At 46.2% G+C, this 55,000-nt stretch overlaps 1 pseudogene across 1 annotated transcript; it reads left to right on the top strand.

Annotated features, from left to right (window-relative positions):
* The first annotated feature begins 16,830 nt into the window (after positions 1–16,830).
* LOC308052391 (rap1 GTPase-activating protein 1-like) lies at positions 16,831–33,928 on the top strand (annotated as a pseudogene). Its single transcript has 10 exons — positions 16,831–16,974; positions 17,231–17,386; positions 22,343–22,414; positions 22,600–22,686; positions 23,358–23,492; positions 25,042–25,188; positions 26,425–26,528; positions 28,751–28,864; positions 33,617–33,743; positions 33,826–33,928. The product of its transcript is annotated as a rap1 GTPase-activating protein 1-like (transcript).
* Positions 33,929–55,000: the final 21,072 nt, after the last annotated feature.

Below are 55,000 nucleotides of genomic sequence, written 5' to 3'. Positions count from 1 at the left end.
CAGTCCAAATGGGTTTGAAACACACACACTCTCTAGGGGGTTTGTGATACACACACTGTCAAACGGGGTTTGTGATACACACACTCTCCAATGGGGTTTGTGACACACACTGTGTACAGGGGGGTTTGTGACACACACGATGTCCAATAGGGTTTGAGAAACACTCCCTGTCCAAAGGGTTTTGTGACACAAAGCCTGTCCAGGGTCGTTTCTGGCACACACACTGTCCAGGGGTGTTTGTCATACACACACTGTCCAGTCAGGTTTGTGACACACACACTGTTCAATGGGGTTTGTGACACACAAACAGTTTAATGGTGGTGGTGACACACACACTATCCAAAGGGGCTTGTTATCCACAGAAACTGTCGAAGGGGGTTTATAAAATACACACTGTCCATGGGGGTTTATGAAATACACACTGTCCATGGGGGTTTATGACACACACACTGCATATTGGTGTTTGTGACACACACGCTGTCCAATAGAGTTTGTGACACACACACTGTCCAATGGGGGTTTCTGACACACATACTGTCCAATGGGATTTGTTACACACACGCAGTCCAATGAGCTTTGTGACACACACACAGTCCAAAGGTGTTTGTGACACACACACTATCCAAATGGGTTTGTGACACACACGTTGTCTAATGGGGTTTGTGACAGACACACTGTCCAGGGGGGTTTGTGACACATGCGCTTTCCAATGGGGTTTATGACACACAAACTGTCCTATGAGGTTTGTGACAAACACACTGTCCAGGGGGTTTGTGACACACACACTGTCCAATGTGGTTTATGACACACACATACTGTCCAAAGGAGTTCGTGACACACACACAGTCCAATGGGGTTTGCAAGACACACGCTGTCCGGGGAGTTTGTGAGACACACGCTGTCCAGGAGGGTTTGTGACACACACGCTGTCGTCTCGGGTTTGTGATACACACATTGTCCAATCGGGTTTGAGAGAACCACACGGTCCATGGCGGTTTGTGACACACACAGTGTCCAATAAGGTTTGTGACACACATGCTCTCCAGTGGGGTTTGTGACACACACTGTCCATGGGGATTTGAGACAAAGATGCTGTCCATTGGGGTTTGTGACACACACGCTGTGGAATGGGGTTTGTGACACACACGCTGTCCAATGGAGTTTGCGACACACAGGCAGTCCAAGGGGTTTTGAGACACACATACTGTAGCCGGGAGTATGTGACACACACACTGTCCTGGAGGGTTTGTGACACACACGCTATCCAATGGGGTTTGTGAAAGACACGCTGTCCAATGGGGTTTGTGACACACATGCTGTTCAGTGTAGTCAGTGACACACACGCTGTCTAATCCGTTTTATGAGACAGAGGCTGTTCAATAGGGCTTGTGACACACATACTGTCCAGCGCAATTTGTGACACACACGTTCAAACAAGTTTTTTGACAGAGACGCTGTCCAATGGGGTTTGTGACATACAATCTATACAGGGGCGTCTGTGACACAAAGGCTGTCCAGGGGTGTCCAGGAGGCTTTGTGACACACTCACAGTCCAATTGTGTTTGTGAAACACACACTGTCCAGTGAGGTTTATGACACACTTGTTGTCTAACGTGGTTTGTGACAAACACACTGTCCAATGGGTTTTGTGACACACACGCTGTCCAGTGGGGTTTGTGACACACACGCTGTCCAACGTGGTTTGTGACACACACGCTGTCCAGTGGGGTCTGTGACACACACACTGTCCAATGCGGTTTCTTACACACACTTTCCAACGGGGTTTTTGACAGACATGCTGTCCAATGGGATTTGTGACACACACACACACAGTCCAAAGGGGTTTGTGACAGAGATACTGTCCAATGGTGTTTGTGAAACACAGACTGTCCAATGGGGTTTGTGACACACACACAGTCCAATGGGGTTTGAGACAGAGACACTGTCAAATGGTGTTTGTGACACACACGCTGTTCAATGGGGGTCTGTGACACACACAGTCCAACGGGGTCTGTGACTGACACGCTGTCCAATGGGTTTTGTGACACACACACTCTGTCCAAAGGGGTTTGTGACACAAACACTGTCCTATGGGTTTGTTAGACACACGTTCTCCAATAGGGTTTGTGACACAGATGCTGTCCAATGGGGTTTGTGTCACACAGACGGTCCATGGTGGTTTGTGGCACACACAGTGTCCAAGAGGATTTGTGACACACACAATGTCGAAGGGGGACTCTGACACACACACTGTGTATTGGGGTTTGTGACACACACAATGTAAAAGGGGGACTGTTACACACATGTAGTACAAAGGGGTTTGTGACATACTCGCTGTCCAATGGGGTATGTGACACACACAGTGTCCAGGGGTGTTTGTGACACACACGCTGTCCAATGGGGTTTGAGACACACACACTGTCCAGGAGGGTTTCTGACACACGCACCGTCCAATGGTGTTTGTGACACACACACTGTCCAATGGGGCTTGTGACACACACACAGTTGAATGAGATTTGAGACAGACACACTGTCTAATGGCATTTGTCACACACATAGGCCAATGGGGTTTGAGACATACACACTATCTAGGGGAGTTTGTGACACAATCGCTGTCCGAAGGGGTTTGAGAGAGAGACTCTGTCCGGGGGGGGTTGTGACAGACACACAGTCCAATGGGGTTTGAGACAGAGACACTGTCTAATGGGGATTGTAACACACAGACAGTCCAATGGGGTTTGAGACATAGACACTGTCCAATGGTGTTTGTGAAACACACACTGTCCAATGGGGTTTGTGACACACACGTTGTCTACGTGGTTTGTAACAAGCACACTGTCCAATGGTTTTTCTGAGACACACATTACCCAGGGGCGTTAGTGACACACACACTGTCCAACGCGGTTTCTGACACACACTTTCCAACGGGGTTTTTGACAGACGCGCTGTGCCATGGGGCTTGTGACACACACAGAGTCCAAATGGGTTTGTGACACACAGACTGTCCCATAGGGTTTGTGACACACACGCTGTCCAGGGGTGGTTGTGACACACACGCTTTCCAATGGGGTTTGTGACACACACCCTGTCCAAGGGCGTTTGTGAAGCAGATGCTGTCCAATGGGTTTTTGTCACACAAACGGTCCATGGCAGTTTGTGACACACACATTGTCCAAGGGGGTTTGTGACACACATACTGTCCACTGAGATTTGTGACAGACACGCTGTCCAGAAGTGTTTGTGACACACACACTGTACAATGGGGTTTGAGACACACACATGGTCCAGGAGGGGTTCTGACACACACACTGTCCAAGGAGTTTCTAACACACATTGTCCAATGGGGTTTGTGACACACACACACTGTCCAATGGGGTTTGTGACACACATACTGTCCAATGAGATTTGTTACACACACGCTGTCCAGGGGGATTTGTGACACACACGCTGTCCAATGGGGTTTGTGACACAGACGCTGTCCAATCAAGATTCTGACGCACACTCTTTCCAATTGGGTTTGTGACACACACACAGTCCGGGGGGGTTGTGACATACACATAGAGTCCAATGGTGTTTGTGACACACACACTGTCCAATGCGGTTTGTGACACACACTCCTTCTAGGGGATGTGTGGCATACACGCTGTCCAATGGGGTTTGCGACACACACGCAGTCCAAAGGGACTTTGTGACACGCACACAGTCCAATGGTGTTTGTGACTCACATGCACTTCAATGGGGTTTGTGACACACACACACAGTCCAATGGGGTTTGAGACACACATACTGTCCAATGAGGTTTGTTACACACACGCTGTCCAGGAGGGTTTGTGACACATACACTGTCTAGGGGGGTTTGTGATATACTGGCTGTCCAATGGGGTTTGAGACAGAGACACTGTCACGGGGGTTTGTGACACACACACAGTCTTATGGGGTTTGAGACAGAGACACAGTCCAATGGTGTTTCTGAATCACACACTGTCCAATGAGGTTTGTGACACACACGCTGTTCAATCGGGTTAGTGACACACACACAGTCCAATGAGGTCTCTGACTGACACGCTGTCCAATTGTGTTTGTGACACACACTCTATCAAATGGTGTTTGTGACACACACACTGAACAAAGGGGTTTGTGACACACACACTGTCTAGGGGGACTGTGACACATGCTGTCGAACGGGGTTTGTGACACACACATCGTCCAATGGGGTTTGAGACACACACGCTGTCCAGGAGGGTTTCTGACACACACACTGTCCAATGGTGTTTGTGACACACACACTGTCCAATGGGGCTTGTGACACACACACAATTAAATGGGATTTGAGACAGACACACTGTCTAATGGTGTTTGCCACACACACACAGTCCAATGGGGTTTGAGACACACACACTGTCCAGGAGGTGTTCTGACACACACACTGTCCAAAGGAGTTTCTAACACACATTGTCCAATGGGGTTTGTGACACGCACACACTGTCCAATGGGGTTTGTGACACACATACTGTCCAATGAGGTTTGTTACACACACGCTGTCCAGGGGGGTTTGTGACAGACACACAGTCCAATGGGATTTGAGAAAGAGACACTGTCCAATGGGGTTTGTGAAACACACACTGGCCAATGGTGTTTGTGACACACACGGTGTCTAACGTGGTTTGTAAAAAGCACACTGTCCAATGGGTTTTGTGACACACACACCCTATCCAGAGGGGTATTTGACACAAACACAGTCCAACGGGGTTTGCGTCACACACACTTTCCAATGGGGTTAGTGACAGACAGGCTGTCAAGGGTTGTTAGTGACATACACGCTGTCAATGGGGTTTATTACACACATGCTGTCCAGGGGATTTGTGACACGCATACTGTCCAATGGGGTTTGTGACACACACACACACAGTCCAAAGGGGTTTGTGACAGAGACACTGTCCAATTGTGTTTGTGAAACACAGACTGTCCAATGGGGTTTGTGACACACACACAGTCCAATGGGGTTTGAGACAGAGACACTGTCAAATGGTGTTTGTGACACACACGCTGCTCAATGGGGGTCTGTGACACACACAGTCCAACGGAGTCTGTGACTGACACGCTGTCCAATGGGTTTTGTGACACACACACTCTGTCCAAAGGGGTTTGTGACACATACACTGTCCTATGGGTTTGTTAGACACACGTTCTCCAATAGGGTTTGTGACACAGATGCTGTCCAATGGGGTTTGCGTCACACACAGAGTCTTATGGGATTTGAGACAGAGACACAGTCCAATGGTGTTTCTGAATCACACACTGTCCAATGAGGTTTGTGTGGCAGAATGCAACCTCCCCCTCGCCTCTCTCCCCCTCTTCTGCCCCCACTCTCCCCCTCCCTCCTTCAGTATGGAGGAGTGGGCACATCCCCCTCTCTCCTGGCTGCCGCAGGCCTAACAGCCTCTTTGTCTGGCCCCAGAGCACCCATACCAGAGTCGTTAGGGGCAAAAAGCCGCTGGGCGCCCACACCCAGGGTGGGGGATGTTTTTGGGGGGCTTCCGGGAATAGGAGGAATGACTGCAGTCAGGTCAAGCTCTTAAAACGGGACACTCGTCGAAAACTTCCTTTTGGGTTGGAGTTTTCTCAGAGAACGAGCTTAGCCACTGCCGCCAGGAGCTACGGCCCCCCCCCCAGCTCCCCGGAACGGAGTCTCCGCTTGCCTCGCCGCCACGGCCGTGAGTAAAACTTCTCGCAGGATTGCGAGTATATTCATACTTTCTGTGCACGTTTGCACACATACTTTAAATTATCTCTTTAAAATAATTACGGATAGGCTTGGGCAAGTGTGTGCTTCTCCGGGACTCAGGGGCGACTCCGGCATTGTTTTGAGTGAAGCCACGTGCATGCACTCTGTGGACCGCCTGCTGTAGTGGTTGCCGCCCCTAAATAAGTTTCCAGCTGATATTCGAATCTGTATTTAAGTCACTTTGGAATATTAAAACCCTGTTTCACCAGTTTAATAAAGGCTGCTTTGGACCCTGTTGTCCTTCGGGGTAATATTCCGTGACAATTTGGCGTAGTCGGCAGGATATCAGACATGGAGGTACTTTTTAGAGGGTTGAGTAACATTTCTGCAGAAACCTGGCATTTTGCGGCGTGGTTTTTCATTATATGGTGCGCGATGTGCTTCAGTTTGTGTGTTTGCTTAAAGGTAGCTCAGGATCTGTGTAAACTTAAGCACCGAATGGAGGAAAACTTCTCGCGGCAAAGGGAAAAGTTTGACTCCTTAAAGCAGGACCTTTTGTGGCAAACCAAACAATTTGACTCTTTAAAGCAAAACCTTTCGCAGCAAAGCGAAAAGTTTGACTCCTTAAAGCAGGACTTTTCGCAGCAAAGCGAAAAGTTTGACTCCTTAAAGTAGGACTTTTCGCAGCAAAGCGAAAAGTTTGACTCCTTAAAGCAGGACTTTTCGCAGCAGAGCGAACAGTTTAACTCCTTAAAGCAGGACCTTTCGCGACAAGGCAAAGAGTTTGACCTTTTAAAGCAAAACCTCTCGCGGCAGAGCGAACAGTTTGACTGTCTAATACAGGACTTTTCGCGACAAAGCATACGATCGGATTACTTAGAGAAGAGATTTGGCTTGTTAGAACAGAAACTTGGTTTTTTGGAACAAAAACTTGAGTTTTTGTTAATTAATATGAGAGCTTCCTCTAGCGTCCCCCCAGCTCAGGCGTGCTCCTCGGCCCCCCCGCTTCTCAACAGAGATACTGACTCTGAAAACAGCGCTGATGAAGGGGGGGTAGAGACTAAGAACGTGCGTCCTCTTATTAGAACTGAAACACATACGGACGGCCGAGGCAGAAATCCACGCACGGCTACCCATAGCACGCCATATTCAGGACTGGAGCTAGGGGATTTACAAACTAGATTCTCACGGAAGCCGGGCGAGACAGAGACTGAATATCTTTGGCGCGTTTCACTTACTGGGGGTGATAGAATATTATTGAGTAAGGACGAGGCCACAGGTTTCTGGGGCCCAGGGGTATTTTTAAGTGATGGTCCAGATGGTGATCAGTCCATCACATCTCGTGTAGCTTACTGGGCTGGTGGTATAGATCCCAGGGAACGTGGGGAGCCGGTGGCAATTGTTATAAAAGGTTTATCGGACCTTGCCGAGGGAGTTCAAAAGGCGGCTTGTATACAAGCAATGTATGAAAGAGGCCGGCAGTCCCCCCCTATGGCGGCGCCGGTGGATCCGGTCCACCTTTGGCTGCTTATTAAAGGATTACCGGATGCCTTAAAAATATATGTCCAATCCCTTAAGGAAAAAATTCAGGGGGCTATCGATCGCAATAAGCAAAATCCCCGAAGTCCTCCTGAACATGTATTAACCTGGGCGGAAATTTTACAAAATGTGGTTACACATGGGCGCGAGATGGGGTGGGTAGACCCGAGCGGCAGCCCGTATAGAAGCCGGGCGGTCCGGAAGACGAGCCGAGCCGAGCCTCTTCAGGGACCCCCCCCCCACCAGGCCGCCCCTCCCGTCACAGAAACCGGAGCGTTTTGGCTGCCAGTCAAATCAGAGTAGCAGTTTGCAGCGGAGCGACCTCTGGCACCGTGCAGCCGCTTTGGGCGTGCCTCGAAAACTGGTGCACAAAGCTCTCCACTGAGCATTTACAGGAGCTAGTGGAATACTTAGAGGGAAGATCAGAGAACAAAGAGAAGGCACCGGCAACCGCACCCCCCTCCGAGGACAAGCGAAATACTAACCCTTTCGCATCCTCACAAAGGGAATCAAAAAACTAGTAAAGGCGGATGGGAACCGGGACCGCCCCATCCGCTCTGTATTCTCTTGCCAATGGTCCAGTGATAAAAAACCATACATACATATCCCCGTTGGTCCAAGGCGGATAAGTGTGAAATTTCTAATTGACACGGGCGCACAAATCAGTGTTTTGAACAGGGGGCAAGCTGACAAACTCGGGATTAAACCATCAAGGAAGGCCATCAATATAGTAGGGGTAACGGGTGTAGCAGAGAGATGTCCTTTAGCTCGAATCCACCTTTTGCTGCCTGGGAAAAAGCGGACAACGGCTGTGGAAGTTGCCCTGAGTCCTTATAAAGCGAACATATTGGGATTCGATATTTTGGCAGGTAGACGATGGTGCTTACCTAATGGGGAGATTTGGAGCTTTGGAAGTCACAGGGCAGAGGTAGCCTGTATTAAAATATTGCCATTTATCTCTGCACCCTTGCAACTTGCTCCTGCTCCACCCACATCTACAATAACCTGTACCTCACGTTCCCCCCTGCTAAATGCAGCAAAACGGGGCACTACGGAGGTTGTTAATGATCTTGAAGAAAGGCAAATAAAAAGCCGCGGTGTCCAGACGGCCCCCTCCCCGTACCGGCAACTCGGGGGGTCTGGCATAGCAAAGCCCCACCCCGCGAGTGCCGGCGACTGCCCCGGGACTGGCGGCATGAAACGGAGCGGCCTGAGAGAGCTGCTAGAAACGCATGTCCAGTACGGGCATAACCCGAATAACGGACGCAAACTTCCCCCCGTAAAACTTCTGTCGCCTCTCTGCGCATCTCCCCCCGGCCCGCCACCGTTCCTGGACCCTAAGTCCTGGTGGTGTGGGGCGGGGCGGCCTGGCCTCGCGAGCGCGGGCAGGCAACCACCTTCCGGCTGGCCGCCCCCCCCCGACTCGCTGCGGGCGGGAGCGCCCCCCCCACCCCGGCTTGCAAACTGAAGTTAAAAAAAAAAAAAAAAAAAAAAGCCGCGGCTTGGGACCAGCAACCCCGTCCCGGCTCAGTGCTCTCTGAGGTTCAGAGGCAGCTCCCATTAGGACCCGGCAATGTGCCTTAGCACTGCTGCTTGCTAAAAGTAGCTGCTAATATTACTTGCTATCAAAAAAATTTACTGGCACTCCACTGCAGCTAAATGAGGCATTATGGAGGTCATTAATGATTTTGATAAAGAGTCAATAACAGGCAGCAACTCGATAAAGACCTGCCCCTAAAACAAAAGGTCCAAGAGATATTTTCTGCTCAGAACTTCTGAGCTAGTCTAACATGTTGACTATGAAAGCCCCGTTCCAAAGGGACCGAGGTTTGTTCTTTGTGTTTTCTTGCAGGGCAAAGGAAGATGACAGGGTGGAAGAGAAGTACAGATGCGTGTATCTCCACAACAAGCTGTCTCCTATTAAGAGACTAATAGAGGATTCTGACCAGCAGCAAGCAGAACCATGGCACTAGCCTTTGCTTCGGCCTGGACATGTGCCTTTGCATTACGGAAGTTTCAGTATTAGCAGACTTAACAACTTTTGTTGTTGATATTGCTTTTATGCATATTTGAAGATTTTAAAATTTGCACAAAATAATAATAATAATAATAAGCCATTGCTTTGGAGGGTTAAAAGAGGCACGTGTATTTTGCTGTATACAGCCCGTTTTGTTACAGCAGAAGCTTAACCTTTTAACTTAAACCCCCATTGCAGTAGTTGCCTTAAGGTGTTTGCTTGTGTGTGTTTGGTGTGAAGTTTTAGCTACACCAGCTCCCCATTGCTGCAGCAGCCAGGGACCCCACATGGCCTATGGGTGTCCGGGCGCGTGTGATTTAATGTGTGTGCACGAGTGCCTGATGGGGAATGCAGAATAAAGCTGCTACTCTTGCGTAAGCCAAATGCTCAGGTTAAAACAGCTGATGAGTGTTGCTGTAGGTTTTCCTTCTACAAAATCTCTGTTCCTGTTGTGGAAGAAGATCCAGCTAACACCAGCAAGGGATGGAAAAGCATCCAGATGCCTTGAAAACACCGCCAACAATGACGGGGTGGAAAAGGATCCAGCTAAAACCAGCAAGCCATTCAGAAGGAAGACAGTCACGGGAATGGAAACACTAATGAACTGTGACTGATGCTGGGACTCATTAATTACCTTGGGCAATTGTTGATTGTTGCAATTACCTCGATTCTATTGTATATTGTTATTAATAACTGTTTGGCAGGGGTAAGTCAACACATGAGATATGGCGATCCACAGTGGACATTAAGGCTCACTGGCAGGAATGTCCCCTTTTACTTTGGAGGCAAGAGGTGGCTGTCACACCACTCTGGAGTTATGACTTGACCATGACTGTAGTCACAGGGTGGGATTGTGGCAGAATGCAACTCCCCCCTCGCCTCTCTCCCCCTCTTCTGCCCCCACTCTCCCCCTCCCTCCTTCAGTATGGAGGAGTGGGCACATCCCCCTCTCTCCTGGCTGCTGCAGGCCTAACAGCCTCTTTGTCTGGCCCCAGAGCACCCATACCAGAGTCATTAGGGGCAAAAAGCCGCTGGGCGCCCACACCCAGGGTGGGGGATGTTTTTGGGGGGCTTCCGGGAATAGGAGGAATGACTGCAGTCAGGTAAAGCTCTTAAAACGGGACACTCGTCGAAAACTTCCCTTTGGCCCTGGAGTTTTCTCGGAGAACGAGCTTAGCCACTGCCGCCAGGAGCTACGGCCCCCCACCCAGCTCCCCGGAACGGAGTCTCCGCTTGCCTCGCCGCCACGGCCGTGAGTAAAACTTCTCGCAGGATTGCGAGTATATTCATACTTTCTGTGCACGTTTGCACACATACTTTAAATTATCTCTTTAAAATAATTACGGATAGGCTTGGGCAAGTGTGTGCTTCTCCGGGACTCAGGGGCGACTCCGGCATTGTTTTGAGTGAAGCCACGTGCATGCACTCTGTGGACCGCCTGCTGTAGTGGTTGCCGCCCCTAAATAAGTTTCCAGCTGATATTCGAACCTGTATTTAAGTCACTTTGGAATATTAAAACCCTGTTTCACCAGTTTAATAAAGGCTGCTTTGGACCCTGTTGTCCCTCGGGGTAATATTCCGTGACAGTTTGTGATACACATGCTGTTCAATCGGGTTAGTGACACACACACAGTCCAACGAGGTCTCTGACTGACACGCTGTCCAATTGTGTTTGTGACACACATTCTATCGAATGGTGTTTGTGACACACACACTGAACAAAGGGGTTTGTGACACACACAATGTCTAGGGGGATTGTGACACACGCTGTCGAACAGGATTTATGACACACACACCGTCCAATGGGGTTTGAGACACACACACTGTCCAATGAGGCTTGTGAACACACACAATTAAATGGAATTTGAGACAGACACACTGTCTAATGGTGTTTGTCACACACACACTGTCCAATGGGGCTTGTGAACACACACAATTAAATGGGATTTGAGACAGACACACTGTCTAATGGTGTTTGTCACACACACACAGTCCAATGGGGTTCGAGACACACACACTGTCTAGGGGGGTTTGTGACACACTCGCTGTCCAATGGGGTTTGAGATAGAGACGCTGTCCATGAGGGTTTGTGACAGACACACAGTCCAATGGGGTTTGAGACATAGACACTTTCCAATGGTGTTTGTGAAACACACACTGTCCAATGGGGTTTGTGACACACACGTTGTCTACGTGGTTTGTAACAAGCACACTGTCCAATGGTTTTTGTGACACACACATTATCCAGGGGCGTTAGTGACACACACACTGTCCAGCGCGTTTTCTGACACATACGCTGTCCAGGGGGGTTTGTGACACACATACAGTCCAATGGGTTTTGTGACATACACGCTGTCCAATAGGGTTTTTGACACACACGCTGTCCAATGGGGTTTGTTTTACACACTCTGTCCAATAGGATTTGTGACACACACACTTTTCAATGGGGTTTGTAACACACACACTGCCCAGGGGTGTTTGTGATATACACAATGTCTAGGGGGGTTGTGACACACGCTGTCGAACGGGGTTTGTGACACACACACTGTCCAATGGGGTTTGAGACACACACACTGTCCAATGAGGCTTGTGACACACACACAATTAAATGGGATTTGAGACAGACACACTGTCTAATGGTGTTTGTAACACACACACAGTCCAATGGGGTTTGAGACACACACACTGTCTAGGGGGGTTTGTGACACACTCGCTGTCGAATGGGGTTTGAGATAGAGACGCTGTCTAGGAGGGTTTGTGACAGACACACAGTCCAATGGGGTTTGAGAAAGAGACACTGTCCAATGGGGTTTGTGAAACACACACTGGCCAATGGTGTTTGTGACACACACGTTGTCTGATGTGGTTTGTAAAAAGCACACTGTCCAATGGGTTTTGTGACACACACACCCTATCTAAGGGGGTATTTGACACAAACACAGTCCAACGGGGTTTGCGTCACACACACTTTCCAATGGGGTTAGTGACAGACAGGCTGTCAAGGGTTGTTAGTGACATACACGCTGTCAATGGGGTTTATTACACACATGCTGTCCAGGGGATTTGTGACACGCATACTGTCCAATGGGGTTTGTGAAATACACGCTGTCCAATAGTGGTTTTGACACACACGCTGTTCAATGGGGTTTCTTTTACACACTCTGTCCAATGGGGTTTGAGACAGAGACACTGTCAAATGGTGTTTGTGACACACACTCTGTCCAGGGGCGTTTGTGACACATACGCTGTCCAATCGGGTTTGTGATACATACTCTGTCCAATGGGGTGTGTGACACACACAGTGTCCAGGAGTCTTTGTGACACACTCACAGTCCAATTGTGTTTGTGAAACACACACTGTCCAGTGAGGTTTATGACACACTTGTTGTCTAACGTGGTTTGTGACAAACACACTGTCCAATGGGTTTTGTGACACACACGCTGTCCAGTGGGTTTTGTGACACACACGCTGTCCAACGTGGTTTGCGACACACACGCTGTCCAGTGGTGTCTGTGACACACACACTGTCCAATGCGGTTTCTTACACACACTTTCCAATGGGGTTTTTGACAGACACGCTGTCCAATGGGATTTGTGACACACACACACACAGTCCAAAGGGGTTTGTGACAGAGACACTGTCAAATGGTGTTTGTGACACACACGCTGTTCTATGGGGGTCTGTGACACACACCGTCCAACGGGGTCTGTGACTGACACGCTGTCCAACGGGTTTTGTGACACACACACTCTGTCCAAAGGGGTTTGTGACACATACACTGTCCTATGGGTTTGTTAGACACACGTTCTCCAATAGGGTTTGTGACACAGATGCTGTCCAATGGGGTTTGTGTCACACAGACGGTCCATGGTGGTTTGTGGCACACACAGTGTCCAAGAGGGTTTGTGACACACACAATGTCGAAGGGGGATTCTGACACACACACTGTGTATTGGGGTTTGTGACACACACAATGTAAAACGGGGACTGTTACACACATGTAGTACAAAGGGGTTTGTGACATACACGCTGTCCAATGGGGTACATGAAACACACAGTGCCCAGGGGTGTTTGTGACACACACGCTGTCTAATGGGGTTTGAGACACACACGCTGTCCAGGAGTGTTTGTGACACACGCACTGTCCAATGGTGTTTGTGAGACACACACTGTCCAATGGGGGTTTGTGACACACACACTGTAAAATGGGGTTTGTTACACACCCACTGTCCAGTGGTATTTGTTGACACACAGACTGTCCAGGGGGGTTGTGACACATGCTGTCTAACGGCGATTTTGACACACACGCTGTCCAATGGTGTTTCTGAAACACACACTGTCCAAAAGGGTTTGTGACACACAAACAGTTAAATGGCGTTTGAGACACACAGTCTATTGTTTTTTGTCAGAAAGACACAGTCCATTGAGTTTGAGACACACACACTGTCTCGGGGGGTTTGCGACACACTCGCTGTCCAATGGGGTTTGAGATAGAGACACTGTCCAGGGGAGTTCGTGACACACACATAGTCCATTTCGGTTTGAGACAGACACACTTTCAAATGGGGTTTTTGACACACACACTGTCCAATTGGTTTTGTGTCACACACGTTCTCTAAACTGGTTTATGACAACCTCACTTTCCAATGGCTTTTGTGACACAGACACTGTCCAGGGGAGTCTGAGGCACAAACACTATCCAATGGGGTTTGTGACACACACAGAGTCCAATGGTGTTTGTGACACACACACTGTCCAATGGTGTTTCTGACACACACGCTGTCCAGAGGAGTTTGTGACACACACGTTGTCCAATGGGGTTTGTGACACACACTCTCCAATGAGGTTTGAGTCCCACACCCTGTCCAATGGGGTTTGAGACACACACGCCGTTCAAAGGGGTTTGTGACACACACACAGTCCAATGTTCTGTGTCACACACTCGCTCTCCACTCGGGTCTGTGACACACACGCTTTCCATTGTGGTTTGTGACACACACACAGTCCAACGGGGTTTGTGACACACACACATTCCAACGGGGTTTGTGACTGACATGCTGTCCAATGGGGAATGTGTCACACAGACGGTCCATGGCGGTTTGTGAGACACCCAGTGTCCAAGGGGTTTTGTGACACACAAAATGTTCAAGGGGAATTCTGACACACACCCTGTCCATGGGGGTTTTTGACACACACTGAAATTTGACTGTGTATGTGTCACAAACCCAATTGGACAGCGTGTGTATCGCTAAGCGGCTAAGTGCTCGGCAAGTAAGCTACCACGAGGCATGTCGTACGGAGAAAATACCAACAGATCCTCGGTCCACACATTGTTTCTGATACATGCTTGAACGCAATACGTTCCTGCACGCTGTGGCGTGAGAAATGCAGGACTGGGCAACGTCGTGCAACACGCGGAACGTTGAAAACAAACGGCGCAGCTGTGCACTCACTCCAGCTTAAGAACGAATGGAGCCCGCACCAAGGCACACGCATGTGGACAGACAGTGGTTTGTAGACACAAACGCTTTCACGCACACGGTCATCCAAGTACAGGGACATATCTGCAGGTACCCTCCAAAAGAATATTCTCGTGCAGCCACGTATGCGTGTTGCAGTACCCCAACCATCAACGGACGTGTTTACCCTCAAGCACGTCGGTACGCTTCGCTTACGTCTTTCTGCCCATAGATGGGAGTGGGCGCACTTGCGGATGTGTGCATATGTGTGGCCAGGCGTTTGCTTACGCATCAGTTTGTGAAAAGGTAGGTGCTTTTCTCTAGCTGCGTTCGCGTGCACGAGGTGGTGGGTGCACATACCTGGGAGCATGTGGAAAGATTTCTGCTTGGTTTTCAGTGGGGAATCGTGTGTGTTCCCGTGGACAAACAGAAGGCGTAGCAACTAGGTTCCGGCGCAGAAAACGCAAGTTTTCCCATGCGCTCTCTTTCTCTCCCTATAGTGAGTCGTGTATAGAAACCGCTAAGCCTGCGATCCGCAAGTAAGCTGCCACGAAGCATGCCGTACGGAGAGAATACCAACAGATCCTCGGTCCACACATTGTTTCTGATACAGGCTTGAACGCAAATACGTTCGTGCTGCTGTGGCATGAAAGACGTCCGTCAGAATATGTGATTGCGCGCACCGGTGAAATTGCTTGGTTAATCCATTCAATCCTGGTGTGCGGGGTTTTGAGAACTGGCTCTGTGGAGTCGTCTGCGGAAATGCCGCTGTCGGAACACGCACACTCGGTTGTTTACCAAAATATAGGCAGACGCCTTTTACCACGTCGTTTAGCATGCAGAGGAGTACGTCTGTTCCGAAGAGACAACGGAAACGCGTGTGCACGCATAGAAGAAAAACCCGACCAGGTGCCTTTTTGTGTGAACATGAAACAGCCGTCTATACACTCGCAGACACGCGAACGTGCATCAATGCAGTCACACAGCCACCAGCTTTTGAGCACAGGCTCTGCTGCTTTTGGCACTCTTCAGGCACACTCCTGAAAGCCGCGCACGCTGCTGTTCAGACGCTAAATGGCGTCTTCGGAAACATTTCTCCGGTCGATCTACAGCTCTGATTCCTTCTCGTGTTACTGAGAAATGTCAGCGCAGGGAATCCGTCTCTGTCGAGCACACGTCAATCCCTCTTCGGTGTTCCCCTCTAGACTCTGCCTTGATGATTTCCCTGGTCTCTCTTCACTGGAGCAGTCATGGCTGTGCTGTGTTACACACAGGCACAGCCAAAGCACACCAAGTGTCAAGAGGCACACTCCGCTGAGCTCAACACTAGCACAGATGCACATGTGCGACGAAATCAGTTCACATGCTTGTGGAGAGAAAGACATGGACCCACACGCGTGCAGAGCGACGGATAGATACAGCAGGCGCTAACGAGCACAGACTGACTTACACGCAGACTGTCCCCACACCAACAGGGACCGCTCTGCAAGTATCCTAGACGTTGATTATCGAATCAACCACACTGACCTGTGCCAAACTCCCAGACACTTACACGCAAGACACAATCTCTCTGACAAGCACACAAGTGTTTGCTCTCAGCTATAGATCAGGGACAATCCTGCGCAGTGCGCCCTGTTGCTCTTTCGCTTTAAGGCATGGTGTGTTTCGTTTCTCTTCTGGTGTCTCAATCTGACCCACAGTGGCAGCAGAGAATAATTTTATTTGACTGTGCGAATGTAAGTTTGTTTCACAATAATAGGGGTCGGTATTGTTTCAGTCTCTTTCTGTGGGGTAGCCTGTCCTTTTGGTAGTTCTAAAATACGGTTTGTGTTTCTCAGAAGAATGCCAAATAAAGTAGCTCCTTTGAGGATTCCTGGTTTAGCTTCATAGCTTTTAGCGAGCATGTTCATCAGCAGAAACATTGTGCTGCTTCAGGCAGTGCATTTGTTTTGGGAAGATGTGATGCACCACTATCAGTGATTTCTTAAAATCACCTTTGATAATATTGATGTACCAAGGTACTGTTACTGATATATTTTCATTTCTTTCCACTTCCTCATCTCTGTCCTGCCTTATCTATGGTGTGGTATGGATTTGCTCAGGTTTCGGGGAGGCTTGGATGTCACTAGATGTCAAACGGGCACTGAGTCAGTGTATACAAATTTCCGAGGCAAGGAGATCATGTTTCCTGTGTCTACAAAGCTGCCCTTCACAGAGGGAGATTCCCAGCAGGTATTGGAAGGGGAACTAAGGAATTCAGTTGTGTGGCTAAGAGGGGAGGGGTATTCAATGTGGGGCTAGTTAGAGGGGCGAATGCCTAATTGCATAACAGTGGGAATTATAGCTGGAGTAATGGTAAAATTAATTGATGAGGGGTTTGGTTCAACAGATGGACTGAAGATGTTAAATAGACTGGTATTTAAGGGCCCATTGTACTGTTCTACTCTTTTTCACCTGCCTTCTCACTTTATTATTTTTCTGTCTCTAGCTTCAGCGGAAGCGTCACATTGGGAATGACATTGTAGCCATCATCTTCCAGGATGAAAGCACACCTTTTGTCCCTGATATGATTGCTTCTAATTTCCTACACGCTTATGTGGTAGTTCAGCTCACTCATGACACAACTGGGGACACTTTCTACAAGGTGAACAGAGCCAATAGATTCCTCTGTACTGATTTGCTGATATTGATCCTTGAAGTGGAAACCTGTTCTTGGGCTTTTGGAAGAGGTGCGGATTCAGCCAGCTGTCATCCTAACAGCTCTGCTTGCACTTTTAGCAAACTTGATCAATATGGAATATTAATGGTATTTATTTCTTTGGATCAATTTTCAGTGAAAGGCAATAATTAGATCTATTACCAGTAGACCTAGAAATCCAGTAGCTGCCACCATCTCTCCTTGCCCTTCACACACTCTCTGTTCTCTGACCAGGAGTCTCCAGTCTGCTATGCTGTTCTCTATTCTATAGGTTCACATAGGTCCTCCCTATTTAGTGTGGCTGCTGCTATTTAGCAATCTCTGTTCATGTTTGTTGAGTATTCAGATTTCATAAATACATTTTTATCTGGATGGGGCTAGGAGGTGAGGCTGACGAAGACCAAGATTCTGGAATGCAAGTGTTTTACTGCAGGACTGCTTAGTGCCTCTACCTAGCAAACAGAAAATGAAAGAGTAATTCAATCAATTTATTAAGAATCTACACATGGAACTAGAATATACTTGTATGTTTTTCAAAGGGGCTGATGAATTTCTGAAGCTTAAAGCTTGGGAATTGAAGCAGGACAAATTCAGATTTTTTGTTGTTGTTGTTGTTTACATCAAAGAGCACAAGGAAAAATTTATGCCATTTTGGGGGATGTATTGCTTGCATCATATAAGTCAGGTAAAACTCATTCACCTAACTGAAAGCTATGTCTGCATTGCTCATGCTGCAGAGCACAGCGCTGAGAGGTTGCCCTGCCGGAGACTGCAGCTCAGATGCAGCTGGTTGGCCTAATCTATGGAATTCAAACCAGCTACATCTGCTTCAGGGGATCCCAGAACAGGATTCCCATCTGTCAGGGAAGTGCTACCTGTTTGGGCCCTCCAGTTGAAAGAAGCTCTACTAGAAAACCAATTCCCTGTCTGCAGCTTTTGCACACAGCTCTTTCACTGTAACATGACTCTGTATGGATGCCTATGTAACTTTATGCTCAACTTTCAGTCATGCTGAGAGAGAAGAAAATATACAGAAGCTCAGGTTCTGTGATGTTTCTATTGTAGAAACATTTTAATCAAAGTGCTATGTCTCGTATTATGTAGAAATGTTGATTTGGTCCTTATGCCTTGGAAATCTACAAGAACACCGAGAATATAAAAATTTGGACAGGATACCCATCTCTTTTCCCACCAACAAGTGTGCTGGGAGTGGAGTAACCACCTTCTATTGTTCCTTGTGCTATGGGGAGCCTGGTATATATGATAGCTTCATATTGATCAGGGACATAGCACAAGGAACATTGATAGCTTCATGTTGATGAGGGGCATAGGGTCCTAGTTCTTGTCTTGCTTTCTGTTTTATAGGGCACAGAAATTTACTGGATTTCATTTAATGACATGAGAAAGAGCTGGGGAAGGTTACCGTTTGTCTTGTCTCTTCCTACTATTGTTTTCATCTTTCCCTGTCTGCAATGCCATTGTTTTGGTTACTGTAATAGGGTTGCCTGTATCATTTAATGAAATAGTCCCAGTCAGGACCCTAGAGCCAATGCAGGATTTTCTGTAAAGGCTTTTCAAAAGGGCGTTTAACTCATTCTGCCTTGAGAGTATTCTAGTACTTAAGAGACTGAAGGAAATTTTTTTTCCATCCATTTTCCCATTTACTTAAGCTTTAGTGCCTTGTGGTTAAATTGGAATATTAATGGCATTTATTTATTTGAATCAATTTTTGCAATGAGAAAATTAAAATCATAGAATGTCCTGAGTTGGCAGGGACCCACAGGGATCATCGAGTCCATCTCCTCCTGTTCCTGCATATGACAACCCCACAGTTCACATTGTATGCCTGACGGCACTGTCTAGTCTTTTCTTGAATATTGACAGGCTGTGACACCTCCCTCGGGAGCCTGTTCCAATGCTCCACTACCCTCTGGGTGAAGAACCTTTTCCTCATGTCCAACCTGAACCTCCTCTGGCACATCTTCCTGCTGTTCCCTTGGGTTCTGTCATTGGTCACCAGAGAGAAGAGATCAGTGCCTGCCCCTCCTTCTCCCCTTGTGAGGAAGCTGTAGAGCCTCCCCTCTGTTCTGTCCCAACAGATGGGATGAGGGATGAGTTAACTCTGAATGCGACACACGCTCTGACTCAACAGATGAGACCAGGTGTGAGTTAACTGTCGGTTAATTCTGTGCGGTTATGTGAAGTGAATGACAGACAATCACTCCAGGGGTCCAATTCAGTTATGAGTTTTACTAAAAGTATGTGTTGGAATACTAGTTACAGCAAATAGTGGCTTTGCAAAAATAGTTTATGATATCACAGAACTTATCAATACATTAACAGCAAGAGTCCTACTACGAGCCATGTATTGGCAACCATTAGTAGCTATAATATGGGACTTAGAAGAATCCAACAGCAGAGCTTAAGATAATGTTACTCTTATATGTTCAAAAGGAAGAGAGAGAGAAAAAGAGTGGTACAGAGGGAAGGAAAACTAAGGTGTAAGAGAGAGAGAAAGAGAGTAATATATCACCATTCACAGAAGGAGAGACAAAGAAATGGGGGTATAGAAAAAAGGAGAGGCGGAAAGAGCAGAGAGAAAGGAAGAAAAAAACAGATGAGGGATCCAGTCACTCTTAGGGCTCCACAGCATGGATGATGAGATGTGTGTATGCCCTCCGGTGTCCCGCAGCGAGGATGCTGGGGTTTGTAGTTTAGGAGGGCAGCATCCTCCGATGTCTAGTCTAGTTCCCGTGGTGAGGCTGGTGGGCTGAGGGTCCTCAGGGTGGTGGATTCCCTATCAGTGCTGTTTTAAGCGAGCTTTTTTTATAGCCCTCCAAGTAGAGAAGAGTCTGCGGGGGAAAGGGGTGATTGCGAAAGATCGACAAGTCTCGACAAATCCGGGGCCATGTTGAAGGGTCTGAGCTTTTCCCCTTTGTTTGCCAAGCTGTGCATATCAGAAGATGGAGCTATGTACCCTCCAGCTCATCCCCCACCTCCAGTATTGGCCAGCTGGCCTGGGCTGTGGCTTGTTAGCTTGTTGTTGATATGTAAATCGCAGTTCACCCTATACTGAATGTGTCATCTCCTGTGGCTGGATGAACTAGTTTCGCTACAATGTTTTCAGCCATGATCCTTATCAATACACAACACCCTCCTCCAGGCTGAACAAACCAAGTGACTTTAGCTGCTCCTCATATGGCTTCCCCTCCAAACCCTTCACCAACTTTGTAGCCCTCTTCTGGACACTCTCCAGTATCTTTTTTTATACCGTGGTGCCCAGAACTGCACACAGTGCTCCAAGTGAGGCCACACCAGTGCAGAGGAGAGCGGGACAATCACTTCCCTGGTCCAGCTGGCAATGCTGTGCTTGATGCAACCCAGGACATGGTTGGCCCTCTTGGCAGCCAGGACACACTGGTGGCTCATGTTCAACTTGCTGTTGACCAGAACCCTCAGATGCCTCTCCACGGAACTGCTCTCCAGTATCTTGTTCCCCAGTCTGTATGTACAGCCAGGGCTGCGGTGCCCCAGGTGCAATATCTGGCACTTGCCCTTGTTGAATTTCATGCAGTTGGTGATTGCCCATTTCTCCAATTTGCTCAGATCACTCTGCAGGGCCTCTCTGCATCTGAGAGTGTCAACAGCTCCTCCCAGTTTAGTGTCATTGGCTAACTTAGTATTCCCTCAAGTCCTGTGTCCAAGTCATTTATGAAGACATTGAACAGCACTGGCCCTAAGATGGATCCCTGAGGAACCCCACTAGTGACTGGTCACCACCTGACATAACCCCACTTACTAGAACCCTCTGAGCCCAGCCCATCAGCCAATTACTCACCCACAAGTGTTTTTCCAGCTGTATGCTGGACATCTTGTCCAGGAGGATGCTGTGAGAGACAGTATCAAAGGCTTTACTGAAATCCAAAAAGATCACATCGACAGGCTTCCCTTGGTAAACTAGGTGGGTAACCTTGTCGTAGCAAGAAATTAAGTTTGTTAAGCAGGACTGTGTTGTCATTCAGATGTTTTTCAGTAACTTCTAGAATAATCTTCTCCATAATTTTGCGAGGCACAGATATGATGCTGACATGCCTGACAAAATGCAAGGCAGGATTTTAACTGGTAGATATCTATTGGGAGGGTGTGAGAGGCCTTGTAATTAAGGGTGCTGGCCTATGATGTGAGAAATCTGAACTACCACATCAAACTTGGCAAAAAAAAGCCTGTGAAATATTCTTAATTGCTGTGTGTATCTGGTAAGATAGCTGTGTATAATTACAAGTAAATGGTGTGAAGAGCCAACTGACTATATAAAAACTTCATTACAGTTACTTTTTTGGCATTGATATGTCGGGTAGGAGCACGGTTAAAAAAAAAAAAAAAGACAAAAAACCACATGGATATCCTTATCTCTTGCTGAGAAAGTGCTTTTGTATGTGTACCATATGTGTCTCAGAGAGGTGGTGTCACTGAGATACTCCCCTCACTGTGCAGTGTAGTTCCACTGAAAATTCTCTGTCAAAAAAAAGAAAAAAAAAAGATCACTATAATCACATTGACAGAGGTTCTTCTAGTGGAGGTAAATCTTGCCGGCTGAATAGAAGCTTTTTTTTTTTTTTTTCCAAATATACTGCTTGTTATTAAAGATTTCTAAAAACCAATTCACTTTATTGGTTTTGTTGCTTTTACTGTGTGCACATCTAGCTGACTGAATTTCTGGAAGATAAATCAGCACATTTATTCACTGAGTTCAGAAAGAGCTGGATGCATGGGATAACATATTTGAGTTCTTTTCGATATGTGAATTATTCAGGAGGGATCAGATATACCATAGTAGTCTGAAGGCTTTGATAGTCTCACTTGTGTTATGATACTTATTTTTTCCCCCTTATATTTTTTCAGGTTTCAGTCACAGCCCGAGATGACGTCCCCTTCTTTGGACCCCCTCTGCCAAATCCAGCCATATTTAGAAAGGTTTGTTTCTCTTGTCCACTGTTAGATGGCAGGGTAATATGGTACATACCCTTGAGTTCTGAGTCAGTGTTGTCAGTCTGGCTACATGACTTTGGAGGTCTAAAGAGCAGAAAGGCAGAGCTTTTCTCATGTGATATTTTTATTATTGTTTTCATTTCTAGTCTAGTCTTCATCCTGTTTTGCAGAGTGCAGAGTTTCGTGAATTCCTTTTGGCCAAGCTCATCAATGCTGAGTACAGCTGCTATTGAGCTGATAAATTTGCTAAATTAGAGGTGGGTCTATTACCTTGTTGTTTGCATTAAAAATTATAAAATTATATTACTGCCAGATTAAGAAAATACAGTATAACTTTTTACTTCTACTTCTTATTTTGTGTTGCTTTAAAAAGGAAGATGAAATGTTATGATACTTGGCTATGTGATACTTCCTTCGTATTTCACAGCAGGTGTGATAGAATATGAACAGGTACCTCCTAATGTAAAGATCTAATCCTCAAGTAAGAGTGGGAATAAGATGCATGCATTTTGCTGGAGGAAATTCTGTTTTAGCTGAAACTCAGTATTGTGCTGCAGGATGTGTACTGATCTCACTGATTTTGGTTCAAGGTACTAAAATTCTGTTCCACACTCTGCTGCTTACCTGATCTAGAAAAAAATGCCCTCAATTCATGCCTCTTTTTCATCACCTGTAAAAAAAGTACCGGTGTCCTTTATGACTTGCTTTAGAAAGAGTTTAAAATGACTAGGTACTATTGTAATATGTTCCATAAAATCTAAGCCACTAAAACCACATCTAAAACCACTTCATACTGTTTAAAATAATCTTCATGATGTTTGGTTTTGTTTTTGTTTTTTTAAGACAGACGTGAGACATTGCAAAAACAGGAAAAATAATCCCTCCGCCCCCAATAATAGTTGTGTTTTCATTCCTAATGTTGACGCAGGAAAGAACTCGGAGTGCCCTCTTGGAGAGCCTTTTTGAGGAGCTGCAGCTTCGCAGCCGCAGTATGATGGGGTTGCCCATAGGGGAGGATGACAAGATAGAGAATGGCAGTGGGAGCTTCCTTGAGAATTTCAAGGTGAGCCATAGTGGATTGATTCCTTTACCCAGTTGCTCATAATTTTCTCAAGCTCATTGTGTGTCCCTCCAAGGAATATTCACCCTGCTGGTCAGCTGTGCTTAGGGTGAGACAGAAGAAGTCTTTCAATCCAGCAGCCTTTCTCTAGAGCATCTTCAACTGTCCTTTGCCATATGTCTCAAGAAAAATTTTTCCCCATCCTGTGCGCCTTTCTACAGAGCTACAGTGTGGCTTAGGGTGGAATTCCTTATTGTCCCTAAGAAATGAAATTCTTTATGCTTCATGCTGTCGTCTAATGTTAGACGAGGTGTCACTCCATGACTTACAGAAAAAGGAATGAGTGTTTGCAAGAGGAATAGTAATACCTAGTAGCAAGCAGCTTTCAGTTCCTACAGCATATCTCTTTCACTTAATTTTCCTCATAACTGAAATATTTGCAAGAGCCACTGCAAGAGCGTTTCTAATGTATCTGTGAGTGTACCATCTAGAGAAACTGTGATGCTTTACTTACTCTCTAAAAGCCAGAGATAATTTACTTTCTTTTGTTCAGTGTAGATTACACTTTGTTCTTTTTCTTTTTCTTTCTTTTTTTTTTTTTTAATCAGGTGGCAGAACTTATTTTAAAAGTGATCAAGATGATACGAGATAGGAAAGTTTTTGTACAAACAGGAAAACTGAGTTTTGAACTGAGAATCTTATATCATTTTCCTATCTACTTTTCCTCTCCCACTTCTGTGGAAGTGCCTCACCACTTCTTTTGTGTAAGTTAGCTGTCTGGACAGAGAAATACATTATTTCTTCAGATGACCATGGTGGGCTAGTTAGAGTTGTTAAGGGCTGTCAAACTAATCCATTTACATATAGTTATATGCGTAGCTTTGGTCAGAACTGGGATGCTTTGATGAGGTGTGTTTTTACATACAATTAGTCTATCCTGCCTTTGCTGCTAAACAGGAATTTCCTACCCATCTGGGTCCTACACTAATTATCCCAAAATGTCCTTTTCTGACTTATAGCAGATGCTGTGATTTGCATGTCATGTAGACATATGACCTTTGCAGAAGGCTGGAAAAGGCTGAGTAAACTCAAAAATAGCTTTTTCAGATGCTGCAGACTTTAGTATGGCTCCTTTCCCTTTGGAACCAACACCCAAGTTCATGCAAGACTGAACCTTACAGTCTTGAATAGGAGTTTGATTTTCTGTTTTGTAGCCTGTACTGGGTAAGAATTCTTCAGATTATGCTGTCTTATCCAATCTGCTGGGATACTGGTAGGGAATCTCTATTTTTTGCAACAGGAAAAGGGAAGTGAAAGTAGAGAATAAACTTGAGGAAGAGATCTCCACTGGCAGTGAGCTCCATGAATTGGCTAGGACCAAAAATGGGTAATATCTAAGATGCTGTCTTCTAGGAATTAGGATTTCTGTGGTTTTGGTGCTGGTTTATCACACCTTTCCACCCAAACTGTGGTGCTTTTCCTACTGCTCTACTGTGTGCAGGTCTATATGTGTATCTGTGTTTGTTTGTTTCCCTGCTTCCCCACTGTTCAGCGGGTGATTAGAGGCCGCAGCCAGAGCCTGGATACCATGGGGATATCCATGAGAAAGCAGCAGCCAGCCACCCTGCCCAGCCGCCCAGCTACACCTGGCCTTGCCCTCAGCCAGAGTGTCACCGAGGGCCCTAAGGCCATTGCTGCGGTAAGGTATTTGAGTGGGCTGTAAGAAGAAACCTGGCATACCTTTGTGAGCCATCCATACATTCTTAGTTCTCTTTCCCTATTAGTTTGTCCTTTTGTCTTTCTGTGAATGTCTTTCTGTTGTACAATCCCATCTCACAAGTGGTGACAGCACGTGTTGCAATCTGTTTTGTCTGTGCCTATCTCTAGCCTCAGTTCATATGTAAACTAGAGCTGAGATTGATGCAGACTGGGAGGAGAAAGCCAAACATGATTCTGCATCAGATATCTATCCTGGATTAGATCCTGTATGTTGCCATACCTTAAAAAAATGCATGTACTGTGGTTTGACTAGAATGGTGCTGTATTCTCATATGGCAAGAGCTGAGAATATAAAGACACTAGATCTGTTCCATTTTCTTCAATTTCACCAATCAGATTCTTTTCTGTAATATAAACAGGTGTGCAATGCTTATTCAAGGTGCGTTTTTGCTGTAAACATAATTTGTATGTTGGGAACAAATAGCAGAGTTAATAAAGTTTGGGGTGAGAAAGAGTGAATATTTCTAGTCACTATCAAAGGCTTTCTTATTTGATAAGGATACCAAACGTATGTGATCAGTGTGAGCATAACAAATCCATGACAAATGTTACCAGAAAAGGATCCATGTTTCTGATACTGGAATTATGGTCACTTTGGCCAAAGTGCATCTAGCTGATTATGGTCTTTGCACTAGTGATGTCAGTATACAGGCAAACTACAAAAACACATCTCTGAGTAAGCCAAGAAGGTTCCTTTCAGTATGGAAATTTATTGGTGACAGTTTCCTCAGTTGTATGCATTCCTTATGTCAGCACAACTAATTCACAGCGTAGTAATGATGAGTTTGCTGCCTCCTTCTCTCCTTTAACTTCTATTTTTCTCTGCCTTCCTGATTCTGCCTCTCCTTCTCTCATCACATGGGGATACCTCCCTTCCTGAGCCTCTTTCTCTGTATAGTGGCTGTGTATCTTGTTCTGACTTTGTTTCTGTATCTTTCAGTCTCTTTCTTGTACCACCTTTGTAAGCCCTAGATTATGTTTCTCACTGACAGAAAGTACTCCTTGCACCAGTGGAGCTGAGCTGTTCTATTGTATTGCAAAGCAAAGGAGAGGATCTGGATCCACATTGCAAACTCTCTTCCATGCTTTCAGTTCTCCACAGTGTTTCCCGTCATGTTTCCCGCTCTCTTTTCTGTCACACTTTCCTTTTTTCTAGTCTTTTGCCTTGCCTGGTAGGAGCCCCTCACGTACTCGAGCTAGCTGGTTCCATGGGCGACGGAGTAGTGCCATTGGCATTGAGAACATACGGGAGGAAAAGAGGTATGAGCCGTGGGAAGATGAGACAAAGACAGAAAAAAAAAAAAAAACATAGAAGGAGATGAGAAAGGGGAGATAGAAAGGCATGTATAAGGACAGAAAGGTAATTGACAGGAATGAGTATGGAAATGGAAATGGTTGGAATGGGAAGAAAAGCCTCATTATGAGTTAATGGAGAAATGGACAATTGACAGAAACAAACAAAACAAAAAGGGCTCTTTGTAAAGGAGAATAATCAATATGAGTGGAAGAAGGGAGGAAATGGGTGGAGGAACATAGTAATGTCACTCTTAAATATTGTGCAATATGTTCCAGGACTCCTGGTTCTCCTGTTCTGTATTCATCACTTTCAGATAACAATCAGATTAAAGGCTTCTATTTGGCAAGGGAGAATTGGGTGCTTGGTTGTTTGTTTGGTTTTGTGTCAAAAAGTTCAAATAGACAAAACTTCTGATACCTTGAAAAAAAAGGATTTTTTAAAAAAAGCTTTAAGTCAAAACAAATTAGATGGTGTGAGAAATACTTAAAGGGTAACATACAGGTTCAAGGAGTGATTTGGCATATTTGACAGAATTTTAACCATTCAAAAGTTGTCTGTTGGTCACAAGAGATTTAGTTAAATCAAATTTGTCTCAGTTCTTGCTGAGGCTCCTTTTCAAGATTATACAGAGTTTCAGAAGTCACATGAGTGCTCTGCATCTAATATACATTTTTTCCAGGTGCAAGAATTCCGGAGGACAGCTTACAGACTCAGCGTAAAAGGGGGAAAAAAGCTATCTTTAATGTGGAAAATAGTGATTTCACAACAGGAAGAATTACTACATTTTCCCTTCTAGGTATTCCCTTGGACCTTTCTTTAATGAGATGCCTAGGACCTAATCTGAATAAAAATAGTATAGAATACAGTATAGAACCTTCTTTGAGAAAAATTAAATCTGAGACAACTTCCATGTAACAGTCTAAGCCAACACAGTAGCCATAGCTCCTCACTACTTTGAATAGTTTTGTACCTTATGCAGCTGCACCTGCCAACCCATTACATTGTGTACAACATTATTCACTATCCCCTTAAAAGATCTGTAAAAGTTTTCTACAATAAGGAAAATCCCTAGATTTCTTTTCTTTCTGTTTTGTTTTTGTTTGGTTGGTTTTTGTTTTGGTTTGGTTTTTCCCCTGGCCTTTGCTAGGAGGGAATTGGTAAGTTATTTGGTTTATTTAGCTTTCCTTTTGTTTATTTGTAATCGTATTATAGATATGAGGAACAGTGAGCCTTATCTTGTGTTCTGTGAAAAACTATTTGGTTGATTCTTGAAGGTGCAGTTTAACCAGCAACTGGTCTGTTCTAATGGTTCAATGCCACTGAAAAGCAGTCCCACTAACTCTTTCAACTACCCAATCCTGTCCTATTCCTTGTGATGGCTCAGATGTTCAGTGAACTCTTCATGGAACTGATTCAGCCCATTAATCTAACAGAAAAAGTATCAACTTTCACTGGATTGTCTGCCAGGTTCTGCCATGAACTGGTTCATGGATGAGTCTGATGGGTACCTGGGCTGATGGGAAGTACACTCAGCAAGAATGGGGGAGACTGGAGCAGTCTCTCTGGCAGAAGAGAGATTAACACACTGTGTGTGACTTCACCCTGAAGCTGTAGTTTAATGGTATGCAGGCTCTGACAGCAGAGCTGACCCAGGAGGAACTTTGTGAGCTCCATCACTGAAGCAACAAAACTCACTCAAAAAAACCCTGAGTTTTCCGATCCTTAATTAAACATGCCCCACTTTTCAGTTACTTACACAGACAGCTTGCTTCAGAAGTATCTTGACAAGTACTAGTAGCAACAAAACTATTGTAACCCTCCGGAAACAGAAATTTGCTGGATCCTTTTTCTTTGTGCAATAAATACATTAACTCTCTAATCAATCCTAAAACTTTCTAAGACCAATGAAATGGGGAGGGTAGAAGAAAAAGAGGAAGAATTAAAAGAGAGTACAGAAATTAATTTTAACTTTTATATCAATTCAAAAGGAGCTTAAAGCTGGCCATTTCTAATATATTGCCCTCAACAGGTCACATGTGAGGAACCTACTCTTCTCAACACAACTGTACTTTCATGTGTATATGAAAGATCCAGCTTTGTAATTGTGGCTGGTAAGAAAGTGTTAGAATAGATAGTAGTTAACTCTGACCATGGGGTACAGCTGGTTTCTATTTTTTCCCAACAGAGGCACTGCAGAGAGGATACGGAAGTTGCTGGACAGTCCAGGAACTTTCTTTGACCTGAAGTCTGATGGATCCTCCAGTCCCAGTTCTCCAGAATTCCCCAGGAGGATAAGCAAGTGAGTTGAAAATAATTTTAGTATTTGAAATACACTCAGTGTGTCTGGTATTGACTTAAGCATGGTGCATGTCTTGCTCTCTTGGAGGATTTACTAAGATTGCTCACACCAGGCATTGCAGTATCTTAAAAGTTGTATGTCTGGCCATGGAACAGTAATTCAAGCATGCAAGTAAGTAAGTCAGCTTTCTTAAACAGCCAGTGAATAAAGATTGAACCATTTAAAGGTGATTTGGCTGTATCTTTACTGTAATGTTAGTTTGCATCCAACAGGATACACAAAGCCCTAGCAGTTCAGTTGTCCATGCTTACTCATGTATTTTTTTCCTCTGTAGTTTGCTCTGGGTTGATTTTGGAGCTTCATGGAGAAGCTTGGACAAGGGTTTGTTGGAATGTTGAGTTGTGTTCAAGTTCTGCCCCTTCAAGCAGGATTCACGCTGCTGCTCCAAACCAGTCTGAACTACTAGTCTGTTTTCAGTCCCCCCAAAGTGTTACAGTGGGGTCTCGTGTGTTGCACCTAAGTTTCATCGCTAAAGTACGCCATACCATACCTAGTGTACTCCTGCAAAATACTTCACGTGGTAGTCTGCAAAATAGTTCTTCAGTTTCTGGTGGTCAAAAACTATATAAAAATGTACTTTCCTGGTAGTGCATCTTTGCTGTTGCTAAGCTGCATTATGCTGGGATGTGATCCTATCTAGGATACTTCAGGACTTAATGGAAACTATACATTTACATTTACAAGATTCCAGAGCAGCCTGTCTCTAAATCCAGGACTGCAGCTGACTTTCTGGAACAGCTTGCCACACCTGATTTTTTTCATGAGAACTTGGATGAGACCTGTGGCAAAAAGGGCACTGAGTACTTTGTAGTAAGGCATGTCCCTTTCTCAGGACTGGGGCTGCTCTAGGAAACTTTCGGGAAATGCTCTAGAGCCAGGCCTCTGTGTTGCTCCAGGTGCCAAGTCTGATAAGGAAGGGCCTTCCTTCCAGATAGATCCAAAGCTCCATAAGAATTGCAGGCTGGTGACTATCTGCAGTAGTTCAGCTGTGCGACTACCCAAAATGTTGTCACAGCCAAGGTGCAGAGTTCTGGTAAATATGTTTTTGTGATACTAGTTTTTGGTTTAGGTGGGTGTCCAAAATTTTGGTGGAGGATGAGAGCACAGCTAGGAGATATAGACCATTTAAGATGCTAGCTCTGGCAGCAAAGGATAAGAGAGAATGCAGGACATGGAATCACTGATTGGTCAGCAACTCCTTCCAGCCTTACCACATTATTCTACCTCCCCATCCTCATACTGCCTGGGACCTTGTTAATGAATTAGAGGTTCACACGTGAAGGATTCTTGCTCTGATTAGGCAGATGAAGTAACCTTGCATAATCAGCAAGAATTCTGCCTAGTAAGAAAACATCTCATAATTTGGTTAGTCCTGGTTAGCATACTGTAGAATGTGTGCATGTCCTGGAAGAAAATGATGAAGCTTTCTTGACATCTGTTCCTGATTTCTACATTTGATGGCGGGCTTCATCCACTTCCCAGCCCCCAGTGTCTATTCATCAGCTGAGGTGAACCAGATGCAATGGCTGTTTCAAATTGATATGACATGCTTTCAGAGAGCAAACATACCATGGGATTTCACTGACAATACTTGCATGAATATTGTTTATGCACATGAGGCATGACCTGTACGATTTGGCAGTCTATTTCTGTCACCAGGATTCTCTCTGAGCATCTTTTTCCAGTCCTGGATCCAAAACCACTTGTACAATCACCAGAAGAAGTCTTTTCACAGTTGTGGTAGTTTAGCTCTTTCCTGGACAGTTTGTTTACAAGGTGGGATGTAACATGGAGTTTAGTACAACTGGTGATTAGCCAGAGTTAGAGTTGTAATTTCAGAGTTAGGGACCAGCCCATGTACAAGTCATAGCTTCTGCATCATAGCTGGGACAGGGAATCAAGGACATGGAATTCCACCACATAGAGCGCACTATATTCGCCAAAACAGTATTAGCACATTATTGCAGTAACAGTCTAGGAGTTTAATTCTAACAGGCTATCTCAAAGATAGTTCTACTGAAATAGTATTGTTCATTAATTGTGAAGCCACAAATCAGGATTGTGATATAGGCATATTTCTAATGCAAAAAGAGTTCCAGCTGGTTCTAGAGCAATTTCTGCAGCCCATATTAAAAATGTCATCCCTGGCAGTATGTCAATCAATCCGCTCCTGGTTCTCCCCAGGGAGTAGTGTCACAGGAAATTTCTCTGTCACAAAAATGTTCAGCATGTTGCTGCTGGTCTTAAATAATAATTACAGATTCTAGACCGAATCAAACCCTTAGTCCATGTTGTGCTAAAACCAAGCTGGAAATAATGTAAAGGGAACACAGATTAATTCTTTTACAGTAGCGCTCTCTTTCCTCACATGCTGATTGCCAACACACCATTCTGCAGTGATTAGCTTGCAGTCCATGAAACTGCATTGTTCAGTTGGGCTTCTCTACCACGTGCAGGGACAATTACCCTTAGTTTTTCTGCTTTACTGTCCAGGTAGGCTTCCAAATAATCCTTCTTCCCATGGGACAGACTTAAAAGAATGAACCCCGCCTAAGTAACCACATAGCAAACCTCCTCAGGATCAGATGGCTTTCTGGGTTGCATCTGAAAAATCAAGCACTGTACTGTGTACACCCAAATCCTAGGAAAAGTTTTTTTGTGTTTTCCATCCTTAGACTCATCTGAGTAGGGACATGAAGCCAATCAAGCGCGGACCAGATGCTTCTCTGTCATTGGTTACCTACTGAAGATACTGGCAAGACTTTTGGGGTGAAATGAGAGCCTTGGCTAAGAGGAGCATGAACTTACTTAGAGGACCTCAAGGACTGTGGAGAGACCAAGTGGCACCATGTAATGCTCCACTGGCAGTTCCAGGAGCAGGAGTCCTGGGAAAGGGACGTGTCCAGATAACTTCTATTGGAGCATTTTGGCTCTAGCCCATTCCCATTGCCCAGTTAGCAGCCATTGAAACAGCCTCTACTAGTGATGAGGGAAAGAGGCTGCTGCTGAGTGCCTCTCCTTCTCTTCCCCTCCCCTCTTCTCAGATGAGCCAGAAGAGAACAGCTTGGCCTGCAGAAGGCAAGAGCAGACAAACATCTTTCCACCTCTGTCTCTACTGTCTTTGGATGACATAGGTCAGTAGGTGAGGATGGAGAAACCTGCTGAGGAAGGATGCTGAGAAGGAGATACTTTGTAAAAATCTGGGCTCTAACTCACTTAAATTCATGTTATTGATTTGCTCTGCCAATAGAGAAGCGTATTGGTCTTCATTTCCTCCAAAATATATTTCCTAACCTCCTGAGGAAATACCTTTGGCCTATATTGGCCCTGTCTTTACTGTTCTCCCTGTTGCATGCTGGCATGTGATATGCCTGGGACTTTAGGTTTCATTACTGCTTGTAGGTCAAGACTGGCCACATTTTGCAGTGTTTCTGAAGGAATAAACATATTTAGTATCTTGAAGGTGTCTTATCTTTCTTGCCTCTCCTAGCTTTTTTGGGTTTCTTAACATTTTTAAGCACTCATCTCTCTCTTATTGGCTGATCTCTTCTGCAGGCAGTGAGTATTTCACCATAAATGTTAGGTTTACATGCACAGTGCACCTTCCACCATGTGAGCTTATCAGCCTCATGAACTGCTCTTTCTCCTAGATGACTGTAAGCAGTGGATCCCAAATTCTGAGCTGGGAGAAGCTGACCTAAAGGGTCCTTTTTGACAGATATGAAACATGGTATATATCATGGCTATCTCAGTGACCATGACATTTGAGAGAGTGGCAGTCAAGTGATCCAATAGATTTTGCTTTGAATGTTCCTATTGTAATGGCCCTGTGGGAGCTAAAAGTCTAGTGGGATGGACCTACAGGAGCCTGGCTACTGGCAGCTGTGCACATACAAAATCACCAGGAAGGGCATCCTCACCTAGGTATGTTCCTATCTGTAAGCAGGAGGACCTTTCTGACATGTCTGTGCAAGAGCTTGACACTCAATCCTAATGGCTTGGCACTGAGACATCCTAAAATAATGCAGATCTCAGTAATTTGTTTGTGCCTTCCCATTGCTTCCTTGAATTTTCTTAGTTAATAATTCTATAATACTGGTTAATGTCTCTAAGTTTTCCTTACTCCTCCTGTTAAAACTGTCTGGAAACATAGCAGTAACAATTCATAAGCTCTACGACATGAAAAGTGTGCTTTTATAGCTTCCTTGTACTGTCTGGAATTTCACCAGACCAAACACAATAGGCTGAGAGTGGATGTGGGTGGCCGAGGCTGAGTAGTGCCTTGCCTTTATACTCAGTTTAACACCTCAACATGTTGTATTTAGGCTTCTAAAATCTCTAATCTCCAAAGTGAAGGCATCTGTTGATTTTAATGAATGTCTAGAGGTTAACAGTGCTTAAATGCAGGTGGTTTGACTCACTCTGCTTGAAGACACTTAGGTCTGTGACTTAAAAATTCAGTCTTGTCCTTTGATTATAGTTATCCAGCATGGAAACAAGAAGTGGTGTTTCTACTAAATGAAGTAGCAACTAGAAATTAAGGAATGCAAGCCAGTTCACCAGAATTGGAAAAACTAGCTGTGGATGAATAATTTCCTGTTGCTGACTACTATATGGTAAAGTTATGTCACAAAAAGTGCAAGCCTATGTGTAACAATAAGCCTGATAATGTTGAATGCTTACATTTCACAGAATGCTCAGGAGTCAGACTTCAGGATACTGCGTGATGCAGCCATTCTCACGTTCTTCATCCAGTGTAAGCAGTTGCTGTAGTAGTTTGAGGGAAAATGAAACATCTGAGGAAGAGGAGAATGACAGGGTGGGTGTATGAACTCTAACAGGCTACCCTCCCTGATTTTACCAAGTGCTTTATTAAAACACGTCTTCTTTGCCCTCTCCAGGAGCTGAGGTGCTCTCTTAAGGGCCTTCCAAAACAGGATTCAATGGTTCAGACTATGTGGCTGGATGACAGTGACTGCACACCCAGTACTTCCAGCTCACCAGGTAAAAAAGAAAGAAAGAAAAACAGAAAAAATCCTCTGGTTATGCTTCTAGACACATATGTGATGTTGAGCTACAATCATTTTGGAAAATCTTTCGTATGCCATCCTTGAGATTTGGGAAAGCATAGGTAGATAATAGGCTGAGAGAAATGGGAGAGAAGCCAGCATGCAAATCCTAATGGGGAATGGAGAATGGGAAGTGTGTTCCAGTAGCATGAATAAATATTGCTGTACACACTGCAGAAGGAGCTACAGTAGATTGCAAAGAATGAGTGTGTTCCTGTGTGAGTGTGTTCATGTGTTTCTATGGAGAACAAGCAAGAACAGAACAAGCAAGGGCTCAGTTAGCTTTAATTTTCTTAGGACAGTCTCAAGATGATATTCGAAAGAAATTACAGAAACTGGAGGGGGCACAATTACGAGATCTGGATGTTATGTTAGAAACAGCCTGGAAAGTTAATAATAAGAGAGAAAAGGAACAGTCAAGGCATTACCAGCAAGACCTGTTGTCCAAGGAGAAGGTGGGGGAGTAGGAACAGGAGTCCGAGGTAGATGAATTAGAAACGGTCAAGGGCGTGGTTTTTGGAATGTTCAGGGAATTCCTTTGGGACCTGTTGTAAAGCTTGGTTCAAATCAATGTGCTTATTGTAAGCAGCAAGGACACTGGAAAAACGAATGCCCAAACTGTCCCGGTTCCATGAGTTGGGTACCAAATGCAGTAGGAAATGCAGTACAAACTATGGTGCTGGGGGAGTATAGTAATGACAGCTGACTATATGAAAGCACAAAAATGGATACCCAGAATAAGGAGCCCTTAGTGACGGTACAAGTGGGAGACCAGGATGTGAGATTTTTTGTGGACACAGGGGCTACCTATTCTGTGCTAAATTCCTTACAGGGAACAGTAGGTCATAAAACAACAACGATTGTTGGTGCCACAGGGAAGGAAGAAGTACGGCCATTCCTACAACCCTTAGATTTGTGTTTTGGAGGAAAGGAATTAACCCACAAGTTCTTATATGTTCCAGACTGTCCAGTTTCCCTTTTAGGACGGGATTTATTGACCACATTGGATGCCGTAATAACATTTGAGGATGGAAACCTGGTAATGAAAATTCCAGAATCTAAGGTAGGACAAATTCTGTTATTAAAAGAAAACCTGGTAGTGAAAATACCACAAGCAGTGGAGGAGGCTGTGATGGACTGACATACCTGGGAAATCAAAACCAGCCCAGCCTGTAAAAGTGGAACTGAAGGAAGATGCCAAGCCAGTACAGTTGAGGCAGTACCCACTGAAACTAGAAGCTAGGTTGGGCATAGTACCTCTAATTGAAAAATTCTTGAAATATGGTATTCTAGAGGAATGTGAATCAGAATATAATACTCCAATTTTTCCAGTAAAGAAACCTGATGGTAGTTATCAATTAGTCCAAGATTTGCGGGCTGTAAACCAGATCACTAAGGACATTTATCCGGTAGTTGCAAATCCATATACCTTGTTAACATCTGTGAAAGAGAAATATAAATGGTTTACTGTACTTGATTTAAAAGATGCCTTCTTCTGCATACCCCTTGACCATGAAAGCAAAAATTCCCATTGCCTTTGAATGGGAAAATCCACACAATGGGAGGAAAACTCAATTAACCTGGACACGCCTTCCACAAGGGTTCAAGAATAGCCCAACCATCTTTGGAAATCAACTAGCCAAGGAACTCGAGGAATGGACTACAAAAGGTCATATCATGATCCCTCGACAATGGTATTTGTTGCTACAATATGTAGATGATATTCTGATTGCGACTATGGGAAAAAGGATAGAAGTGTTTGTATCCCATATGGTGACAACAGTATTGGAACAAAAGGGGGGCCATTGGCTTTCCTCAAGCAGAATGATGAAATACCAGGTAATTCTGACAGAACAAGATGATGTTGTTCTAAAAATTACTAACCTAATGAATCCTGCGGAGTTTTTGGGTGCAGGTACTGAAGAAGGAGATCTGGAACATGATTGTGTGGAAGTCATCGAATACACCCATGCAAGTCGTCCTGATTTGAGAGACACCCCGCTGGCAGAAACTGACTGGGAACTCTTTACTGATGGCAGTAGCTTTGTGGAAAGTGGAGTACGGTATGCAGGATATGCGATCACTACTGTCAAGACAGTAATTGAGGCCAAACCCTTACCACCAAACACCTCAGCACAAAAAGCGGAATTAATCGCCTTGACTAGGGCATTGGAACTCAGTGAGAACAAGAAAGGTAACATATGGACTGACTCAAAATATACTTTCGGAGTTGTTCATGTGCAGGGAGCCTTTGGAAAGAGTGGGGACTGCTCTCTTCACAAGGAACAAACATTAAATACCAGAAGGAAATACTGAACTTGATTAATGCCATTCAGAAACCATCACAAGTTGCTATAATGCACTGTAAAGCTCATCAAAGTGGAACATTGAAAATTATTGGGGGAAATCAGCTTGCTGATCAAACAGCTCGGTCGGTGGCACGGCAAGTGAGAACAATGGTGGGTCTTGTCTCCCAGAAGGTAAGAGCAATTGATTTATTACCTTCAGAGCCACCTAAATATTCCATAGAAGATGAAAAACTTGTAAGTCTAGTAAGAGCCAGCAAGAATAATTCTGGGTGGTATGTAACCACCAATGGACAAGTTGTGGTGCCAAGCACTATTATGAGAGGAATACTTCAGACAGAACACCAGGAGTGTCACTGGGGTGCAGAAGCATTGGTAACTTATCTAAGGAAACAAATTATCTCGGTCCAGATGTTAACAATGGCAAAGTCTATTACAGCTAAGTGTGAAATTTGCTTGAAAAATAATCCTCTAGTAAAAAGAAAAATAGAAATGGGGAAAATTAAGACAGGCATGCAACCCGGGGATTATTGGCAAATAGATTACACGGAACTCCCCAGAACTCGTGGATGTAGATATCTACTCGTTGTGGTGTATACCTTTTCTGGATGGCCAGAAGCCTTCCCTTGTCACACCAACCAAGCAAAAGAAACTGTGAAATGGTTATTAAAAGAAATAATCCCTAGATTTGGGGTACCAATAGGAATATCATCCGATAGGGGGCCCCATTTTGTGGCACAACTGATAAAGGAGGTTAGCAGATGTTTAGGGATTCATTGGCATCTGCATACTCCCGGGAGGTTTTCTCGGTAAGGACCAGCTGATTGTTTCCAGGGTTTAAGGTGTTTAGGTGCAGAGGGTTCTGTTTCCGAAGGTGCAAGACACGGCACATCCAATTCTAAAGCGTTACTGCTACTGTTTTCTATAGCCATACACGTGCCCTCCGGTGGCCACTGTACTTCACTAGGCAGGTCATATTCAGGCCACCGGCGAGTACAATATTCAGTTAATTTCTTTTTACTCATTGATTGTCCGAATCCACCCTCCTTCCAATGTTTCAACAGGCAATCTAATGGTGACATCTTTGTATTGCACGTATCAACACAGAAGGATATAGATAACTAACACAGAAAGATAACACAGGTAACTTTACCAGAACAACAGTAAACACGGATCAAATCACCAGTTTCAACAGTAAATACAGATTAAATCACCAGAACTACAGACCAGGTGCTGAGCAGCACTAATAACCAGACCAGGTGCGCACAAATTACCAAACCAGACCAGGTGCCGAGCCTGCGGCACAAATAACCAGACCAGACCAGATGCCGAGCCCGCAGAGGTTTCCCTCTGTCTGATGGACGGCTGCCTAGGCAATACCCCGGGAGCTCCCTGCCCAACCGAGCGTGGCTTTCGCTGCGTCTGACCGGCAGGCTACCAGATGCCTGACCAGCAGGCTACCAGACCAAAACCAGACCAGGTGGGTAGCCAATAATCCAGATAAAGCACCTTCTTACCAGTCAGAGGTCCGTCATGAGCAGCAGAGGGTCAGTCGCATCCGATGCACTCCCCAAGAATACCTCGGTGCTAGCCGGAGCAGGATCGAGACGTGACCCACCTCAGCAGCCCACGAGGTCTCACCTGGGTCGCCAAAATGTTAGCAATAAGGACACATAACCACAGGCGTAGTTATATGCGGTGCTTTATTTCAGCGCTGGGAAACCAGGGGTTCACACCCAAAGCTGACTTCCCTGCTCAGTTTAAGTTACACAGTAACACGCATACTGTCCAATGGGGTTTGTGAAATACACGCTGTCCAATAGTGGTTTTGACACACACGCTGTTCAATGGGGTTTCTTATACACACTCTGTCCAATGGGATTTCTGACATTCACACTTTCCAATGGGGTTTGTGACACACACCCTGTCCAGGGGCGTTTGTGACACATACGCTGTCCAATCGGGTTTGTGATACATACTCTGTCCAATGCGGTGTGTGACACACACCGTGTCCAGGAGGCTTTGTGACACACTCACAGTCCAATTGTGTTTGTGAAACACACACTGTCCAGTGAGGTTTATGACACACTTGTTGTCTAACGTGGTTTGTGACAAACACACTGTCCAATGGGTTTTGTGACACACACGCTGTCCAGTGGGGTTTGTGACACACACGCTGTCCAACGTGGTTTGTGACACACACGCTGTCCAGTGGGCTCTGTGACACACACACTGTCCAATGCAGTTTCTCACACACACTTTCCAACGGGTTTTTACAGACACGCTGTCCAACGGGGTTTTTGACAGACACACTGTCCAATGGGATTTGTGACACACACACTCTCCAATGGGGCTTGTGACACACACACAGTTAAATGGGATTTAAGACAGACACTGTCTAATGATGTTTGTCCCCCACACACTGTCCAATTGGGTTTGAGACACACACGCTGTTAAGGATGCTTTCTGACACACACACTGTCCAATGGTGTTTGTGAAACACACACTGCCCAATGGGGCTTGTGACACACACACAGTTAAATGGGATTTGAGACAGACACTCTGTCTAATGGTGTTTGTCCCACACACACAGTTTCCAATGGGGTTTGAGACACACACACTGTCTAGGGGGGGTTTGTGACACACACGCTGTCCAATGGGGTTGGAGACAGAGATACTGTCCAGGAGGATTTGTGACACACACACAGTCCAATGGGGTTTGAGACATAGACACTGTCCAATGGTGTTTGTGAAACACACACTGTCCAATGGGGTTTGTGACACACACGTTGTCTACGTGGTTTGTAACAAGCACACTGTCCAATGGTTTTTGTGACACACACATTATCCAGGGGCGTTAGTGACACACACACTGTCCAAAGCGGTTTCTGACACATACACTGTCCAGGGGGTTTGTGACACACATACAGTCCAATGGGTTTTGTGACATAAACGCTGTCCAATAGGGTTTTTGACACACACGCTGTCCAATGGGGTTTGTTATACACACTCTGTCCAATGGGATTTGTGACACACACACTTTTCATTGGGGTTTGTAACACACACACTGCCCAGGGGTGTTTGTGATACACAAACTGTCTAGGGGGGTTGTGACACACGCTGTCGAACGGGGTTTGTGACAGACACACTGTCCAATGGGGTTTGAGACACACACGCTGTCCAGGAGGGTTTCTGACACACACACTGTCCAATGGTGTTTGTGACACACACACTGTCCAATGGGGCTTGTGACACACACACAATTAAATGGGATTTGAGCCAGACACTCTGTCTAATGGTGTTTGTCCCACACACTCAGTCCAATGGGGTTTGAGACACACACACTGTCTAGGGGGGTTTGTGACACACTCGCTGTCCAATGGGGTTTGAGATAGAGACGCTGTCCAGGAGGGTTTGTGACAGACACACAGTCCAATGGGGTTTGAGACACACACACTACCTAGGGGAGTTTGTGACACACTCGCTGTCCAATGAGGTTTGAGAGAGAGACGCTGTCCAGGGCGCGGTGTGACAGACACACAGTCCAATGGGGTTTGAGACAGAGACACTGTCTAATGGGCATTGTAACAAACAGACAGTCCAATGGGGTTTGAGACATAGACACTGTCCAATGGTGTTTGTGAAACACATACTGTCCAATGGGGTTTGTGACACACACGTTGTCTACGTGGTTTGTAACAACCACACTGTCCAATGGTTTTTGTGACACACACATTATCCAGGGGCATTTGTGACACACACACTGTCCAACGCGGTTTCTTACACATACTTTCCACACTTTTGACAGACACGCTGTCCCATGGGGCTTGTGACACACACAGAGTCCAAATGGTTTTGTGACACACAGACGGTCCAATAGGGTTTGTGACACACACGCTCTCCAGGGGTGGTTGTGACACACACGCTGTCCAATGGGGTTTGTGACACACACCCTGTCCAGGGACGTTTGTGAAGCAGATGCTGTCTAATGGGTTTTTTTCACACAAATGGTCCATGGAAGTTTTTGACACACACAGTGTCCAAGGGGGTTTGTGACACACATACTGTCCAATAAGATTTGAGACAGACACGCTGTCCAGAAGTGTTTGTGACTCACACACTGTACAATGGGGTTTGTGACACACACACAGTCCGGGGGGGTTGTGACATACACACACAGTCCAATGGTGTTTGTGACACACACACTGTCCAATGCGGTTTGTGACACACACTCCGTCTAGGGGATGTGTGGCATACACGCTGTCCAATGGAGTTTGCGACACACACGCAGTCCAAAGGAACTTTGTGACACGCACACAGTCCAATGGTGTTTTTGACTCACGTGCACTTCAATGAGGTTTGTGACACACACACACAGTCCAATGGGGTTTGAGACACACATACTGTCCAATGAGGTTTGTTACACACACGCTGCCCAGGGGAGTTTGTGACACACACACTGTCTAGGGGGGTTTGTGATATACCCACTGTCCAATGGAGTTTGAGACAGAGACACTGTCACGGGGGTTTGTGACACACACACAGTCTTATGGGGTTTGAGACAGAGACACAGTCCAATGGTGTTTCTGAATCACACACTGTCCAATGAGGTTTGTGACACACACGCTGTTCAATGGGATTAGTGACACACACACAGTCCAACGTGGTCTCTGACTGACACGCTGTCCAATTGTGTTTGTGACACACACTCTATCAAATGGTGTTTGTGACACACGCTGTCGAACGGGGTTTGTGACACAGACACTGTCTAATGGGGGTTGTGACACACGCTGTCGAACGGGGTTTGTGACACACACACTGTCTAATGGGGTTTGAGAAACACATGCTGTCCAGGAGGGTTTGTGACAGACACACAGTCCAATGGGGTTTGAGACATAGACACTTTCCAATGGTGTTTGTGAAACACACACTGTCCAATGGGGTTTGTGACACACACGTTGTCTACGTGGTTTGTAACAAGCACACTGTCCAATGGTTTTTGTGACACACACATTATCCAGGGGCGTTAGTGACACACACACTGTCCAACGCGGTTTCTGACCCATACGCTGTCCAGGGGGGTTTGTGACACACATACAGTCCAATGGGTTTTTGACACACACGCTGTCCAATGGGGTTTGTTATACACACTCTGTCCAATGGGATTTGTGAGACACACACTTTTCAATGGGGTTTGTAACACACACACTGCCCAGGGGTGTTTGTGATACACACACTGTCTAGGGGGGATGTGACACAGGCTGTCGAACGGGGTTTGTGACAGACACGCTGTCCAATGGGGTTTGAGACACACACACTGTCCAGGAGGGTTTCTGACACACTCACTGTCCAATGGTGTTTGTGACACATACATTGTCCAATGGGGCTTGTGACACACACACAGTTAAATGGGATTTGAGACAGACACTCTGTCTAATGGTGTTTGTCCCACACACACAGTCCAATGGAATTTGTCACATTCACACTTTCCAATGGGGTTTGTGACACACACCCTGTCCAGGGGTGTTTGTGACACAAACGCTATCCAATCATGTTTGTGATACATACTCTCTCCAATGGGGTGTGTGACACACACAATGTCCAGGAGGCTTTGTGACACACTCACAGTCCAATTGTGTTTGTGAAACACACACTGTCCAGTGAGGTTTATGACACACTTGTTGTCTAACGTGGTTTGTGACAAACACACTGTCCAATGGGTTTTGTGACACACACGCTGTCCAGTGGGGTCTCACACTCACAGTCCAATTGTGTTTGTGAAACACACACTGTCCAGTGAGGTAGTACAAAGGGGTTTGTGACATACTCGCTGTCCAATGGGGTATGTGACACACACAGTGCCCAGGGGTGTTTGTGACACACACGTTGTCCAATGGGGTTTGAGACACACATAGTGTCCAGGAGGGTTTCTGACACACGCACTGTCCAATGATGTCTGTGACACACACACTGTCCAATGGGGCTTGTGACACACACACAGCTAAATGAGATTTGAGACAGACACACTGTCTAAGGGTATTTGACACAAACACACAGTCCAAAGGGGTTTGAGACACACACACTACCTAGGGGAGTTTATGACACACTCGCTGTCCAATGGGGTTTGAGAGAGAGACACTGTCCAGGGGAGGTTGTGACAGACACACAGTCCAATGGGGTTTGAGACAGAGACACTGTCTAATGGGGATTGTAACACACAGACAGTCCAATGGGGTTTGAGACATAGACACTGTCCAATGGTGTTTGTGAAACACACACTGTCCAATGGGGTTTGTGACACACACGTTGTCTACGTGGTTTGTAACAAGCACACTGTCCAATGGTTTTTGTGACACACACATTATCCAGGGGCGTTAGTGATACACACACTGTCCAACGCGGTTTCTGACCCATACGCTGTCCAGGGGGGTTTGTGACACACATACAGTCCAATGGGTTTTGTGACATACACGCTGTCCAATAGGGTTTTTGACACACACGCTGTCCAATGAGGTTTGAGATAGAGACGCTGTCCAGGAGGGTTTGTGACAGACACACAGTCCAATGGGGTTTCAGAAAGAGACACTGTCCAATGGGGTTTGTGAAACACACACTGGCCAATGGTGTTTGTGACACACACGTTGTCTAACATGGTTTGTAAAAAGCACACTGTCCAATGGGTTTTGAGACACACACACCCTATCCAGGGGGGTATTTGACACAAACACAGTCCAACGGGGTTTGCGTCACACACACTTTCCAATGGGGTTAGTGACAGACAGGCTGTCAAGGGTTGTTAGTGACATACACGCTGTCAATGGGGTTTATTACACACATGCTATCCAGGGGATTTGTGACACGCATACTGTCCAATGGGGTTTGTGAAATACACGCTGTCCAATAGTGGTTTTGACACACACGCTGTTCAATGGGGTTTCTTATACACACTCTGTCCAATGGGATTTGTGACATTCACACTTTCCAATGGGGTTTGTGCCGCACACCCTGTCCAGGGGCGTTTGTGACACATACGCTGTCCAATCGGGTTTGTGATACATACTCTGTCCAATGCGGTGTGTGACACACACCGTGTCCAGGAGGCTTTGTGACACACTCACAGTCCAATTGTGTTTGTGAAACACACACTGTCCAGTGAGGTTTATGACACACTTGTTGTCTAACGTGGTTTGTGACAAACACACTGTCCAATGGGTTTTGTGACACACACGCTGTCCAGTGGGGTTTGTGACACACACGCTGTCCAACGTGGTTTGTGACACACACGCTGTCCAGTGGAGTCTGTGACACACACAGTGTCCAATGCGGTTTCTCACACACACTTTCCAACGGGTTTTTACAGACACGCTGTCCAACGGGGTTTTTGACAGACACACTGTCCAATGGGATTTGTGACACACACACTCTCCAATGGGGCTTGTGACACACACACAGTTAAATGGGATTTAAGACAGACACTGTCTAATGATGTTTGTCCCCCACACACTGTCCAATTGGATTTGAGACACACACGCTGTTAAGGATGCTTTCTGACACACACACTGTCCAATGGTGTTTGTGAAACACACACTGTCCAATGGGGCTTGTGACACACACACAGTTAAATGGGATTTGAGACAGACACTCTGTCTAATGGTGTTTGTCCCACACACACAGTTTCCAATGGGGTTTGAGACACACACACTGTCTAGGGGGGTTTGCGACACACAGGCTGTCCAATGGGGTTGGAGACAGAGATACTGTCCAGGAGGATTTGTGACACACACACCGTCCAATGGGGTTTGAGACATAGACACTGTCCAATGGTGTTTGTGAAACACACACTGTCCAATGGGGTTTGTGACACACACGTTGTCTACGTGGTTTGTAACAAGCACACTGTCCAATGGTTTTTGTGACACACACATTATCCAGGGGCGTTAGTGACACACACACTGTCCAAAGCGGTTTCTGACCCATACGCTGTCCAGGGGGGTTTGTGACACACATACAGTCCAATGGGTTTTGTGACATAAACGCTGTCCAATAGGGTTTTTGACACACACGCTGTCCAATGGGGTTTGTTATACACACTCTGTCCAATGGGACTTGTAACACACACACTTTTCATTGGGGTTTGTAACACACACACTGCCCAGGGGTGTTTGTGATACACAAACTGTCTAGGGGGGTTGTGACACATGCTGTCGAACGGGGTTTGTGACAGACACACTGTCCAATGGGGTTTGAGACACACACGCTGTCCAGGAGGGTTTCTGACACACACACTGTCCAATGCTGTTTGTGACACACACACTGTCCAATGGGGCTTGTGACACACACTCAATTAAATGGGATTTGAGCCAGACACTCTGTCTAATGGTGTTTGTCCCACACACTCAGTCCAATGGGGTTTGAGACACACACACTGTCTAGGGGGGTTTGTGACACACTCGCTGTCCAATGGGGTTTGAGATAGAGACGCTGTCCAGGAGGGTTTGTGACAGACACACAGTCCAATGAGGTTTGAGACACACACACTACCTAGGGGAGTTTGTGACACACTCGCTGTCCAATGGGGTTTGAGAGAGAGACGTTGTCCAGGGCGGGATGTGACAAACACACAGTCCAATGGGGTTTGAGACAGAGACACTGTCTAATGGGCATTGTAACAAATAGACAGTCCAATGGGATTTGAGACATAGACACTGTGCAATGGTGTTTGTGAAACACAGACTGTCCCATACGGTTTGTGACACACATGTTGTCTACGTGGTTTGTAACAACCACACTGTCCAATGGTTTTTGTGACGCACACATTATCCAGGGGCATTTGTGACACACACACTGTCCAACGCGGTTTCTTACACATACTTTCCACACTTTTGACAGACACGCTGTGCCATGGGGCTTGTGACACACACAGAGTCCAAATGGTTTTGTGACACACAGACTGTCCAATAGGGTTTGTGACACACACGCTGTCCAGGGGTGGTTGTGACACACACGCTGTCCAATGGGGTTTGTGACACACACCCTGTCCAGGGGCGTTTGTGAAGCAGATGCTGTCCAATGGGTTTTTTTCACACAAATGGTCCATGGAAGTTTTTGACACACACAGTGTCCAAGGGGGTTTGTGACATACATACTGTCCAATGAGATTTGAGACAGACACGCTGTCCAGAAGTGTTTGTGACACACACACTGTACAATGGGGTTTGTGACACACACACAGTCCGGGGGGGTTGTAACATACACACACAGTCCAATGGTGTTTGTGACACACACACTGTCCAATGCGGTTTGTGACACACACTCCGTCTAGGGGATGTGTGGCATACACGCTGTCCAATGGAGTTTGCGACACACACGCAGTCCAAAGGTACTTTGTGACACGCACACAGTCCAATGGTGTTTGTGACTCACATGCACTTCAATGAGGTTTGTGACACACACACACAGTCCAATGGGGTTTGAGACACACATACTATCCAATGAGGTTTGTTACACACACGCTGCCCAGGGGAGTTTGTGACACACACACTGTCTAGGGGGGTTTGTGATATACCCACTGTCCAATGGGGTTTGAGACAGAGACACTGTCACGGGGGTTTGTGACACACACACAGTCTTATGGGGTTTGAGACAGAGACACAGTCCAATGGTGTTTCTGAATCACACACTGTCCAATGAGGTTTGTGACACACACGCTGTTCAATGGGGTTAGTGACACACACACAGTCCAACGTGGTCTCTGACTGACACGCTGTCCAATTGTGTTTGTGACACACACTCTATCGAATGGTGTTTGTGACACACGCTGTCGAACGGGGTTTGTGACACAGACACTGTCTAATGGGGTTTGAGAAACACACGCTGTCCAGGACGGTTTGTGACAGACACACAGTCCAATGGGGTTTGAGACATAGACACTTTCCAATGGTGTTTGTGAAACACACACTGTCCAATGGGGTTTGTGACACACACGTTGTCTACGTGGTTTGTAACAATCACACTGTCCAATGGTTTTTGTGACACACACATTATCCAGGGGCGTTAGTGACACACACACTGTCCAAAGCGGTTTCTGACACATACACTGTCCAGGGGGGTTTGTGACACACTTACAATCCAATGGGTTTTTGACACACACACTGTCCAATGGGGTTTGTTATACACACTCTGTCCAATGGAATTTGTGAGACACACACTTTTCAATGGGGTTTGTAACACACACACTGCCCAGGGGTGTTTGTGATACACACACTGTCTAGGGGAGATGTGACACAGGCTGTCGAACGGGGTTTGTGACACACACGCTGTCCAATGGGGTTTGAGACACACACACTGTCCAGGAGGGTTTCTGACACACGCACTGTCCAATGCTGTTTGTGACACATACATTGTCCAATGGAGCTTGTGACACACACACAATTAAATGGGATTTGAGACAGACACACTGTCTAATGGTGTTTGTCCCACACACTCAGTCCAATGGGGTTTGAGACACATACACTTTCTAGGGGGGTTTGTGACACACTCGCTGTCCAATGGGGTTTGAGATAGAGACGCTGTCCAGGAGGGTTTGTGACAGACACACAGTCCAATGGGGTTTCAGAAAGAGACACTGTCCAATGGGGTTTGTGAAACACACACTGGCCAATGGTGTTTGTGACACACACGTTGTCTAACATGGTTTGTAAAAAGCACACTGTCCAATGGGTTTTGAGACACACACACCCTATCCAGGGGGGTATTTGACACAAACACAGTCCAACGGGGTTTGCGTCACACACACTTTCCAATGGGGTTAGTGACAGACAGGCTGTCAAGGGTTGTTAGTGACATACACGCTGTCAATGGGGTTTATTACACACATGCTGTCCAGGGGATTTGTGACACGCATACTGTCCAATGGGGTTTGTGAAATACACGCTGTCCAATAGGGTTTTTGACACACACGCTGTTCAATGGGGTTTCTTATACACACTCTGTCCAATGGGATTTGTGACATTCACACTTTCCAATGGGGTTTGTGACACACACCCTGTCCAGGGGCGTTTGTGACACATACGCTGTCCAATCGGGTTTGTGATACATACTCTGTTCAATGGGGTGTGTGACACTCACAGTGTCCAGGAGGCTTTGTGACACACTCACAGTCCAATTGTGTTTGTGAAACACACACTGTCCAGTGAGGTTTATGACACACTTGTTGTCTAACGTGGTTTGTGACAAACACACTGTCCAATGGGTTTTGTGACACACACGCTGTCCAGTGGGGTTTGTGACACACACGCTGTCCAACGTGGTTTGTGACACACACGCTGTCCAGTGGGCTCTGTGAAACACACACTGTCCAATGCGGTTTCTTACACACGCTGTCCAACGGGGTTTTTGACAGACACGCTGTCCAATGGGATTTGTGACACACACACACACAGTCCAAAGGGGTTTGTGACAGAGACACTGTCCAATGGTGTTTGTGAAACACAGACTGTCCAATGGGGTTTGTGACACACACACAGTCCAATGGGGTTTGAGACAGAGACACTGTCAAATGGTGTTTGTGACACACACGCTGTTCAATGAGGGTCTGTGACACACACAGTCCAACGGGGTCTGTGACTGACACGCTGTCCAATGGGGTTTGAGACACATACATTGTCCAGGAGGGTTTCTGACACACTCACTGTCCAATGATGTTTGTGACACACACACTGTCCAATGGGGCTTGTGACACACACACAGCTAAATGAGATTTGAGACAGACACACTGTCTAAGGGTATTTGACACAAACACACAGTCCAAAGGGGTTTGAGACACACACACTACCTAGGGGAGTTTGTGACACACTCGCTGTCCAATGGGGTTTGAGAGAGAGACACTGTCCAGGGGTGGTTGTGACAGACACACAGTCCAATGGGGTTTGAGACAGAGACACTGTCTAATGGGGATTGTAACACACAGACAGTCCAATGGGGTTTGAGACATAGACACTGTCCAATGGTGTTTGTGAAACACAGACTGTCCCATACGGTTTGTGACACACACGTTGTCTACGTGGTTTGTAACAAACACACTGTCCAATGGTTTTTGTGACACAGATATTATCCAGGGGCGTTTGTGACACACACACAGTCCAACGCGGTTTCTGACACACACTTTCCAACGGGGTTTTTGACAGACACGCTGTGCCATGGGGCTTGTGACACACACAGAGTCCAAATGGGTTTTTGACACACAGACTGTCCCATAGGGTGTGAGACACACACGCTGTCCAATGGGGTTTGTGACACACACCCTGTCCAGGGGCGTTTGTGAAGCAGATGCTGTCCAATGGGTTTTTTTCACACAAATGGTCCATGGAAGTTTTTGACACACACAGTGTCCAAGGGGGTTTGTGACATACATACTGTCCAATGAGATTTGAGACAGACACGCTGTCCAGAAGTGTTTGTGACACACACACTGTACAATGGGGTTTGTGACACACACACAGTCCGGGGGGGTTGTAACATACACACACAGTCCAATGGTGTTTGTGACACACACACTGTCCAATGCGGTTTGTGACACACACTCCGTCTAGGGGATGTGTGGCATACACGCTGTCCAATGGAGTTTGCGACACACACGCAGTCCAAAGGTACTTTGTGACACGCACACAGTCCAATGGTGTTTGTGACTCACATGCACTTCAATGAGGTTTGTGACACACACACACAGTCCAATGGGGTTTGAGACACACATACTATCCAATGAGGTTTGTTACACACACGCTGCCCAGGGGAGTTTGTGACACACACACTGTCTAGGGGGGTTTGTGATATACCCACTGTCCAATGGGGTTTGAGACAGAGACACTGTCACGGGGGTTTGTGACACACACACAGTCTTATGGGGTTTGAGACAGAGACACAGTCCAATGGTGTTTCTGAATCACACACTGTCCAATGAGGTTTGTGACACACACGCTGTTCAATGGGGTTAGTGACACACACACAGTCCAACGTGGTCTCTGACTGACACGCTGTCCAATTGTGTTTGTGACACACACTCTATCGAATGGTGTTTGTGACACACGCTGTCGAACGGGGTTTGTGACACAGACACTGTCTAATGGGGTTTGAGAAACACACGCTGTCCAGGACGGTTTGTGACAGACACACAGTCCAATGGGGTTTGAGACATAGACACTTTCCAATGGTGTTTGTGAAACACACACTGTCCAATGGGGTTTGTGACACACACGTTGTCTACGTGGTTTGTAACAATCACACTGTCCAATGGTTTTTGTGACACACACATTATCCAGGGGCGTTAGTGACACACACACTGTCCAAAGCGGTTTCTGACACATACACTGTCCAGGGGGGTTTGTGACACACTTACAATCCAATGGGTTTTTGACACACACACTGTCCAATGGGGTTTGTTATACACACTCTGTCCAATGGAATTTGTGAGACACACACTTTTCAATGGGGTTTGTAACACACACACTGCCCAGGGGTGTTTGTGATACACACACTGTCTAGGGGAGATGTGACACAGGCTGTCGAACGGGGTTTGTGACACACACGCTGTCCAATGGGGTTTGAGACACACACACTGTCCAGGAGGGTTTCTGACACACGCACTGTCCAATGCTGTTTGTGACACATACATTGTCCAATGGAGCTTGTGACACACACACAATTAAATGGGATTTGAGACAGACACACTGTCTAATGGTGTTTGTCCCACACACTCAGTCCAATGGGGTTTGAGACACATACACTTTCTAGGGGGGTTTGTGACACACTCGCTGTCCAATGGGGTTTGAGATAGAGACGCTGTCCAGGAGGGTTTGTGACAGACACACAGTCCAATGGGGTTTCAGAAAGAGACACTGTCCAATGGGGTTTGTGAAACACACACTGGCCAATGGTGTTTGTGACACACACGTTGTCTAACATGGTTTGTAAAAAGCACACTGTCCAATGGGTTTTGAGACACACACACCCTATCCAGGGGGGTATTTGACACAAACACAGTCCAACGGGGTTTGCGTCACACACACTTTCCAATGGGGTTAGTGACAGACAGGCTGTCAAGGGTTGTTAGTGACATACACGCTGTCAATGGGGTTTATTACACACATGCTGTCCAGGGGATTTGTGACACGCATACTGTCCAATGGGGTTTGTGAAATACACGCTGTCCAATAGGGTTTTTGACACACACGCTGTTCAATGGGGTTTCTTATACACACTCTGTCCAATGGGATTTGTGACATTCACACTTTCCAATGGGGTTTGTGACACACACCCTGTCCAGGGGCGTTTGTGACACATACGCTGTCCAATCGGGTTTGTGATACATACTCTGTTCAATGGGGTGTGTGACACTCACAGTGTCCAGGAGGCTTTGTGACACACTCACAGTCCAATTGTGTTTGTGAAACACACACTGTCCAGTGAGGTTTATGACACACTTGTTGTCTAACGTGGTTTGTGACAAACACACTGTCCAATGGGTTTTGTGACACACACGCTGTCCAACGTGGTTTGTGACACACACGCTGTCCAGTGGGCTCTGTGAAACACACACTGTCCAATGCGGTTTCTTACACACGCTGTCCAACGGGGTTTTTGACAGACACGCTGTCCAATGGGATTTGTGACACACACACACACAGTCCAAAGGGGTTTGTGACAGAGACACTGTCCAATGGTGTTTGTGAAACACAGACTGTCCAATGGGGTTTGTGACACACACACAGTCCAATGGGGTTTGAGACAGAGACACTGTCAAATGGTGTTTGTGACACACACGCTGTTCAATGAGGGTCTGTGACACACACAGTCCAACGGGGTCTGTGACTGACACGCTGTCCAATGGGGTTTGAGACACATACATTGTCCAGGAGGGTTTCTGACACACTCACTGTCCAATGATGTTTGTGACACACACACTGTCCAATGGGGCTTGTGACACACACACAGCTAAATGAGATTTGAGACAGACACACTGTCTAAGGGTATTTGACACAAACACACAGTCCAAAGGGGTTTGAGACACACACACTACCTAGGGGAGTTTGTGACACACTCGCTGTCCAATGGGGTTTGAGAGAGAGACACTGTCCAGGGGTGGTTGTGACAGACACACAGTCCAATGGGGTTTGAGACAGAGACACTGTCTAATGGGGATTGTAACACACAGACAGTCCAATGGGGTTTGAGACATAGACACTGTCCAATGGTGTTTGTGAAACACAGACTGTCCCATACGGTTTGTGACACACACGTTGTCTACGTGGTTTGTAACAAACACACTGTCCAATGGTTTTTGTGACACAGATATTATCCAGGGGCGTTTGTGACACACACACAGTCCAACGCGGTTTCTGACACACACTTTCCAACGGGGTTTTTGACAGACACGCTGTGCCATGGGGCTTGTGACACACACAGAGTCCAAATGGGTTTTTGACACACAGACTGTCCCATAGGGTGTGAGACACACACGCTGTCCAATGGGGTTTGTGACACACACCCTGTCCAGGGGCGTTTGTGAAGCAGATGCTGTCCACAGGGTTTTTGTCACACAAACCCTGTCCATGGCAGTTTGTGACACACACAGTGTCCAAGGGGGTTTGTGACACACATACTGTCCAATGAGATTTGTGACAGACACGCTGTCCAGAAGTGTTTGTGACACACACACTGTACAATGGGGTTTGAGACACACACGCTGGTCAGAATGCTTTCTGAAACACACACTGTCCAATGGTGTTTGTGAAACACACACTGTCCAATGGGGCTTGTGACACACACACAGTTAAATGGGATTTGAGACAGACACTCTGTCTAATGGTGTTTGTCCCACACACACAGTCCAATGGGCTATGAGACACACACACTGTCTAGGGGGGTTTGTGACACACAGGCTGTCCAATGGGGTTTGAGACAGAGATACTGTCCAGGAGCGTTTGTGACAGACACACAGTCCAATGGGGTTTGAGACATAGACACTTTCCAATGGTGTTTGTGAAACACACACTGTCCAATGGGGTTTGTGACACACACGTTGTCTACGTGGTTTGTAACAAGCACACTGTCCAATGGTTTTTGTGACACACACATTATCCAGGGGCGTTAGTGATACACACACTGTCCAACGCGGTTTCTGACCCATACGCTGTCCAGGGGGGTTTGTGACACACATACAGTCCAATGGGTTTTGTGACATACACGCTGTCCAATAGGGTTTTTGACACACACGCTGTCCAATGAGGTTTGAGATAGAGACGCTGTCCTGGAGGGTTTGTGACAGACACACAGTCCAATGGGGTTTGAGAAAGAGACACTGTCCAATGGGGTTTGTGAAACACACACTGGCCAATGGTGTTTGTGACACACACATTGTCTAACGTGATTTGTAAAAAGCACACTGTCCAATGGGTTTTGAGACACACACACCCTATCCAGGGGGGTATTTGACACAAACACAGTCCAACGGGGTTTGCGTCACACACACTTTCCAATGGGGTTAGTGACAGACAGGCTGTCAAGGGTTGTTAGTGACATACACGCTGTCAATGGGGTTTATTACACACATGCTGTCCAGGGGATTTGTGACACGCATACTGTCCAATGGGGTTTGTGAAATACACGCTGTCCAATAGGGTTTTTGACACACACGCTGTTCAATGGGGTTTCTTATACACACTCTGTCCAATGGGATTTGTGACATTCACACTTTCCAATGGGGTTTGTGACACACACCCTGTCCAGGGGCGTTTGTGACACATACGCTGTCCAATCGGGTTTGTGATACATACTCTGTTCAATGGGGTGTGTGACACTCACAGTGTCCAGGAGGCTTTGTGACACACTCACAGTCCAATTGTGTTTGTGAAACACACACTGTCCAGTGAGGTTTATGACACACTTGTTGTCTAACGTGGTTTGTGACAAACACACTGTCCAATGGGTTTTGTGACACACACGCTGTCCAGTGGGGTTTGTGACACACACGCTGTCCAACGTGGTTTGTGACACACACGCTGTCCAGTGGGCTCTGTGAAACACACACTGTCCAATGCGGTTTCTTACACACGCTGTCCAACGGGGTTTTTGACAGACACGCTGTCCAATGGGATTTGTGACACACACACACACAGTCCAAAGGGGTTTGTGACAGAGACACTGTCCAATGGTGTTTGTGAAACACAGACTGTCCAATGGGGTTTGTGACACACACACAGTCCAATGGGGTTTGAGACAGAGACACTGTCAAATGGTGTTTGTGACACACACGCTGTTCAATGAGGGTCTGTGACACACACAGTCCAACGGGGTCTGTGACTGACACGCTGTCCAATGGGTTTTGTGACACACACACTCTGTCCAAAGGGGTTTGTGACACATACACTGTCCTATGGGTTTGTTAGACACACGTTCTCAAATAGGGTTTGTGTCACAGATGCTGTCTAATGGGGTTTGTGTCACACAGACGGTCCATGGTGGTTTGTGGCACACACAGTGTCCAAGAGGGTTTGTGATACACATAATGTCGAAGCGGGATTCTGACACACACACTGTGTATTGGGGTTTGTGACACACACAATGTAAAACGGGGACTGTTACACACATGTAGTACAAAGGGGTTTGTGACATACTCGCTGTCCAATGGGGTATGTGACACACACAGTGCCCAGGGGTGTTTGTGACACACACGCTGTCCAATGGGGTTTGAGACACATACATTGTCCAGGAGGGTTTCTGACACACGCACTGTCCAATGATGTTTGTGACACACACACTGTCCAATGGGGCTTGTGACACACACACAGCTAAATGAGATTTGAGACAGACACACTGTCTAAGGGTATTTGACACAAACACACAGTCCAAAGGGGTTTGAGACACACACACTACCTAGGGGAGTTTGTGACACACTCGCTGTCCAATGGGGTTTGAGAGAGAGACACTGTCCAGGGTTGGTTGTGACAGACACACAGTCCAATGAGGTTTGAGACAGAGACACTGTCTAATGGGGATTGTAACACACAGACAGTCCAATGGGGTTTGAGACATAGACACTGTCCAATGGTGTTTGTGAAACACAGACTGTCCCATACGGTTTGTGACACACACGTTGTCTACGTGGTTTGTAACAAACACACTGTCCAATGGTTTTTGTGACACAGATATTATCCAGGGGCGTTTGTGACACACACACAGTCCAACGCGGTTTCTGACACACACTTTCCAACGGGGTTTTTGACAGACACGCTGTGCCATGGGGCTTGTGACACACACAGAGTCCAAATGGGTTTTTGACACACAGACTGTCCCATAGGGTGTGAGACACACACGCTGTCCAATGGGGTTTGTGACACACACCCTGTCCAGGGGCGTTTGTGAAGCAGATGCTGTCCACAGGGTTTTTGTCACACAAACGGTCCATGGCAGTTTGTGACACACACAGTGTCCAAGGGGGTTTGTGACACACATACTGTCCAATGAGATTTGTGACAGACACGCTGTCCAGAAGTGTTTGTGACACACACACTGTACAATGGGGTTTGAGACACACACGCTGGTCAGAATGCTTTCTGAAACACACACTGTCCAATGGTGTTTGTGAAATACACACTGTCCAATGGGGCTTGTGAAACACACACAGTTAAATGGGATTTGAGACAGAC

This window comes from Nesoenas mayeri, assembly GCF_963082525.1.
Source record: "Nesoenas mayeri genome assembly, contig: SCAFFOLD_160, whole genome shotgun sequence".
In the NCBI taxonomy this organism is placed as follows: Eukaryota; Metazoa; Chordata; class Aves; order Columbiformes; family Columbidae; genus Nesoenas; species Nesoenas mayeri.
Note: the sequence above shows the minus strand (reverse complement) of the source record. Positions and strands in the feature narration are given on the sequence as shown.